Raw genomic sequence first — 72,089 nt, 5'->3', positions numbered from 1 at the left:
ACACACCCCTTCCTAATACCAAAGTTTTGCGTAGTAGATTACCGAATCGCAAAATCGGGTTTTGTACATCCAAAAATGCTTTTTTCTGGTCGCAATGGGCCGATTCTGTGAATCGGACCCTTTGCAAACAGAAAAATACTTTGTACATTTGGCCTCATATCCAACAGCTTCAAGGTCGAGGTTCAACTGCCAGAATAGAACCTTACATAAATTACATCACGGTACCTGGAGTGCGACCCATCATTCCATTACAGCATTCCAGGCAGACATATAGATACCACAACAGGCACCCTTAAAGTCACACACTTAGCTCCATTGAGAGCAACATTTAATGCATCAGCAAGGATGTTCACCAGAACTAAAAGACACGATCACATCGCCCTCTCGCTGAAGAAACTAGAGTGGCTCCTGATCGAAGTAGGTTGCTACTTCAAAACTGCGTGTCTCACTCACATGGCCCTCCACTCTGGTAAACCAGTTTACCTCACGACCAAAGTCACAAAGGGAGGCCAGACGAGAAATATGAGAAGCACCAAGGCCCTTCTTCTTATTTGCCCCCTCTCCCCAAAGACATAAACAAAAAGCCGTGTCACACTTTTTCTTGGGCAGTGCTCCAAAAATCTGGAACTCTCTCCCAGTATATCTCAGAACTAACCACTCCTTCATGAGATTTAAGAGAGAGTTCCTTCTCAATCAGCACCTTAACCCGACGGGCTCAAACGCCTAGTTTCATCTCTGGAAACACAACCCCGATCAATATGTGTCACTCAAGGACAATGCAATGGTTTGATACTCGTGACACTCCAATGTATTGTAATGTAATTAATACTTTTTTACACTGTTGTAAAGGGCCCTGATACTCTTGGATGTTGTCAGTGCTATATAAAACTTCTTAAACAAATACATAAATGAAAACATTCCGATGACTGTCAATCTTCCAGTCTCACCACACTACGTCATCATCTTTCTATGGAAACCTACTGCTTTCACTTGAGGAGCGAGTGGCACATGTTAGGCTCAGAATGTCTTATAACTTTGAAGACTTTTGGAGCCATTTTTTCTAAAATCAGATGATTCACAACAATTTAAGATCTGTGAGCTAATATGATCAAATTCATAGTCCTTGAGCCATGTGGCAGATGCATCAGTGGGTTCCCAGCATTCTCTCGTCCAGAGTGAACCATGTACCTCTCACAGTCAACCTACATTTGGGACTGAAACTAAATCTGGAGTTGATCATTCAAACGTTCATATATGTCTGCACCAGAAGCTGCTAGCTCAAACGCAATGTCTTGAGTGTCAGGACCTGCACAGTGAAGCAAGAATCTTTTCATGTGATAGGTCAGTACACCTAATCTAGCAAGCCAACCAGGAACAGCGAGCCCTCAACTCACTGACATCAAAAGGTGATGAAGCAGCCAGCATCATGGGGTTGGTCGAGGCGGGAGAAGCTACACCATTGGTGGCCAGTAGGCCCTGCTTGACCTCACTACCACTCAGCGAAACAAGTTATCACATAGATCCATAGCTACATGTATTTTTTTATCTGAGAGAGGCATTAAAGAAGCATATACCAGGATGTTACATACAGCAACTGATTACCAGCCATCCGCTCACTTCACAAATGCATGTGCAGTTACTGAGTGTCCCCTCGTCGCCAGTTTACACTCCAAGTAACACTGACTTAGGGTTTCAGGTAGACAAACTTTACTTTCTTAATAGCTATCTAAAGAAGCAGCTGAGGCTGTGCTAATGTGGGCTGATCAGGCTATTAAGAGCTGCACAGATGTGTTTCTGGTCTTCTCGATTGTGCCTCTGTGCAGTTCTTAACTTGTAAATAAAAAGGCGCCAGCGCCCAAACCCCTCCTCTTAAACATGCAGCTGCTGCAATTAAATGTGCGAACATGGAATACTGAGGCAGCATAATCCTGAAGCCGTCTCGGGCCTTTTCAATCCATTTACAGCCACTCCCTGCCCCTTCAGCTCACTCTTGCAGCTTTCTACTTTCTCCCTTTGTGACGCTTTTTTGTTTTTCTCTTCCTTCGTCTTTCCCATATGTTTATTTTGTCGCAGTAAATTCTTGAGGCAGAAGAATAAGTCCCAGCCCTCAAAAATAAATGCCGGTGCTCAGCACCGGAAACAACAAGCACAAATTAAGCAATGCCTCTGTGCCTTTGCTCCCACTCTTCCAGGTACGCTTTTTATTCCATCGGCCATTTCCCCGGTGGGCTGTTGCCCTCAGAGACCGGTTCTGAAAGCCCTGGGCCGCTGCTGATGCCTCTGTCACTTATCCCAGCACGCAGAGGTTAACTTCAGCAGCACAGGGAGGCTTCAAAGAGAGTGAAAGAGGCGGAGGAAGGGGGAAGGTACTGAGAAAACGACCACAGAGAGGAGGGAGAGGAAAGAAGGAGAGAGACAGCCAGGATCTCTTGATGTGAAGAGAGAGATTGCACCAGCAGATGAAGGGAGCAGGCTTTGGGCATTTTTGCCAGGGCTGATTAGATTCTCCAGTCTGGTCAATTCCGTACCTGCTGGACACGTGCACCAGAAGCTGACGTCATCAGGCACTCACCGTCGAAGATTACTTACAGTAAAGGGATTGGGGCCAGAGCGGGAACCAATCACAGCCCTCAGCAAGAGCCAGGTCACGTTCTCCCCTTTGAGTTTTTTAGGAGGACAATGGTGCATTTTACAACACATTTTTTCAGCACATACTAAAATGCTATAACTTTTAAGGCATAGTAAATATTCATTTTACGGTGCTCCATTATATCACTAAAGCTTCCAAATGGTTTTGTAAAGGATTACACAATCTAACCCATGAGGGAGCGGAGACTGAAATACTTGTTTCCTGATGCTGCATTTTACAATTTAGTCACAAGACCATATTTCCTCCTCTTCCCACACCTCCCACTCTCATGTACTTTGTGATTTCAAAGTGAGTTTTTTATATTGGAGCTTGCAACTAATTGCTGCTGCACTGAAACGGAGTGAGTCACATCATTTTCCTGATTAAAGTCAAATTCTTTCTTGTATAAAAATCTAAATGTCACACAAGCAAACATAGAATTATTAATGTGTAACATTGAATATCAGGAATGTTTTTCACCAGGTTCCTGAGTGAAATCCAGCACTCAACAAGAGGAAAGCATGAGTTAGCAATCATGTTACTCAGAACACTGAGGTGACAAACATCCTTGTTATTCACTGTTATTCATTGACAACTTTATATTATGTATGTCCCTCCCCAGTCATCTGCCCCAGCTTTCAACAGTTATGTAGCATTAGATGAGTCGTAGGGGAGCAACACATAACATGATTACCTGCCCCATCCTCCCGCCCCCGTGTTACACCAGGTGACCTTCCCACCCTAAACATCCTCTGACCATCACTACCCATAAAAAAAACCAAAGGGCTCCTGTGCCATCCCCTCACACCACTCTCAGCATTACTTTCCTCCCCCAAACATTAAAAAATATACATGGAGACCTGCCACCCTCACACACCACTCATGTTGGTGCTGGACTTTCATGACACCATATAACCTCCTGGGATGCAGCCCAGAGTGATTACCACTGGCTGAGATTAATATAAACATTCCTTTCATCACTGTTTTGTATCCTTCTTTTGTCGCCCTAAGTGGGACGGGTTTGCCCAAACATAGGTTCTGTGCAAACTGTGTAGCTGGAACCAAGGTATACCCAGCAATGACCCCATATCTAGGGCAAAACAGGTCCTGGGTTTCTTGTGTTCTGGTTCGGGGAGGACTTAGCTTGACAGTTTGGACTGGACTGTTCCTATTGGAGCAGGATCAAGACTGATTTGCATTTAGGTGGGTCCAAATTGAGGTGGCATGGTTTGCAAAATAACGTTGGATTGGGATGAGGCCCCAGAAACGTTTTAAGGCATGGACAAAGTGGGCCGCCGCCTAGGGCCCCAGCCGTTCAAGTGCCCCCCAGATAGAGCCAGCCCTGTTTTGCAGATAGCCTTGCCTTAATGACCTTAAATCATTCTTAAACAGATTGTTTTAAATACAATTTTCCTTTATTTTATTGTGGGTGATGTGCAGAGAAATGATTATGTTTTTCAACACTACATCTTTTAGATCAAAACAGGACTTCACATATGAGAAATGGAGGGATCACTAAATTTATTTGCTATAATTTTAGTGTGCTGTTGCTGTGTTATAATATTGAAAACATATGTCACTATATCTGAATATCATCTGTAAACACATTTAGAATTTGGACCAGTGTGCCTGTGCACTGTCAGTGACCTGACCAAAGAGGACATGAAAGAGCTGAAATTCGATCATAAGTTCAAAGCTGTTCTGAACAGGGGCCCCCAAAATATGCTTGGCCCAGGGCCCTCAAAATCAATAAGATGTCCCTTTACAGCTCTGATTACCAGTGTCTCAGATTAATTCAGGCATTCCTTCCATCACTGTTTTGTATACTTATAGTGTCGCTCCTAAGTGGGGCAGGTGTGCCCAGACGTGGGTCCCATGCACACTGCCTCACTGGAACCAAGCTGTACCCTGCTGATGAGCCCATAACTAGGGTGAACCGGTCTGAGGTTGCTTGTGTTCCAGTTCAGGGAAAACCTGGCTTGGCAGTTCGGGCTGGACTGTTCTACTGTGCAAAAACATGATGGATTGGGGTGCATAATCAGTGGCTGAGATTAAGCCAAGCATTCCTTCCATCACTGTTTTGTATACTGGTTGGACTTGCATGCCACCACATGACAGGCACTCTAAGAGCCCTGTTAGCGAGGCCTGGAAGTCCTTTATGACTTTTGATGTAGCAACAGTGGGAAATGAATTTTATTTCCCACTGTTGCTACGTCATAGCAGTTAATCAAAGTAGTGAGAGCCATATAACAAGCTCAGTGGTTCTCTGTTTTGGAGCCTTACCCTCCCCAGCCACACTGTTCTTTTATTTAAGAGTCACTGTTTTGCCAGAGCTTTAAGAGGGGTGGGTCTTGCTGACCTCAGCACCAGCAGTTATTAAAACACAAACATCACAATTAGGACCAAAAAGCCTCTCGTTGTCCATCCGAGAATAAATCGTTTGCATTTTGGCTTACGTGACATTAAAGTTCCTCACAATCTGCTATTTGTGTGGTACTAAATTCTGTTTCTGTGGGTGGAATATAAGGTATTGAAATGTGTGATTAGGTGGAGTGAGTGCCTGTAATTGTGTGAACACAAAAAGTGGATTCTTAAGGGAAATTTTGATTTGTTAGTATTGGAGCGGGCAGTCCTCCCCGGCTTAAATGGTAGAAGGGGAGGGAAAGAATTGGGCAGTACTGAGAGGGCACTTCCAACCATATTTGTTTTCCCGCTGCTGTCTACATGACAGCTGAGATCATGGGTAGTGTCCCGTAGATCAAAGTGCAACTCAGGGATAGCAGCTGCTTGTCCCAACCAGATCTAATTGACGTTGGTTAGTGGGTGACATATCTCATGTCTGAAAATATTTTTGTAAACGTATTTAGAGACCCAACCCAGAAGGAGAAAACTTCCACAGAAAAAAAGTTTTTTTGTTAGAAAAACCCTCACCCACCAGGGTTACCCCTCGGTGGCATGCTTTATCATTGGGTTTCTTCCCGTTCTGCTGCAGAACGAGGCGTGCTGCGACCGACGGAATACGTGGGCTCTCTGCTGGTATCAGCGATGTGGATGCTAGAAAAGGATAGGAGTGATGGGGTCTTGGTAAGTTAAAAATACCCCCATCTGGATAATATTACTAGTTTAATATGTCTCACAGGGGTGATATGATTATAAGGGGGTGTCAGGAGGGTGGGTATATTATGTACCTGTCCTCCTCAGTGGCCTACATGTTCCAAAGTTTACCCCTAAACTCCTCTTCAGGACCAAAGTGATCTCCCTAGTATCACTCCACGTGCACCTACCACCAGTGGAAGTACTCTTAGTATTTACTGTGGTAAGGTGATATATACCAATTAAATTAAATTAAATACTACCCATCGGTGTCAATGCTCTGCTGGGATAATTTTCAGTGTTTATGCTAATTGCATCATAGGTCCTCCGGGAGGGGAGTGTGCTTATAGTCACACGTTCCTCAAAGCGGCATTCCCGTCAAAAACCTACTCCTCACCTCACCGTGGCCGTAATTCGGGCCACAGTGAGGTGAAAATTTGCTGAAAAAAAAAAAGAAAAGAAAAGAAAAGAAAGGATAGGTAAACACAGTGACTAGAGCCGAATCAGGGTGCAGACAGTACTTTGACTTCAGTGAGTTGAGAACAGAGACAGCGGGGTATGTGTGGGTTAGTTCTATGCAGAGAGAGACTTTGAAGAACTGTGCAGCTAGTGAGTGGGAGAGACCCCTATGGACAGACAGCAAAGAAGCTACAGTGGAGTGGCAGGAAGTGATTGAAGGATTAGTAACTTGGGTAGGAGCACAGAGAATAGAGAAGAACCATTATGAAAAGAGTGACTTGGTGAGAAACACATTTTAGGCAGTGAGGGAGGATAAAGATGCATGCAAACAATCTAGGGCATGTGATGGTAAAGTCAGTGCTTAATTTGAGCCAGTAGTTGCAGGTTGGGCCCGCCACCACTTGTTTTTTTGGGCACCAGCACTTATTTTTCATGATCACACTTTGACCAAGAGATAGAAAAACACAGAAGGAAAAAGGAAGAGAAAAAAGGAAAACAAACACAAAAAGAAAGCAAGGGTGAAAAAGAATCTGAAAGAGTGAAATGATGGGAAGTGCAATATCCTGTGGTGGATGAAACAGACATGCGGTTGAATCAAGACTACACAGCCTTGGCATATGACACCCTTGACATTCAATAGCAATCATTGTGGGTTTATTAGAAAACCTTTGGGCCCTGACACTTATTCTTTTACAAATTAAGCACTGGGTAAACTAATGTGCAGATAATGAGGGAGAAACACCGTGCAGATGATATGTGTTTGAGAAGCAGTACGCTGACTGGGAGAATACCGGTGTGCAGACAATTCACAGGGAGAAGGGAGGCTGAAAGGAACATGGGGATGTGAAGGCAGCTGGTGAGCTAGAGAGAAGCTTTAGGGAGGTGGTGTGTGGAGGAAGTGATGGATGCACACAGTGAGTGGTGAGACGGACTGTGCAGCGAAGGGGAAGTACTAGGCTGATATGTCTTCCTTATGGTAGGTATGGAAGATGCATCCAACAGACTAATGCTAGGAGCAGGGCATTTAAGTAAGAATTTAGATGTGCACAGGAGAGGAAATCGTCTTCTCACAAATGTAAATCACTCCTTCAGCTCCTTGATAAAGGGAATGTATGTCTACTAATGCTGCTTAATCAATCCTGAGCATTCAATAAATTGATCATGACATTCTCCTCAATCGCTTATCTGAGTGCATGGGTTCTAAGGCGCTACGGTCATACCTCACAAACTGAGTTCAGCTGATCAAAATCGGCACCTCCATCTCAAAACTCACCCCTCAGCTTGGGTGCAGGCTTCACATTGACCCCACCTTGCTCAGCCTCTACCTTGGATCTGTGGGTGAATTCCTGCAAGAATACAGTCTCTTCTTTCACCGGTATGTAGGCGACGTCCAAATTTACCTGACAGTGGGTTGTCCAAACAGTTTCTTGGATGTAAATGCATGTATATCCATAATACTGGCATCAAACACACATTGTCCCACAATATCCCAAAATCAAGAAATCAACACAAACTAAGGGATTGATTTCGAGTATGGCGGATGGAAAATTCTGTCCACCAAACTCCTGACAGGCATGGCGACCTCCCTGCCGGAGCTATTAGGGTTTCCTGCTAGGTCGGTGCTGGGGACCCCTGTGGCCCCCTACATCTGTTCTCCGCCAGCCTTTTCATGGCGGTACTACTGCCATAAAACCGCTGGTGGAGAAGGAGGTCATAATCCCCAGAACAGCGCTGCCCTGGCAGATTAGGACCTCCGCCACCGCCGGGATCCAAGATTCTGGCAGAGCTGGCGGTTCAGGGTTGTAATGTGGTGATAAGACAGCCACATTGGCGGTGGTCCAGAACCCCACCGCGAGGTTTGCGGTCTATAGACCGCCACACTGGTAATGAGCCCCTAAGAGTTGTATGACCACCTCCTACCCAGTCTGACAACAGCCTGATGTTTAAATGTCGACATTGTAGTCCAGATAGTAGAAAGTGGATAACGGAAGGAATATAGCTCAGCATCTTCACATCAACCCACTTATGTACACTTACTCCTCAGGATACAACCCTTATTTGTGAAATTGTAGGGTCAATGTGAGCTTGAAGCAGAGCTTAATATCTGGGAGTCTAGAGGAAGCCATTAGGAGAACACGAAGCACATCAAGGATTAGTTTGCAATACAAGTGTTTTTGTGAAAGTCTTCTGAATGAATCCATGAATTCATGCTACGTTTGTACCACTGTAAATCCTTGAATGCTGGTAGAGGTAATCAAAACGTAACTTTACTTTGCACAGACCTTATAGAGTTTGAGTGACTCCCACATTATTCATACACATTATTGTAATCGACTGGTGTTACTCTTTACCTGCAAGTAGGTTTCTGATGCTGTTTTCGTCATTTTGTGAAGCATGCAGGAAACCTCGAATAACATTAAGAGGGCATTATACAGGAACGGAAATAAACCAGTAAAAATACGTGCTGAGCTATTCCTTAGAGCCACTGACTACGCTATGTCACTACAGCTACTACTCTCTATCAAAGAGCAAGTGATCTTTGTTCTTCTGTTACAAGAATACAGGGCAATGCAAGAGGCCTGTATGTTGAGCTGAAGACACCAGTGGGGCTGTTAGAGTTTAGAGGATGCTGAACATCCACCAAAAATAGTCAGGTGACCAATCCACCCTATTCAGAATGTAGAGCAATGTTTACACTCTAAACAGCCAATGGGACATCCGGTCTATTTGCAGATCTCCCACATCTGCCAAACTCTAAATAACCCCTTAAAATAGAAGAAGATCATCAATTGAAGTTGTATGGATTACCATCTATTGGACTCAGCTCATAACCACCACAGCAGCAGCACATTTTAACTTGATTTCAGATGAAGGAAGAGGGACCATATCTGAGTTTCACACCAGGGAGTAACAAGTCCTTGATGTGCACCAGCTTGTGCTGTTTACTAGTACACTACGGCCAACTCTATTGATAACCACCCTTAAACACTCCTGCAGTTCCATGCAATCCTGTAACACCCACCCTCTAAACATGAGAGGCTCCCTTGTCTCCAAACCTTCTAAAATTGATGTCTCCTGCATGGTTTGTGTTACAAATACTTGTTGGACAGTAATCTGTTTTCTCCATTTGCTTGAGTTCTTGATTGCAGGCAATTAACTATACAGGGGCGGCTCCTCCCTTAGGGCGGAGGAACACCCCCCCCCCCCAGCAGCAGCACGAGCTGCAAACTTTTAGAAACAAAACGACAATAAATGCTGTTTATTGTCTTTATTTCTAAAGGGACAGGGCCATGGGGGTGACAACAGTGAGGGGAGTGGACAGAGCACTCCTGTCTGTGCATGTGTATGGTTGGCTGGCCATCTCAGGCCGGCCAAACACACATGCGCATAAGGGCTCTCTCCAACCCGGCACTGTGTAGCCAGGTCACTCCAGCCAATCATAACTCTGCTCTGAGCAGCGTTATGATTGGCGCAGGGCAGGCTAGGAGCCTATGCCTGGTGGCGACACTGCAGCAGCGGGGCAAAGAGGTAAGTTGAATTTTCTTTTAATATTTTTATTTATTTATTTTTGTTTTGCTTCCTCCCGCCCCGCCACTTTGCCCAGTCGCCAGCCGTGACTGTAACTATAGTCAACTGCCCTGTACAGAGGGGGTTAACTACTTGAAACATCGTGAGCACAGGGCAATGACACTTAAATATTTGATGCAAATACTGTTTTACTTACAATACTCTGTCTCAAGAAAGGGGTTTCTGCAACAATCTACTAGTCTGTACACATGCACTAGAAAATGTAGGTTTCTGAAACTCATTTGTTTCAGATGTGATTTAAATAAATGCATGCATATAGGAATAACACCGGTTTCATTCACCGCCTATTCAGTGAAATGATCAATCTCCATAATCTCCATAAATAATATGACTTTGAGCCTCACTGTTAAACGACTCGATGAAATATTTTTGTAATAGGATTTGTTTCCTTAATCAGACGTACCCATTTTCATCATACAGCTACATTTTTGACAGATAATACCACTGCTGTATTGCAGTTGTTAGTTGCTTTGGGATTTAAGAAGATTAGTTCTGTGACTTTTCAATAACTGAAGTATAAATTATATACCATTCTACAAACTAGGTAGGAATTGATCTGTGATAATTGTCCTTGCCTGAAGTTTTTTTTACAATGTTTAAATGTGCACTAAACTTATGTTTGTGTTTTTACGCAGGACATTGGAGAGCACTTATTATACTTACAAGAGTGTCACCACAATAACTTTTATGAAGAGCACCGCTGCAGGAGCTGTGACACTTTCATGAATGGAGAGACTGAAACATGCCAGAATGCTTCTAAAGCATAATTGTTCCTTCCTGCGCCTTATCTTGCGGATCAATCATCTTTTTATAAATAATATGCATGCAAATAAAAATAAAGATGACATTCTTTCAACCAATTTGCTCTGAGCTATCTGTTTATATAATACAATCCCTTTTTAGGTCTGGCTACTCATAGCTTTTGCTCCGTTGCTCATGTAATCAACATCCAAATTATACACAGAGAGGGACTTTTTTTTGTATCACTGTTAACAGCTATTGGCTATTAGGTGTGCTAGCCTGCCTACCTCAAGAGTCCATTGAGGTGCATAGACGCTTAAGTGAAGCGTCTATGCACTTCAATGGATGTTTATTTGTGTTTCTGAAAATGCATACACGTTCCTCCTGATTCTGCACCAACGGTGATTTTACACCTTATTGTGAGTTTGTAAGTATAAAGGTTTTTCTTCGAAATGTGATTTGTGCTTGTAAACGTCCCATACCTGGGCACCACTAGACAATTGTGACTTTCCCATTCTTGCAATAATGTTGATTTTCATTTTGCACCTTATAATGATTTTTCACCTAAATATGATTTTGCTATTAGATTGACACCACAATGCTGCTTTCTTTCTATTAATGGGGATTTTGCACATACGACTTATTTTACACCAAATTCTGACTTGTGTTTCTAAAGGTTTTGCATGAACCACATACCTACGTTGCACTAGGGATGTTTAAACACCTCAATATATGTTAACCAAATCATAGTGTTTTCACCCCAAATACGACACCTTGCAAATGTTCTCTCAGTGCAGAGTGACTTTGTAGCTAACTGCTATACCACACCACTGATTAATTTCTACCAAGGGTAATTTTTACACCTAAATATGATTGTACGCATAAACGTGATTTTTGATCCTGCATGTATTTTCAAACTCCTTTTGATTCTCCACAATGGGTGATTTGCACCTAAATATGATTTTGCATATAAAAGAGCATTACACCCAAATGTGTTCTGCTTGTGAATGTGATTTTTACTCCTAAAGAGGTGTTGCAACAAGGGTGAATTTGCACCTAAGCGTGTTTTTGCTCCAAAAAGTGATACGTGATCTTAAAGGTGTTTGTACACACTTCCTGGTGTTGCTCCAGAAGTGATTTTGCACCTCAGTTTGATTTTCAACCTGTATTTAATGTTGAACCTGCATGTGTTTTTCCTCCTAAATGCTCATAAAATGTCCTAGGATAATTTTGTAGTTAAGGTGATTTTATAACTAAATGTGTTTGCTCTTGCTCCTGTCACACCAGATTTCTGGTTCCTTTGCACCAAGAGTGATTTTGCACATACATGGGATTTGGTCTCCTAAGGGCTTTTCACACTTATGGTGATGTTGCACCAAGCATGATTTTGCATCTTAATGTGCTATCAACCAAACGCAAGATCTTACTGATTGACGGCTTTTATACATAAGCGTTCTGCTGCTTTATGGCTACGTTTATGTTATAGAAATACCATATACGTACATCCCATAAACGTAATGATGGATGAATTGATGATTTAGCACCTAAATGTGATACCACACCTCTGCTTACTTTGTATCATTGTTGATTTGCTTATATGTGAATTTTAGCAGCTAAAGGTGACTTTTTAACCTAAAAGCAATTTTTACTCCCGTAAGTGATTTCACACTCCTGTTGATGTTGCACCAGGGGTGATTTGCACCTAAGTGCATTTTTGTTCCAAAATGGGATTTGGGCCCCTACAAGTGTTTTCAATCTGATGTGGTGCTGCACCAGTGTCCTGTGCCTTAATCTGATGGTTTCACTTTTTTTTATCCAAAAGTGACTGCATTTACAAGTGATTCTGCAGCTACATCTGAATTTGCGCCTATCTGTGTTTGTCTCTTAAACGGAGTTTGTTTCTTCACTCCTGCTGATGTTGCACCAGGGGCAACTTCCGTTTGCTTCACCTGGCCCTTTAGACTAGGACACCTCATCATGACAATGAGTTGTAAAAAGTAGGCCAGGGACTGGATTCACGTTGTTCTACGTGCATTATTCAGTGTGCTGTATGGAGTGATCTGGCAGCCCTGCATGTCACATATGTTGTACTTTGCAATGCAGTTATTGAACTGCGGTGACGCACAGGTATTCTATGTACACTAGATCGATTAGACCCACACCAGTCATGCGCGACTTTATGTGTTGGCTTGTGTGTATATACGTGATAATATACCAGTGAGCCCCCCTACCGGGTGATGGCACCAGTCCATTCACACTCATATTCAGCCTCTGCCCAGAATTAGTGGCAGTCACCTCCAGGGGCCCATCAGGCATAGTAATGTCACTTACTCGAAATTGGTCCCTCGAAGTCCCATCTGCTGGAAGTTCTAGACAAAAAGCTGAATTTCCCCTTGAATGTGGAGGTTGTCTCTTTTGAAAGTATTCCGATGTTTCCATTGATGTCCGATGTTATTTGCTGACCAAAGTCCCCTTGAGAATCCACTTTGAAACAGTGGAATTGTCTCTTTAGATGCCTCCTGTTTGGGAAGAAAATGCCCCTGCTACAGGAATAGCCTGGCGCTTAGCAGTCCATCCAGTGTAAGCCCTGCCTCCCAGGCATTCTAGATTTCTTAGCCATTGATGGATCAGCACTTGCCTAGGTTCCAGAACAGAAGCAGCCGGCTCCTATGTGCGATATGGGGAGGGCAAGGATGCAGCCACGGGAGAGGAATGAGTAAAAGAGAATTCAGGTAAGGAAATCTTTTCTTCTGCCGCATAATTTTATTTCAATGACCGGTAAGCCTCATTTTGCTTCCAAATAGTTATTTCGGAAACAGTCACAGAATACAACATAGGCCTCCAGTATCCCCGTATTTCCAGTCTACTTGCTTCAAAATGAAGCAACTTGTACTTTCCAAGTTATTTCAGATCATACAGGTATGGTTATCAGGACAACTTCTGAACAGATGAGAACCACGGGCTGGTAGCACAGAGAAAATGTCTAAATCATTTACAGTAATTCCATTACTCAGAGTCCATTATCCTTGTTCCAGTCTTTTCTCTTTGAATGCAAGTCTATCTCCCACACCTGGACCATATTTCTGGATTCTGCTTCCTAGAACAAATGTAGTCACTCTAAGGTAAGCATGTCTGGATCAGCTACTCAGCAGAAATCATGTTCTTCTACCCAAGCCTCACGCCATCTAGCCGGTCAGGCGAAGGACAGCCGGGAGGCAGGGCAAACATGACTGGAACGAGGATCAATGGACTAGTGTAAATGCTGTAGATAATTATCTCATTACCTCACTGTCCCATTTCTCATTCCAGTCTTTAACCTATGGAGGATACCAAAGTAAAGATCTTGGAATGGCTGAACCAAACAGAGCTCATAGTTAAAAGCCAAAGAGACTTTCAATTACAACACACACATACAATTATTAAAGAATCTTAATGAATTGTTACTTCATAATAAGAAGAACTCCAGCTCTAAAATCAGCAGCACCTGCACTCTTTAATTAAAGATGATAGTGCTTGGTAAACATGATAGGGGTTGCCCATGTGGTGGCCCTACAGATCTCAACCAGTGAAGCTCCCAGTACTTCTGCTACTTCCGCTGAGTTAGCCTACCCTGCACCACGACAGAACAGGAAACCCGATCAATCTTATGAGCCCATGCAAAGTACAATCTCACCCAACTGCTGTGAGTAGGTGAGAGTTTTACATCTTTATTTAATGGACCAAAAAAATACAAAAAAGTTATCAACCTTTTGAAAAGAATCCACTCTTTGCTTAAAATGCACTTTTAACATTGACATGAAGCAGGACAGTCACCCCACCAGAGGCTGGACCAGGAAAAAACTCGGATAGCATTCTGGTTCCAAATAAATAAAAGATGATTCTGTAGGAACAAAAGATGGTCCTAATAATAAAATCATTCTGTCACAAACGATTCCTATAGATGTAGGCTTACAAGAAAGAGATCAGAGCTCCCACAATTGTCTACTTGACGTCATACCTTTCGGAAAGAAAACATTTAAAGTTAAGAATATTACATTATTTGACGTGGGAAGCTGTGAGATGGTTTTTGTGAAATCCGAAACCAGCAGCAGATCCCAACTAGTGGCTAGACTTTCAACGTGAAGGGAAAGAGAAAATCATCTCAAAAGTTGTAATGCAGGTGGCTCACAGGACTGAGCACTCCACCCCCTTGATGGTCCAATAAGGGCCTACTGAATGCAAAGAGTGGACATTGTAAGTTCAAGTTGAAAACCCTCCTGAGGGAAGAAAATAATCTTCATGCTACCTCCTAAAAGAGTAAATAATCCCTGGCTGTCATACCCTCTTTTGGAAGAAAACCCAATGATGCAAGCAACATTTTAATGTAGACTACATACCTGAACCTTGAACTCAATAGCTAAATCTCAGGACATCCACTTGATCTATACCTCTCAACCTCCAGGCCAATAAGCACACGTGTCTTAGGACGTCCTGTGACAGAGACGGATACCTCAGGGGACAAGGAAGTGTTAAGAACACACATTCAGCGCACGTCATCAGCTGTTGAAGGAGAGGAAACCAGGAGTAGCGGGCCAAGGTAGTACTATCAGAATCACTATGGCTTTCTCCCTCCTGAAATGTGTCAATAACCTGATAACAAATGAAATGGGGCAACAACACATGGAGGACTTTGTACTCAGGGACAGGAAAGGCCATCCACTTTCCAAGGTCAAAACATCTCAATCAAACCTTGACCAAAACTGAGCTGTTAGAACTTTGTCCTGATGTGCAAAAAGATCTATCACTTGTCTCCCCCACCTGTTTTGTTTGTATTGCTTGCATTTAACTTATGGGCATAGTGGTCCTTTTCCTTGGGAGACTCTTTGGACATTGCAGAGCGTCTTGAATGTTACCCTACTAGTTATAAGTAGTCAGTGAAGTGATTGCAGGTCTGAAGTCATGAATTCTCTTGTATGAAGGTGTTGAAGTCCCAGTGGAAGAATCCTGTTGTTGTCGTCTGTCTTTTTAAAACTAATATACTTGAAAAACTGGTCCTTCAGGGAAACTCTACCAATAAGATAACTTACTGCAACTGATCTAACAAAATCTGACACTGCATGAGCTGCTGAGGAGGCTACATTGAAAGAAAACACAAGGCGAAGAAGAGGAGAATGGCCGCTCATCTGAACTGAGAGGGGCCAGCACTTAGAAGGGAAGAGGCCGGAACAACAATGCCAGAAGCACTTTTTCCAGTGAAAATGGTTTTGCGGGCCTCTTCTAGAAGGCATCTATGTCCTAGTATGGGACTGATTTGATTCTCCTTAACAAGATCATTACTGATTTCCATATATCTTATTTTAGACCACCCATTATTTGAAAAAAATGTCTAGATGTAGACATTTGCTCTGGGATTCTCTTTGCACAATTCTCTGTAATCGGTCAGTTCTAATATTTCTGTGAATAAATTTGCATGAACATTTTCCAAGTATTTAGGGTCATATTTACAAGAAAGTGGTGAGGCAGTCCCGAAGCGCCACTTTTCTTGCGTCGCCCCTGCCCCACCTGGAGCACTATGGTGGTCGTTAGTACAATAGCGTCAAACAATTTGATGCTATTGTGGTGCCTTGCTCCACTAGCATCAAAAGAATGTTGACGCTGGTGCAGCAAAGCACGGTGAGACCCATTGAATAAAATGGGTGCACCATTGTAATGCCTGCTTGGAGCAGGAGTTAAAAATGATGAAAAAATGGGGCAGTGAAATGTAAATTTCACTGCAACATTTTTTCGGGCCTTCCTGTGTCGGAACGCCCTCCTTGCATACATTATGCCTGACCCAGGCATAATGTGGCACAAGGGGTTGCAAAGTGGTTCAATGCAAGCATTGCGCCACTTTGTAAATACGGTGCGGGGAAAAGTCACCTTAGCACCGCCTTACTTTAAAAAAAGTGATGCTTTGGCTGCGCATGGTTGGGTCGCTAACGGCTTGTAAATATACCCCTTAGTTTCTCTCATACATAATCACGCTGACTCAGTGTCTGGACCCCAGATTTAAAAAACAAATCCTTAATGAGGCAAGATAAAGGAGGAGAAAGCAAAAATAAACCAGCAGAATATGTTTGGCGTGCACAAAACCGAATTATGTTTCATAGTACATGGACCAAATCATTTTTTATGTGATTAAGAGTGTTTGATTTTAAGCTTTAACTGGACCAAAAGTATTGATTATATTAAAAATAGTAAGTCAATAGAACCCTACCAATGCAAACCCCCGGTAAAGAAAGCGAAAAAGATGGAGTATTTGAGTGCACATTCGCCGAAAAATCATAGCGCTAGAAGAATGAGTGATACAAGGCATAACCAAATAATAAATCCCCCCCCCAAATTTTTAAATATTTTTCTGAATTGAAGAAGATTTGATTCAGATTATAAAAGGCAAGGAATTCCAGATGTTTGCAGCTGCAAGTGAGAAAGCTCTGTCTTCAAAGTTACATGTAAGAGTTCTTGAAAAATTAATAAAGACGACTGAGCAGAGAGGAGACCCAAATGAAGTATCGACGTCAGGGCAACTAAATAGATGAAATAGAAATTCAGGCCTTCAGGGCCTGAAGGAGCGTCCAGCCAGGACACTCCATCCAATCCAGCCACTTCTTTCATACTGGTTAACAGCATGGGAGCAGCACATGTACCTGGATTGGTTAGGGGAGCTCTTCCGGCATCGGAGAGCAGAAGCGCACAGAGGAGAACGTGCAGCTCGTGTGTAAGTGCCTTTAAAAAAAAGTGTAATGTTTGTGTAATACATGTTTGTAATGTTATCTACGTGTGCAGTGCATGTAAGTGTGTAGTGCATGTACGTGTAGTGTTTGTGTTATGGTGTTATTTGGGCTTTAGGGACGGAGGGGTGGTTTACGTTGGGGTTTTTGAGGGAGGTAGAGTTTTTTGTAAAATGTTATTTATTTTTTGCGAAGTGGTGGGGCACCTCACTCGCCCCACCACTTTAAAAAAGTACAAGCTGTCGCTGCTTTGAAGAGGAGATCCAGGACGGCACCCTGAGGGCTAACCAGGAGTGGTAAAAAAAGAAACCACCAGGGATCCAACCCGAAATACCCGATATTCTCACCGATCTACTTTGGACGCAATGGGGTCAGCCAGCCTCACATATCCTGTGGCCTACTCCACCGACAATGACAATATCTATGAATGGGCGCACTATGGATGCTCTGTTCTCCAGTATGTATCAGCTGGTGCATCAATGCTGATTAATGGGGAACAGAGGAACAACAGAGGTTAGAAGCCTGGACTCTCATCCATATAAAAAGTGAAGAGGTCCCTTAGACTGGTGCAGAATACCATGAAGGCACAACCAGCATCACATTTTGTGCAGAGTACTCAGGTGCTTCTGGGCTGATGTGAAGCTACATACAGCCCTCTACAGCATGGGCTCTATGTCCTCATCCAGCACCTCAAATGGAACACCTGCAGAGACCCTCCAAGCACCTTCTAAACATGACCCAAGACTCTGCACAGCTACCGGCAAAGACTGAATTGCAGCAACTTTCATGCACCGTATAATACAAGAGTATGCCTGCTTTAGGGAACACCTTCCAAAGATGTGCATGTATCCTTCACCTTGTTTTTTGACCGACTCATACTAGTAGATGACATCAGGCAAGCCCTCCAGCTAGCTTCTCTTTATGGAGCCAGTGGGGGGACCAAGACAGTGATAAACCCGCCAATGCGGGAGGTGTCAGTAGAGGCCGTATTCCAAGATAACCGCACTATAGGGACCAGATTACTCTCCATGGACACAAAAATGATTGACTTCACCCAATACATAAAGATTGTAAAGGTAGATATTGCAGTGTTCCACACCAGAGTGGAAGGAATAGAGCAACGTCTTTCTAAAAACAAGGATCTGTGGCTTATTAAGCAAAACTTGTAGATTTGGAGGATCACACATGACAAGACAACTTTAGATTCTGCAGCATTCCGGAAAAATGGAAAACTCTGAGGTGAAAGATATGTTATTGAATTCACCCCCATGTCTCTCTTACCTCGATTTCTCCCCTGCTGGAATTCAAAGAGGTCACAGGATCAGATCACGTTAAGACTTCACCAGACCCAGACCATTATCACCTGCTTCCTTCTTCACACACAAACACATCAGATACTTTCAGAGGCATTTTTGGCACAGAACATTGCCAATATGGCCCGATATGGCAGACATCTGAACAACCCTTTCGAAAACAACTTGAAAGAGACAAAGTGATCAGATCATTAGAGGAGATCACACACACTGCATCCCAAGACAAAGTTTATACCTCGCTAAAACACACAACTCCTTCAGAATAGAAAGTAATTTTCTCCCCAAAGGTCAATACCCGTACTGAATGATATTAGGAGACAGAGGACTTGAGAAAGCATAACCTTGGACAGATGAGTATCTGTTGGCCATGTTCATAATGACAGCCATTCTCCCTCCTTTTATATATGCCCATGTGACTCCTCTGTTTTCCACTGCCCCATATTAGTAGGTATCATCTCATGACATGCTTCGCCTACTTATCTATCTATTCATAAGCCTCTACCTTTCTCTTCCTTCTCCTAGGCCATGCTAGTAGTTATCTGAACACATTTCCACCTCTTAATTTGTTTCTAATAAACCATGCAGAGCTAGCCTGGGTTGTAATGGTCATGTATTGGAAAGTGACACCCCACAATCTATCCATGACCACCCTTCAAGAAAACATTTCCTAATATGCTACTAAATTAATCAGCCACGTCCAGCCCCTACACTCAATACACTCTTATCTCTCTCCATAGATGTACCATGCAGCATATAATTCAACACCATAGGTTACCAACAACACTCATGATCAATGCTGTTAACCCAGTAGGAGAGTACCAGATGGAAAATTGTCGACGAGAGGAGAGATAGCCCACCTTCACCTTGTCGCTATGAAGATTCATCCTCTTAGGACCTCCCTATAACAATCACATTTCCGCCCCCCTTGATTCCATACTCCCACTTAGGGATATGCAGCACTGTAACTAACATTTACCCTTGGGCATAGCACTTCTCCTGTTGAGAACTGGAGTTATGAAGTTTGCTCCACAAATGACAGCCCATCAGGCAGTACACACTCTGCTCCTTACAGTACTATAGCTCTCTAGATCGAAATATAAAATCTTCATTACCCCGCTTAGACATCCTATAGCCACCTTACCATAGACCTGCTCTCATTGCCCTTTCTTCAACTCTCTTGACACCTCTGTTACTTATTGCTGACTCTTAAATTTCATAGCATAGGATAAGATCAGACTGAATAGAGAGACCACAAAATGCCACTAGATGATATAACTCAGAGCCATCATCCCATCATCAATACTCCTCTGAAAACAAAGCTGATTGCTATCCTTACTCTGAATGTGAACAGTTTTACGAATTATGTTAACTGAAAAAACAAAAGATACTACCTTATCTAACCTCCAACAAAGCAGATGTAAATTTAATGCAAGAGACTCACCTGTATCCAAAACAAACCGAAAAACTCAAGAGAGACTAGGTGGGAAAAGTTATCTTTAATTGCTGTAGTACCCCTCCCACATCCCTATCAGGACAACACTAAGAGCCTGATTACGATCTTGGCGGATGTGATACTCCGTCACAAACGTGATGGATATCCGGCCCGCTTTATTTCAAGTTCCATTATAATATATGGAACTTGTAATACGGTGGCCGGGATATACATCACGTTTGTGATGGAATATCCCATCCACCAAGATCGCAATCAGGCTCCCAGTCTGTATACCCAGCCCCAAGAAATGCTGCTAACAATACACTCTGGCCAATCCAGAGTCCTTGATTATTGGACAAATGATGAGAGGACCAAGGTAGTGGGAGTGAGATGCATCTCTGCTCCTAATGAGAACAAGGTTGAATTTTCTTTCACCTCAATAGGATTCTTATGGCACTAAAGACATCACACATACTCATAGAGGTAGACTGGAATTTGGCTCCTGATGCAGCCAAGGACCATATGGGCCCACTGGATGTTCACTATAACAGTTCCGGGCAGTTTTTACGAGACATCCTTGACAACCAAGGCCTACACGACAATTGGCGTCTCACTACTTCCTCAAATCACAGCCACTTGCTCTGCTGGTAATGCATTATCCTACAGGGGTCCCTCACAGACCATGGCCCAGCCCACATAGACGTGGTCTTGAACTTCAGAAAACCCATGACGAAACCCTTGTGCCTCAACATCTCATTTAACAAAATGTCCCTTCAGAAGGGGCAGCTGAAGTCTCATATGGCTACTTCTCTCACTGAAAACAAAGCTTCCATCCAATGAGCACATATACTGTGAGGGGGCTGGCCGGCTGATGCAGGATGCAGCACTGACCAATAAACAAAAACCACAATGCAGCGTTCCTTGGAATAAGAAATTAAGGTACACCTCGGACATATATGATACCAACTTTGGTTGCACACTGATGTTTCTTGGAAAAGACAAAAATGGACCTTAATAGCCTATATATGCCCTAAGCTGAATAAATGCTTTACAAACTCAAAGTTTGACACAATGAGCATGGTGAAAAAGGTAGAAGGCTTCTGGCCACCCAACTCTGACGGAGGAAAGTAATGAAGGAATTCCAACAATCAGAGATGAATCTGGACAAATGATAAGGGACACCCAAAACATTGTTTACATATTTTGTAAATACTACACTCAGCCTTGCAGCTCAGGGATGGGATCTGAAGACAGATGGGAGGAGATCAAAATGTAGGAGGCTGGCCCTCTATGTACTGTGTAAAAGTTAGGCACACTGTGCAGGGGGTCCAGGTAACCATACGTTGGTTTACCAGGGTAAAAACTAGATCACCTAAAGCTCTTTTAAGGTAGCCTGGTCGAGCAGTAGGCCAGTCTTGGAGAAGTGCAAAGCATTTGTTGTACTCACAGTATCAATCATGCGTCTCACACATTCAAAGGAATAACTTGAGACCAATTTACAAAAATACGTCAGGTTTTTACATAATGTTTAAGACCAAGATTATCAACATTGGTTAAGTACTTTTTGAGATATGGATTTTTTAAGTTGAATAAAAATAGTCTTTTTGTGCGTAATTACATACCTTAGGAATCAATGTGTTAGCGCCTCCACCCAGTAATGCCATTGTTCTACAAACCAGAGAGACAGACTTCTCCCCCAAGGTTTGTAGATTGGGTGTCTTGAGATGGCAGGCTGGATAGAACCAGTCAGCAACCACACCAGGGTGGTTAGCTTTTGCAAGGGCACCTCTAAGGTGGCCCCTGGGTACATTTAGGGATAAATCCAATACAGGTACCAGTTTGCATTTATCATTCTGAGTTGTTTGATAGCAAACAACCCAGGGTTCAGAGTGGGTATCATGTAACTGGGGAACTCGTGTTGACCAATGTCCAGCACATGTATTAAAATGGCTGCTCTGTTCACTCACTATGTCCCAGGATTGGCAAGAATACAGTGGAGGCATTTTTCCCATGCAGTTATGCCCTCACATATGATAAGGTGCAACCTGCTTTAGGGCTGGAAGGACTGCCAGAGGGGTGTCTTACCTATGGCATATGCAGTGTATGGTGGTGGTGGACAGGGCACACAGGCAGTGTGCCATGTCGAGTTTGTGTTTTAAGTTTGCACCAGTGCACCCAGCCTGCAATGGCAGTGCTGGGGGAATCTCGTTGCATGGCCTTAGAGGGTGGCATCATTAGTACTGCTGCCCTCAGGGGCCTACTCTTAGTACCTCACGACCAGGGACTTCTAGTGGTAGCTAAAGGTGTATCCAATTGTGCCAATGCATCACAACAGTTTTAAGGAAAGAGCTATGGCCCAGGGAACCTGGTAAGCAGGGGCACTACAATTTCTGGGCTACATCATATATTGGGCAGAAAGTGGGGGGCTAACCATGTCAAAAGGAGTCCTTTTCTCACACTTATGCCACATTAAAATTATCCTGCCTTAATGCTTACGACAGAGCTCCACTGGTGCACCCTCTATTACCCCCCATTACAAAGGAGGAGATTCTGCTGACCACCTCAAACCTTTCATACAATTAGGGTCCTATGGTTGATGACCTTTCGAGAGAATTCTACAAGTGGGTGAAGGAGGATGCAGTAGAGCAACTCAAAGCAGCCACCCAAGAGGCAGAGCTTGCAAAAATGCTGTCATCTATTTCCAACAGGGCCACAATAGGCATCCTCCCAAAATGAGAAAGGGATCCCTTGCTGTGCAGCAGCTTCCACCTCACCCCCCTCTCAAATACGGACGTAAAGATTCTAGCAAGTATCCTAGCTGCACGTCTCAAAAAAGTCATACCAAGCCTCATATACCACTTGCGGATCGACTCCACCAGGGCAAATATCCTGCAACCTCCTCCACACACTGGCCATCTCCTGTGGATCTCAGAGGACTCCAAAGAGAACTCCTTGACCCTATCCCTCGATGCTGAAAAGCCATTTGATTGCTTAGAGTGGGAATGCATGTTCCATACCCTACACAAAATGGGGTTCTTGGACGACTTCATTACCAAGGTTCAATGGCTATATGACTCCCCAACCACACAGGTTAACTGCAGTGGTTTCTCTTGGATCCTTTTCCAGTACACATAGGAACTCATCAAGGATGTCTCTTGGGCTCATTGTTATTTCTGCTGGTGATGAAACCAATAGCACACCCATCTGTCAATCCCCTCAAACAGTAGATACTCCCATCCCCTATAAGTCTGTCAAAAATATTACTTTACATAGATGATATACTGTTAGCACATGCCGACCTAGACTGATCACTACACGCTTCGATGTCTCTCATAGCAGCTTCTTTGAAGATATTACAATATAAAATTAATTAAGACAAAAAAGAAGCACTGCCTGTTGGACTTTTTTGCTCATGCAGGGCCATCCCCAATCTTTTTGCCTCCTGTCTCCTAATTTTTCTTACCTGTTGCTGTTGGCTTTTGAACTCTAAGCACTTTACCACTGCTAACCAGTGCTAAAGTGCATATGCTCTCTGTGTAAAATTGTATGTAATTGGTTTATTCATGATTGGCATATTTGATTTACTAGTAAGTCCCTAGTAAAGGGCCTGTAAATCAAATGCTACTAGTGGGCCTGCAGCACTAGTTGTGCCACCCACATAAATAGCTCTGTAATCATGTCTCAGACCTGCCATTGCAGAGTCTGTGTGTGCAGTTTTAACTGTAAATTCGACTTGGCAAGTGTACCCACTTGCGAGGCCTAAACCTTCCCTTTTCTTACATGTCAGACACCCCTAAGGTAGGCCCTAGGTAGCCCCAAGGGCAGGGTGCAGTGTATGGTTAAGGTAGGACATATATTAATGTGTTTTATATGTCCTGACAGTGAAATATTGCTAAATTCGTTTTTCACTGTTGAAAGGCCTGTCCCTCTCATAGGTTAACATGGGGGCTACCTTTAAATCTGATTAAAGTGTAGATTCCCTTTGGGAGCGGATGGACATGTGGAGTTTGGGGTCTCTGAGCTCACAATTTAAAAATACATCTTTTAGTGAAGTTGATTTTAAGATTGTGTGTTTGAAAATGCCACTTTTAGAAAGTGAGCATTTTCTTGCTTATACCATTTCTGTGACTCTGCCTGTTTGTGGATTCCCTGTCTGGGTTAGTTTGACAGTTGGGCTGGTTGCACCTCACACTAGACAGTGACACAAAGGAAACTGGGGTGTAGCCTGCATATCCTGATGAGCCATCTGTTCTAGGAGGGAGGAGAGGCTTACTTCAAAGGAGAAATTGAGTATAAAAAGGGCACCCAAAACCACAGACTTTAGAAACACTTCTGGAACCAAGAGGAACCTATGCCTGGAGAAGAGCTGAATAGATGAGGAAGAAGAGCTGCCCTGCCTGTGACTGTGCTTTGTGGAGCTATCCTTCAGTTGCTGCTTCTGCCAGAGTAAGAGGGCAAAGACTGGACTTTGTGTGCCTTCCATCTTGAGAAGAAATCTCCAAGGGCTTGATCTAGAGCTTGCCTCCTGTTGTTTGAAGTCTCAGGGACAATAAAGACTCCTCTATGCCAGCACCTGGAGTCTCTGGAGAGACTCCTACTCTGCCCTGTGGTGCCCATCCAGTTCCTGGGACCCTGAAAGGAGAAGCTGGCAGCCTAAAGACAAGAAAATCCACGCACAGAGCGCCGTGCGGGGAAAAGATTGATGCGAATCCGATCTGCGGCTTAAAAAACAACGCGCCGCCGGCTCCGCAGCTGAGAAACTACACTTGCGGGAAATGCGACTGAAGAATCGATGCACGGAGCAGGAGAAACGACGCGCAGCATCGCTGACGGAGGCTGGGAGATCACAACCTGCGCTGCAGGATTTTCGGATCATCGTGTGGCTGGATTTTTGACTCACGTACTGACGTGCAGAGTTATTTTTGACGCACACCCGCCCGTGCGGGGTTATTTTTGACGCGCACCAGGTGCATTTTCACTCTAGCAGCGCTAGTGTGTGTTTAAAACTACTTCAAGACTCTTTTTGAATTTTTATTGATAACTTCGCCAGCACACCCTGCACAGCTACGATGCCAGAACCCTCCACGCACTCAACGCCGGCCGAAACACCGCCTGCTACCGAGCCACCCCGAGACGCACCCACGGACCCTTCACCTGCCTGACCTGCCGCTTCACCAGCCTACGACCCAACACTGCACCTACTAAACCGAGCCCCAGCAACAAACACCTGATGTGCATCCTGCTCAACACCCGCTCCGTTCACAGGCATGCCGTCGAACTCTGGAACCTCCTCGATTCGACAGCACCAGACATCGCCTTCCTGACAGAAACCTGGATGAACGCCTCCTCAGCACCCGACGTCGCCATCGCCGTCCCAGAAGGCTACAAAATCACCAGGAGGGACCGCGTCAACCAGACAGGAGGAGGCATCGCCATCATCCACAAGAACACCATCCGCATCACGACCAACTCTGATGACACCTTCACCTCCGCCGAACACCTCCACTTCCAGATACACACCAACCCCAAGACCACGCTCAGAGGCACCCTCATCTACAGACCACCGGGACCACGCACACAGTTCAGCGAAGACATCACAGACTTCGTCAGCCCCCACGCCATCAATTCCACCGACTACATCCTCCTGGGGGACCTCAACTTCCACCTGGAGGACGACAAGGACCGCAACACCACTGCTCTACTGGACAACCTGGCCAACCTCGGACTCAAGCAACTGGTAACCACCCCTACACACCACGCCGGCCACACGCTTGACCCAGTCTTCTCATCCAGCAAATATGTCACCTTCAGCCACTCCACCAATCTCCAGTGGACTGACCACAGCTGCGTCCACTTCAGCTTCAGTAAAACGACGACCCACCACCACCCTCAACAAACCCCCCGCAGGAGCTGGAACAAGATCACCGGCGACCAGCTCACCACCTTCCTCAGCCAGAACCCCCCCACCAGCTCAACGGACCCCAACGAAGCCGCCAACAACCTCACACAGTGGATCACCAACTGCGCAGACGCCCTCGCACCACTGAAGAAGAACCCCCCCAGCAGACGCAGCAGCAAGAAAGCCTCCTGGTTCACCGACGAGCTCATCACCTCCAAGAAGAACTGCCGCTCCCTGGAGAACACCTGGCGCACCAACCAGACCACAGACAACATGACGGCCCTCAAACACGCCACCCGCAAACACCACCAACTGATCCGCGCCACAAAGAAGACAGCCTTCAAGGAACGACTGGACAACAACACCCACAACAGCAAGGAACTCTTCAGCATCGTCAAAGAGCTCTCCAACCCCGACGCCGGAAACAATGACATCACTCCCTCGCAAGACCTCTGCGACTCCCTCGCAGCCTTCTTCCACAACAAGATCGCCAACATTCACAACAGCTTCGGCCCACCAACCACAAACCCCACCACCGAACCGATGCCCCCCACCGCCACCCTCCGCACCTGGACCCCAGTCAGCACCGAAGACACAACACGCACAATGAACACCATCCACTCCGGATCCCCTACGGACCCCTGCCCACACCACATCTTCAACACGGCTGACCACATCATCGCACCCCACCTCCGTGACATCGTCAACGCCTCCTTCAACACCGCCACCTTCCCGGAGTGCTGGAAACACGCCGAGATCAGTGCCCTGCTGAAGAAACCAACTGCAGACCCCTCCGACCTCAAGAACTACCGCCCCATCTCGCTCCTCCCGTTTCCTGCCAAAGTCATCGAGAAGACCGTCAACAGACAGCTAGCTGCCTTCCTCGAGACCAACGGATCCCTCGACCACTCGCAATCCGGCTTCCGAGCCAACCACAGCACGGAGACCGCCCTCATCGCAGCCACAGACGACATCAGATCCCTAATGGACAATGGGGAAACTGCGGCCCTCATCCTCCTGGACCTCTCCGCAGCGTTCGACACTGTCTGCCACCGCACCCTGGTACAGCGCCTGAACAACACCGGCATCCAGGGGAAGGCCCTGGAGTGGATCGCCTCATTCCTCGCCGGAAGAACCCAGAGAGTCCGCCTCCCCCCGTTCCGGTCAGCGGCCACCGAAGTCATCTGCGGAGTTCCACAAGGGTCATCGCTCAGCCCCACCCTCTTCAACGTCTATATGAGCCCCCTCGCAACCATCGCACGTCAACACAACCTCAAGATCATCACCTACGCCGACGACACCCAGCTGATCCTCTCCCTCACCAGCGACCCGGACGCCGCCAGAGCCAGCCTACACGAAGGGATGAAAGACGTCGCCGAATGGATGAAGAACAGCCGCCTGAAACTGAACTCAGACAAGACGGAGGTCCTCATCCTGGGATCATCACCATCCGCCTGGGACGACTCCTGGTGGCCCCCCGCCCTGGGAGCCACCCCCAAGCCAACGGACCACGCTCGCAACCTAGGCTTCATCCTGGACTCCTCCCTCTCGATGACCAGACAAGTCAACGCCGTCTCATCTTCATGCTTCAACACCCTACGCATGCTTCGAAAGATCTTCCGGTGGATCCCCACCGAGACCAGGAAGACGGTCACCCAGGCCCTCGTCACCAGTCGGCTGGACTACGGGAACGCCCTCTACGCCGGCACCGCCGCCAAACTCCAGAAGAAACTCCAACGGATCCAGAACGCCTCAGCACGACTCATCCTGGACATCCCCCGACACAGCCACATCTCCGAACACCTGAGAGACCTGCACTGGCTCCCCGTCAACAAAAGAATCACGTTCCGACTCCTCACCCACGCACACAAGGCCCTCCACGACCTGGGCCCCAAGTTCCTCAACAGCCGCCTGACCTTCCACAAGCCCACCCGCCAGCTCCGCTCCGCCAGCCTCGCTCTCGCCACCGTCCCCCGCATCCGCAGAGCCACCGCCGGAGGAAGATCCTTCTCCTACCTGGCAGCCAAGACATGGAACTCCCTCCCCATCCACCTCCGGACAACGCAAGACCATCTCGCCTTCAGGAAGCAACTCAAGACCTGGCTGTTCGAGCAGTAGCGTTTCCCCCCCCCCCCAGCGCCTTGAGACCCTCCGGGTGAGCAGTGCGCTATACAAATGCCTTTGATTGATTGATTGAACTTGACTTGTGTATGGTGGATGTTTGTCATTTGGTCTTGTTTTGTTTAGATAAATATTTCCTATTTTTCTAAACTGGTGTTGTATCATTTTGTAGTGTTTTCATTACGTTACTGTGTGTGTTGGTACAAATACTTTACACCTAGCACTCTGAAGTTAAGCCTACTGCTCTGCCAAGCTACCAAGTGGGTAAGCAGGGGTTAGCTGAGGGTGCTTCTCTTTTACCCTGACTAGAGTGAGGATCCTTGCTTGAACAGGGGGTAACCTGACTGTCAACCAAAGATCCCATTTCTAACATTGGTGATCAGCTGTTGGGATTTGGACTTGTATTTGTACTTGACATATAGTGATTAAGTGTACACTACTGTTTGAGTTCAGACCACTACGTGACCACATACTACTTGTTTGGTGATCTTTTGCTTTTTCTCTTAAGGACTCCTTTTTGTTCTACTTCCATGATTTTGCTGATCCCTTGACTGATTCTTTTTACTTCATTGGGAACTTATTTTCTGCCTTTGGAACTTTGCACTTGTGACCATCATGTCTCAATCTGGAGATGCAACAGCTGGAGCTGTGTTTGAACTGGAGAAACTGAAGGAGTACTCAGTTGCTCAATTGAAACAGTTCCTTAAAGACCTTGACTGTCTCACTGAGTGCTCCACCAGGGAGGGGGAGCTGCAAAAGGCACAGAGGGCCTGGGTGACAGTCAAGAAGGCTGGAGGGCACACAGAGGAGGAGAATGTGGGTTGGGAAGTGCAGAGATACACAGTGGTGTAGTGGAGGTACCTGTTACGCTTGGGGGGAGGGTCCCCAGCAGGGGTAGCAGGGTGTCATCCAAGGGTCTGACTCCTGAAGAGTTACAAGACAGACAGGCAGAGAGGGCTCGCAGGTTGAAGTTCAAGGAGTTGAGGATGCAAAGGGAAAAGGAGTTGGAAGAAAGGAGGAGGGACTTAGAGATCAAAAAGAGGATTTGGGCTTATGAACTAAAACTGAGGGAGTTGGAAATCATAAGGGCTCCAGCTGGAATGGTGGCAGCAACAATTTTATATCCAGTGCTGCTGAAGAAGTGCACATGCTCAGAGATCTGGTGCCCTACTTGAAGGAGGAAGTTAACACACGCCAGGAGGGGTTATGTCTGACGCGCACCAGGTACATTTTCACTCTAGCAGACTCTTTTTGCATTTTTATTGATAACTTGACTTGTGTATGGTGGATTTTTGTTGCTTTGGTCTTGTTTTGTTTAGATAAATATTTCCTATTTTTCGAAACTGGTGTTGTGTCATTTTGTAGTGTTTTCATTAAGTTACTGTGTGTGTTGGTACAAATACTTTACACCTAGCACTCTGAAGTTAAGCCTACTGCTCTGCCAAGCTATCAAGGGGGTAAGCAGGGGTTAGCTGAGGGTGATTCTCTTTTACCCTGACTAGAGTGAGGGTCCTTGCTTGAAAAGGGGGTAACCTGACTGTCAACCAAAGACCCCATTTCTAACACTGCCCATGTTGTGTGTTGCCACCAAGGCTGCAGTTGAAGAGCACACATTCAGATGAAAAAACAAACAACTTAAATATTTTTTATTAACAGTGGATTAGAGAAGATGATCATGGACAACCTTGCCAAGACCCAACTTGATTATGGAAAATGTAATCAACTCAATTTATTGTTGTTGGGGAGAGTGCAAGCAGTTAAAAGGTGGCACACACTTCGCTTATGTCCTAAAAATGGTCGTGCTACTAGTCCAGACTACTATCTTGCAAACCATTGACAAGGATGGTACATGACATGAAGCAACGGCTGAAAATCTGCAAATTGATTGCCCACAGACGCAGTGGAGCATTAAATCTACCCTGCATTGAAAAGCACAACACCGCATTAGACCTCTCACCCTGTCCTTTATGTTGCTTAGACCAAGTGATCTCCCTTTGTGGGTTCATCTGCAACGCAATATTGCACACAATGAGCCAGGTCTCAATTGCTTTATCATTACAAGACGCCATCAACGTCCACGCTCAACCCTATAATCCAGAATACAATACGAATCGGGAATCATGCCCTTAAGCTGCAGGAGTATGACGTCTGATTATATCTCCAAGCCCCTCTGGGTAATAATGTAGGAATACAGATGGCAGATCTTACTGTACGATGAGAAGTGAGAAAGAAGTCCGGGATTCTCGCTGTAAATCAACTACTGACAGTGAGAAACTTGAAATTGTTTATCATACTAAGAAAGGAATTTCTTTTACAGCACAAGAATGGCAATAAATACAAATGAGGCAGTGTATTTCTAGCACTCCGGGGGTCAATCATACAGTATCTGAAACACTGGGGACATCATGGAGGAGTTATGTTAGACTGCCACAGTCTGCTTGACTAGCCTCCCCCATTCCATGTTGCACTTCTACATTCTGCTGGAATTTAAACCCCTCCATCCCATGTTGCACTTCTACAGTCTGCTGCTGGACTTTAAACCCCTCCGTCCCATGTTGCACTTCTACAGTCTGCTGGACTTTAAACCCCTCCATCCCATGTTGCACTTCTACAGTCTGCTGTTGGACTTTAAACCCCTCCATCCCATGTTGCACTTCTACAGTCTGCTGGACTTTAAACCCCTCCATCCCATGTTGCACTTCTACAATCTGCTGGACTTTAAACCCCTCCATCCCATGTTGCACTTCTACAGTCTGCTGCTGGACTTTAAACTTCTCCATCCCATGTTGCACTTCTACAGTCTGCTGGACTTTAAACCCCTTCATCCCATGTTGCACTTCTACAGTCTGCTGTTGGACTTTAAACCCCTCCATCCCATGTTGCACTTCTACAGTCTGCTGGACTTTAAACCCCTCCATCCCATGTTGCACTTCTACAATCTGCTGTTGGACTTTAAACCCCTCCATCCCATGTTGCACTTCTACAGTCTGCTGGACTTTAAACCCCTCCATCCCATGTTGCACTTCTACAGTCTGCTGGACTTTAAACCCCTCCATCCCATGTTGCACTTCTACAGTCTGCTGGAATTTAAACCCCTCCATCCCATATTGCACAGTCTGCTGGTCCACCTCTTATACTTTAAACCGCTCCCATCCCAACTGGCTGAAAAATAGAAAGCGGCCTCACACCAACAGCTTATATACAATCTGCGGGATAAGATAGAAATAGTCCAGGCCATTTGGTCTCCTTTCTTTGATCTTAGGACAGAGACCCCCTAAAAGGGAAACCCTATTCATACTTCGAAGGGCAGACAGGATAACGACCCCCATATATTTCTGTGCTCCCCCTTACTGCAACTATATCCCCGCCTTTTCCCCTAAGGTTTCCCCTCTCTCCAATCACCTATATTTCATACCCCTCCCCACCTCGGGTGTCTCACTATCTTAAACAGTGTCATAGTCCCTCAGTGTTCCTGCCACATAGCTTGCCAGGTGCCTAAAGATACTTCACTCACTCCCTTCCCTTCATTTTATGGATAATTGCACCCCCTCGATTCCTCTCGTCTTGCGAACCTACTTATTCAAATACCTAAGTGGAAGGCGCTACATGGATGGCTGTGCAGAATCCTAGCTGACATCTCTCTGTTTAAATGAAGGGATCACCGACCTCTTTCCTTGACTTTATCCCATATAATGTTTTCTGTTCTTCAGTTGAGGTGTATCCTTGTTTATGCACTTATTGACTTACATAGTATCTGTAGAAAATACCCCATAGAGGCAGGTGCTGCTTTAAATGGAAGGGATTTCCTTTCAGATGCTTGTGTTGTGGGATCTAGGGCCCTTAGGCCTCGCTATTCTTTCAATGTGCATAAAACAACTTTGTAGGTTTACTTAAGTTAAGTGGGAGGTCAGCATCACGAATACTGCTCATATCGCTCTTTTCTTGTGACATCACGACTACTGATGGCATCCCTGCTCGAGACTATGATTGCTGCCCTCCAACTACGAGTATTTGTATTGTACTGTTGATTATAATCAATAACGTTTTCAAAAAGAGGACATCCAAACAAACTCCAACAGAGGCCAAACGAAGAGCTAGGTACACCGCAGTGATGTCCACAGAAAAACTGACAAACGAGTTGCTGAAGTATTACACGATTGGCAAGAAAACTACTCAAGTCATGAAAGCAGCATTGAAGTGGCATATGTTCAACACTTCTCCAAAAACTAATATTTGCCCTACAGGTGAAAGAAACTTCAGAGATGAACTTGTGAGAGCGTAAGAGCACCACCGAGAATTCAAACTGAGTTTGGTAATTTAAGCCGTGCCTGTAATAAAAGGACACTATACACGTGGTTCCTGCTGGTAATGCCACCGAGCTATAGCAAAAAAATGAATCTGTATACAACCAAGTCAGAAGAAAACTTGAGCAGTGTTAGACATGACAGCCTTAGGGTGGTTCCCCCCTAACGTTTTGTCTATCTCCTCCACTTTTCTGACTTTGTTTTTGCTGGTATTAGGTCTCTGTACACTATACACACAACTAAACAGTGCTAAAGCGCTCTCTCCCATAGGTAATATTGGTTTATCCCCAATTGGCATATTTAATTTACTTATAAGACACTAGTAAAGTAGTAATTCTTATACCCAGGGCCTGTAAATTACATGCTACTGTTGGGCCTGCAGCACTGATTGTACCACCCACTTAAGTAGCCCCTTAACCATTTCTCAGACCTGCATTGCAGAGCCTGTGTGTGAAGTTTTATACTGCCATGTTGACCAGGCAACATTACCCTTTTGCCAAGTCAAAGATTTGGTGTCTGTGGAATCACACTTTAAAATCACAACTTATGGTGAAGTTGGGTTTCAAATTGTAATACTGAAAATTCCACTTTTATAAAGATGGCATTTTCTTACTTTAGCCATTTGGTTCTTGCTACCTGTCTTTGATCACTTGTCTGGGGTGGGTGACAGCTGGGCTTTGTATATTCCCCCAGACAGCCACACACAGTGGGTCATAGATGTGACTTGATGGGCCATCCTGGGAGGATGGAAAGGAGGAGCTGGGCCCAGCCTCACTTACACCTTAATTGGATGTGTCTTGCCCCGACACATAGGGCTGCATACCCCACTGTAGTGAAGCTACTGCTAAAGGACTGCCACTCGGCTGTATTGATGCTTTTCTGGACTCCTGCCTTGCTGTGCTGCTCACGTGAACCCAGAGTGACTTCAAGGGCTATCTGGCTGGCCTCCTGATCTGAAGTCTCAGGGACATCAAAGACTTCCAACCTCCCTGCTTCTGCACTTGGACTCTGCCATCTGTGAGTCTGCCCTGCTAAGTGGTGCCATCCCAGTCCTCGACCCTTGAAAGTGGGCCTAAGGTGTTTGCTCCAGTGCTACTGACACATCCTGTGCTGAACAATGCATCTCTGAGCTGAACCAATACATTGCCTTGGCTGAGCGGCGCATCTTTGAGCAGAATCAACACATCACCACTGCTGTGTGTTTGGTCACAAAAGATTTGCATCACCACTGCATCCCGCATCTGGAGACTGACACATCGCCTTCGGAACCACTATTTAGCGAAGCTTTCCCCGGTGCTGCATCTTCGCATTCCCATTGATGGCAGCTTTGACGACGATGATTAAACTTCAGTTCGTACCATCACCTATCATCAGAATCAACACATCTCCTCAACTGCGCAACGCATCCTCAAAACCGGCCTTTGTATCGCAAGCCCATCAAGAGGATTTTCTATTTCAATGCAACAGGGCCTCTCACGACAGCCTCCCTTCAGCTCAGAACCGACGCATCACCTCAGTTTTGCAATGCATTTTCGACACGGATCCACACAACGCTCCACAACCAGGATTCAAGGTACTTTGGTTCTGAGAGCCTAACTGGGTCCCTGTAGCAGGCCCATGCTCCATCACGGTCAGCCTGAACTTTTGACTGTGTCCCGGCCCAGCATGACCACATATACCCAACAGTGGGTCTTGATGCTATTTTTACTTAAAACTTTGAAGTTCAATATCTCCAATTCTACTTATTTGATTGTTGTCATTTTGGTCTTGTTATATATATATTAAATTCAGATATATTTTTCTAACCTGGTGTGGAATCATTTTGTGTGGTGTTTTCAATGTTTTACAGTTTGAAGTGTTGCACGCATTTGTTACACATTTCCTCTAAGTTAAGCCTGACTGCTGTGTGCCAAGCCACCAGAGGGTGAGCAAGTGTTAATTCAGGGTTTGCTTGTGCTTTACCCTGACTAGGATTGTGGTTGCTGCCTGATCAGGGCTCACACCCCAGTCAACCACCAAACCCATTTCTAACAAGCAAACTATACCACTTCATTGGTTGAAAGATTAGCTGTCCATGTGGATTAGAGTATGTTGGGAACGTCTGGAAAAAAATCCTTTTAAAGACTTTAGACCACCTTTTGGCTTTGTTAATGCTTTGTTGCTGATGCATCAGCAAAAAGTAAATAAATCCTGCTGTCAACGATGAACTGCATTGGTTTCAAAAAGTCAAATTGTGATGATGTGTACATGCCTGCAGCTGCTATTTCAGCTTTTTAGGACCAGTAAATTAAAAAACAAAAGTAAAGTTGGCTAAACACAGTTATAAAGACAGGAAGAACCCGTTAGCAAATTGCAGCTTCCAGGCCACCTGAAAAATAAATAAATAAATAAAAATTGTAACTGGGTGGTGAGGAATGGGGGAGTGATGGAGGAGTAGGTAGAGGTGGGACAAGCAACTGAATGTCACTCAGTGGCAGGGAACAACAATGCCAACCTTAGAGGGCCAGGAAAGTGATAGAGAACCTTGAGGGGAGGGAGATAGTTTTTAATAAACGAATAAAAGAACTAAAAATATGAAAGGGACAGGGGTAGCAACAAATGAGCTGGGGAGGAAGGGGAAAATGAATACAAACCGCTCATGGGGTGGGAACTTAAGGGGGAAGCAGCACATGGTAAAAGAGAAAAAAAACACATGCACGCTCAAAGTATGCTGAAAGGATAACAAAAAAAGTAGTTTTCTGAGTGTAGCATGTGAGAAGTTATCATTTCAAACTTATGGTACAGAAGCTGTATTCCAGGGCAGGCACAAACACAAGAAGGCGAAGGATAGCCATCAAATAAAAAAACAAGCAAATGAGATAGACAGGATAGCCAAACAATTTTGAGCAATGAGCATTACTAGTATTTTACACAGCAGGGGGCATATTGACCATACTTTAACGCAGGGCAGTGCAGCAAGCCATCATGCTGTGCTGTGTGAAAAGGAGAGGGCAGTAATGCGCCTAATTTATCAACATACACGCACAAGGGCGTAGCTTGATCAGTAAGATTGGAGGGGTGTGAGTTCAGATTTCCTGACAATCGCGCTGGTATTTAATGTTAACACCCCAAGCACCCGCCTGAAGCTACGGCCCTGTACACGCATTCCTGTCATCTCCTTGCGTTGGCACACACTTGGCTACCTAGCGCCAATGCAGGCACCCTTTCACCTTGGTGTAATGGTGCCTGCGTTGTAAGCAGTATTGTATTTATGACGGAAGGGACACCTTCCTGTGCAAAAAACAATCCTAAGAGGAATTTCCTCTTTCTAATTGTGCTGCAGATAGCATCGAACATAGAAAAAGGAAAAAAACAAGGAGAAATAAAGATATTTATCCTTGTTACGCTCCCCTGGGGAGGGGACGGGGGTAGCATTCTGATGCATTCCCAGATCTGGTATTGGTAAATCTTGGAATGCTTCAGAATCCATGGGCGAATGCTTGTAAACACCCATGCTCCAGCCATGGAACGCCTCTCTGGGACAGAGTAACGTAAGGCATCGATTTGCTTTGCATTACTACAGATTTATCAAGCCATGCATGGCCACGCAAGGTAGCCATGCGTGGCTTGATATCCCATCTACCATATCACGATGACTATAGGATATAATAGAATTGTAATACAGCGGATGGGATATCCTTCACATTTGTGACAGAGTAACCCCATCCGCCAAACTCTAAATCAAGCCCTTAACTTCTGCAAATAAAATATCTTGCTATTAGGATATTGACATACTTTTAAATATACACCATTGGTGTGATACTGACTTACGTTGTTATTTAATTCAAAATTATGTGTGAGAAATAGTACAGTCATCCTCATTCACACTATTGGGAGTTTGTAACTATTTGGCTTACCCCAAATCGCCCCTGTCACTGCACCCACCCCACTTCTCCGGGTTATGCCTTAAGAAGGATTAGGTTTACAAAAGGTTGTCTGAAACACATTGACCCATCTGTCCTTGATGGTTCCTCGCCATGGCCGCATTAGTTATTAATTTCTAAATAAAAGTTTAATTAGTTATATGGGTTCCTAATGAAAAGGACCTAGATAACACTAATGGTGGGAAACACTGTTAAATGCTAGTACATTTTTGGAGGTTGCAGACTAAAAGTACCAGTGAGACTGTTCTAAGCAACCTTGTTATGTTTCTCTTGAGGACAAGCTAGTCTAATTCCATTCTTCCCTTATTCCTTCCATCGTAGATGACTGACCGCAAGGACCTGTGCAGTTGCATAATATGGTTTCTTTTGTTGGTGTTTGTGGCTTGGCCTAGCAGCATTCTGATGGGTGCCATCTATGGATGTCTGTCTCCATTCACAACTTGCTTTGGACTGGATGACTTCAATGAGTTTCTACTGCAAGGAGTGAATATGGCAAAGATATGTGCAATTCACGTAACAGATGGAAAGACTCGTCACGTCAAGAAGGACCAAGAAGATGTGAGTACGGCGATTCCTCTCTCTTTTGGATATTGAGGGTCACTCCACAGTTTTTTATGCATATTTCTTAGTTTCTTATTCAATTTCTCATACTTAAATCACAGTTAACTTCCAGTGTATGTTAGTGCCCTGTTCTGAATGTTGTGTACATTGTAGAGGAAGTTGAGTGCTACAACTGAATCTCCAAACGACCTTTGCGCAATGATCAGTTGATGAGTCTTGTCTCAGGGATAACCAACAGGATCTCAACTCAGCCTTTCCTTCAGAGAGGTTCTCAAATCCAACCTCCATTACAACAGCAGGATATTTTTGATGCATGTGATTGCTCTGCTGCACACTTTTCTAAAGTCCACCTCTGCTCTGACCTGGCTGTTTGGATCCCATCCAGGCCACAGAACTGAATTAGTTTGATTGATCTTTGACGATGATGAGTCAGCAGGTGTGATCCTCTTGGATCAAGTCGCCACTTTTAAGACTGTAGATCACGTGCTACTGATCTAACACATAGAAGTAATTAGGAAGGGTGGCTTAGCACTAAGGTCATTCCACTCATCTTCTAGAGGTGGAATTGCAAACGTTAATCCTCCCTCCTTTAGATGTTCCAAGCTGCAGTGAGGTGTGTGGTGTGTCAGTGCTCCTCAATTGTACCTATTCTCTTTAATATCTACCTCTGGTCTCTGTCAAGCCTTATTACGTAATTTGGTTATAAAGCCGTGTTTTAGGTCTTAAATATGGAATATTTCCAGCTTGTCATATTACTGAACAAGCATGCTTCTACACTGGTCTCGAGACAAAAAATGTAGTATTAGCATGACTCAGGTGCCTTTCGTTGGGAAAAACTTGGGGCATTGGAACAGCACAATGTGCTCTCATCAATGGGAAGTCTTTTGAAACCAACCACAAAAGTCATATCTTTGGGTTTCCACTGTGAGTCCCAAGGAAGAGTTTTTACCCTGTGGGTCCTAGGGTCTGAGACCTCCAACTGCTCTTGTCACCTAGAACTGCAATACAGTGGGGCAGGCGGGCCGGGAGCTTCACTGCCTGAGATCTGGGCCTTCTACCACCAGACCGTGGAAACCTTCAGCGACTCAATGGGGTGTGACAAACCCTTGATGACCCTGGCCCAAAGCAGCATAGACAAATTCACAGCACTGACCGTATGGCCTAAGGGTGTTGGCCAGGGGAACCCCTCCAGGTAGTCACCCTCAAGAGCGAGGAACTAAGGGGGATATTTCAAGCTATTTAGGACTTTTGCTCCACTCTCAAAGCTAAGGTTGAATAGGACCGGCTGGACATGACTGCTGCATCAGGACCTCCGCAACACTACAGCCTCCAAGGAGGAGGGACTCATCTCTGAGCTGGAGGATACAGTCAGCAATCCTAAAAATGAGATGACCCACTTGTCCTTGACTTTGAAGCCCCTTACAGACTGATTTGAGAATGCTGAAAATGGGGTGCACAGGAGCAAACTTCCCTTTGTGGGATTACTGGAGGGAGCGAAGGTGACACCACCAGAGCTGTTCCTGGAGCAATGGGTGTAATTGTGGATTGAAAATTAGCCTCTTTCTGCAAGTTTCACTGAGAGGGCACATAGGTCACTGATCCTGAACCCCCCTCTAGGGGCACCGTCCCACCCCGGCCCTTGATAGTCAAGTTACTGAATTACCATGACAGGGACGCTGTCCTGAGAGGGACAATGCCAAAGGGGTAGCTCTCTTACCAACTGGCCAAGCAATCTTTTTTCTGGACTACACCCATCAAGTTCAAGTCTGATGGAAATCATACGAGCAGGTTAAACAAAAGCTAAGATCTGCAATCTATGCTTTTATTCCCAGTGCAGCTGCAAGTGATTTATGATGACAAGTTGCGCTTCTTCAATACCCTGGAGGGAGCTTGGGACTGGTTGACGAAACAAGACACTTGCGACCAACCTAACCTCTCCCATGGCTGGATCATTCAAGACCTACTTCTTAGGAGGCAGAAGGCAGCGAAGCCCTAGAAATTGTAAACGACTCCGTAAGGGATGCTGGGGCCACCCAAACTATCAGCTTCATCAGAGTCAGAGAGGGAGGGCAGAGAGGTGCTGGCCGTCCTGGAGGTTGGGGCCACCAGAGGGGCCATCCTCTGCGGGGGCAGAGTAATGACTTTACGGAGAGGGGCGCATGGTCTGATTTGTTTACTGGCAGAGGAATTTGCACACCAGCATCACTGCATCCTTTCTTTAACCATTGATGGCTGGGACGCTAGGAGAGTGGCCCACGGAGAGATTCAGTTTACCACTGAGTGGCAAGTTGGGAACCAAGTTTGGGCGACAGAAACTTCTACAGGGTGGAATTATGGTGAGAGGGAGTATGGGGGGGAAGGGCAGATGTTTTATTGCTTTGTTGTTAGTTTTGTTTTTCTTGTTCGAAGTACACCACACATTATACAAAGACCACACCATCATATATATAAGACCGCCTCACCAAACCCTAGAAAAGAGGGGGCTAATAAGTAGCGGCCACAGTTTAATTACTCATGCCAAATTTCATAACACTGTACACAATTCAGTCCATGGCCCGTTATGACCACCCTTACATTAAGAACATGGAACTTAAACCGTCTCCTTGACCGGATTAAGAGAAGGGAGGCTATGCAGTTTATTCACCAGCATGATCCCCAGATAGTCATGTTCCAGGCGGCTCATCACCTGAACTCTAGATGCCTCTTTCTAGACCAGTATGGATACAATAAAGTATACTATGCAGGATTCAACTGAGGTTCTAGGAGGTGGCACTCATGATTCATAAATCCCTCCCATTTGTAATTTCTCAAATCTTTCGAGATGCTCTGGGTAGAGACGTCATGTTAGAGGGGTCATTCAGTGGCATCCTTTATTACCTGTTAGGTGTGTATATCCCTCCCAGATTAGTACGCCCACCATCCAGACCCCTAGGGACCTCGTGCTCTCACTACCCGCTGGTAGAACGCTCATGGGAGGGGACTTTAGCAGACTCCTTGGTCCTTTGGACTCATTACGGTCCTTTGAGGTCAACTCAATGGAAGGGAGGGGACTGTCTTACTGGCTTTGAGATGTATGGAGTGTTTGGCACCTGGAGGCCAGGGGATATACGTGTGCATCTGCAGCCCCCAGTTCTCTATCCTGCATTGTTTATTTTTTGTTGCCAGAGTTTCTGCACTCCTAAGTGCTCATATACTTGCTCAGGGCTTCTCAGTTCACTCTCCACTCCTGATCAGGTTCGGGGGCTGAGGAGGAGGAGGAGGAGGGAGACAGCAGATGTGGCACCTTAATGCCTGATTCCTTCAGGACGCCAAGTTTACCCGTACCTTACAGGGCCACCTGATGACCATCCTAAAATTTAACCAGGGAGCAGTAAATTCAAAGGGGATAACCTGGGAAGCCTGCAAGGCAACTATGGGTGGGCACGCCTGCTCATATATTAGGGGCCAGTCAAGCGAGATCCAGACTCAAAGAACACAGCTTGAAACAGCTATTTTAACTCTTGAGAATAGATGCCAGGGCAATTTGATGAACCTTTTGGGTAGACAACTGGGCGTGGCGAGTACTACCATCAGTCAATTGTGCCTGGATGAGACTTGCTGGGTTTGGGAAGACTCAAATAGAAGACATTAATGATTGGAAATGTCTAGCTAGCAAACTCCTCCACTGGCTCACTACGAAAGAACTGGAATCCAGACTGGTGCCCAACATCACAACTCTCCATGGAGAAAAATGTTGACGCTAGCACTGAGATAGCATCCTCCTTTGTCACTTACTATGGTCCCTCTATGCTGCATGTCCATGCCCAGAGTGGGAGACACAGGCCCTGTTGATCATAGACATTTCCCTGCCCAGGCTGTCCCTGCACATAGGGAGACCTTTGACTGCCTCTGTGGTCTGTTGAGGAGATTAATGAAGCTTTTTAAGAGCTCAGCTGTGGGAAAACCACAGGTCCAGATGGGTTCCCTATGGAAATCTATCATAAAATGCTGAAAATCATTTTACTTCTGATTCTAATGATGTATGTCAACATTATCAACAGAGGGCATTTCCCAATGGTTGGAAATTGGCTCTCTCTGGTGTGTCACCGCAAACCTTTTGCCTTCCTCCTCCTCTTTTTCAGGCCTTCTTTTTGTTGACCAGTGGTAAAGTGCATGTGCTTCTCCCCTAAACATGGTAACATTGGCATATTTCATTTACGTCCCATGTAAGTGGTATACCATATACCTAGGGCCTGTAAATTAAATGCTACTAGTGGGCCTGCAGCGCTGATTGCGCCACCCACTTAAGTAGCTCTTTAAACATGCCACTGCATAGCCTGTGTGTGCAGTTTGACTGCCACTTTCACTTGCCAAGCCTTAAACTCCACTTTTATTACATATAAGTCACCCCTAAAGTAGGCCCACTGTAGCCCATAGGGCTATTTTAGAAATGCCACTTTTGGAAAGTGGGCATATCTCTACTCTTACAACTCTGTGTGTCTTCAGCCTGTCTCCAATACATGTCTGGGGTGGGTGACAGCTACACCTTGTGCATTCCCTTTAGACAGCCACAAACACTGGGCAGTTAGGTGTGTCTGAGTGCTCATCTGTTTCCTGACGACTCTTCCTGGGCAGAAAGAGCTGGAGGGGAGGGCACTTCTACCTGAGTAGGCAGTGCCTGTCCCCCTGCAAAGGCTAATTACCCCTACTATTTGTCTTGAGCCAGGGTTGAGGAAGAAATGATCCTCGTTCACTTCCAAGACCCTTCTTTGAAGTCACCCCCTCTTCAAAGGCAATTTTGACCCCACCAAATCAGACACATCTGGACCTACAACTGGACTCTGTCCGAAGAACTGCTGTGCTGCTTAAAGGACTCACCTGCTTGACTGCTGGACCTGGAATGCTTGCTTTTCTCATGTGTTGCCCTGCTGCCTGCTGGACTGTGACTCTGCTGAAGGAGAGCTGGACTCTGCCTTCTATTTGAAGTGTGCTCCTAGGGTGTTGTTGGCTTGCCTCCTGCTGGTTGAAACTCAGGGATATCAAGCTGTCTACCCCTGCTCCTGTGACTGGTTCACTGGAAGGTAGCATGGATACTTGCATCAAAGAAATCAATGCACCTCCTGTCTGCTTGTAGCAGAACTGGTGCATCAACTCAGTTGCAGAAGCAGAATTGGCACATTGCTGCTGCAGCAGTCTACGGAGATCGAAGCATCCTTCAACTGCACGGAGAAACCCGCTGCATCGCACTTTGGAACCAATGCATCTCAGCTCTCACAATTGTCTTCAAAACTGACACATCGCCTTCACTGTGTGGGACAGATTGACTCATCGCCATCACTGCGAGGGTCCATTCGATGCATCTCACCATGCATCTAGCTGTTGTGACCAGGAAAGGTACTTTGTTTACCGGGGCCTGCGTGGATCCTGTAACCGGCCTGTGCTCCATCGAGGTCAGCCTGAACTTTTACTTTGCACCAGTCCAGCACGACCTAAAGTAACCTCAAAAGTACTATATGCTTCAAAGTGCTATTTTCACACATTCTTCTAAAATTTATATCTTGACTTGTACTTATTGGATTTGTGTTGTTTTGGTATTGTTTTCTTCAGAATACAGTAACCTATTTTGTTAAACCAGTGTGGAGTCTTTTTGCAGTGTTTTCAATGTGTTACTGAGTGTGGGTATTGCACAAATACTTTGCACATTGCTTCTTTAGATAAGCCTAACTGCTATGTGCCAAGCAACCAGAGGGTAAGCAGAGGTTATATTTTAGTGTGTATCTAGCTTTTCTGACTTGGGTTGTAATTCCTGCTTGTACAGGGTGCATACTCTGACAACCATAAACCCAATTTCTAACACCAACAGAAAATGACTTGGCCATTTTTGTGGTCCGCTTAAAATGGGTAGGCCGATGGACATGTGCGCTTTTTACCGGCCCACCTCACGTATAAATGCTGAAATGAAATTGTTTGCTAAGATCTTGACAAAGGAACCCACCCCCGTCCTGAGCCTCCTAGTCCACCTGCACCAGTGCAGATTCATTCTCCACCGTAGCATCGTATCCAGAGTTCTCACATGGAACTGGCCTGGCTTTGGGCACTACAAGGTGCTACATTGCATATGCTTCTGGATTTCGAAAAGGCTTTTGATAAGCTGAAATTAGCCTTTCTACAGGAGGTCCTGGGCAAGCTGGGTTTTGGTCCTCGATTCTTACCTTTTATTTAAATCCTGTATGCCAGGCCACAAGTGCAGGTGAATGGGGTGGTTTCATCGGGATTTCTAATTAGACGAGGTCCGAGACAGGGCTGACTTCTGTTCCCTCCCTTGTTTTTGCCCTGGAGATTGAGCCTTTGGTGACCCGGATGCAGCGTGATGTCCAGGTCTGGGTGTTTGACTGGAGAATTGCTCAGGAGGACAGGCTAGTGCTATACGCGGATGATGTCCTCCTGTTAATGGCCCAGACATGTGAAACCGGACCCTCTCTCCTCTCCATTTTTGCCACTCAGGTCTGCAAGTGAACTGGTCTAAATCACTCTTGGTCCCCCTGTGAGGAGACAGAGGGGATGAAACCTGGCATCCTGATCTCCTTATCTGAAGCCTTAGGGACTGATTTAAATATTGGCGGATGGGTTACCCCATCACAACGGTGACGGATACCCCATCTGCCAAAATTTAAATCCCATAGGACATAATGGAATTTATATCTGGGCGGACGGGATATCAGTCACCGTTGTGACGGAGTAACCTATCTGCCAATATCTAAATCAGGCCCTTAGTTTTCGCTATCTAGGGGCTCATATAATCTGGGAGCTAGACCCAGCTTGGAACCTCAATCATGGGCCCATCACCGTGCGTGGTACAGGAGGTTCTGGATAGAATCTGGACCAAGCTGCCACTCAATCTATTGGGAAGAGTAGCCTGGTGGTCCTACCACTTCTACTGTATATCCTTCAATATTCCCTACTCTCTATAACTAATGATTGGTTCAAAGCCATCACTGCTAAAGCCCGTAAATTTAGCTAGGCCAATAAACTTCCCAGAATCTCCTTTAACAAATGTGTATGCTCGATATTTGATGACTGGCTGGTTGGTAGTGGAGGATATCTGCCTTTATTATTGGGCAGCTCATACACTGGCATTGAATGACTAGCTGTATAGGGAGTGGACAGACCTTGTCTTTAGATTGGTAGTGTTGCTGTTTGGTTTGGACAACCTTCTGGGTTTGCTTTATGGGGCACTGATACCTCAGACTCTACCAGAACTGACCAGAGTAATATTTTATGTCCGAAAGGTGGCAATCCGCTTGAAGGGGTGCGATCGCTGGGTGACCTTAATGATACCCCTCTGGGTAGGTAGGTGGTTGCACCGGGTGGACCAACTAGTGGGTTTCAGGGGATAGAAAAGAAGGGGAGTCAAGGTGGAGGGATGTGTGAAAGGGTGACTGCTTGAAATCCTTGCTCACTCTTCAAGCAGAAGTCTCCCTAGATAGATCCCAATTCTGTTGTTACCTCCAGCTCAGGCATGTCCCATCAAGTTATTGGGAGGGACTCGCCACGCCGCTAGAATATAACCTTCTGGATGCATGACTCCTCATGGGTCCTATACTTAAGGGAGGTATATCACAAGTATATAGGGCATTGGTCAATCCTTGTACTCTTTTGAGTCTGAAGGCACAATGGTAGTGTTGTCTGAACCCTCTCGAGAAGGAGGAATGGAGAGAGGCATGCATGGCACCACGCACTTTAGCAATATTTGCCAGAATGTGTCTTATTCAGGTGCATTACCTACAGTGTACATATTACGTGGCCAAGCGATTATTGCAAGCTTGGAAATGCTCAGAGTCCATTTGCCCCAGATGCCGGGATGACATGGGAGATTTCTTCCACATGGTATGGGAATGCCCCATTGTACAATGATATTGGTTTAGTATATTTCAAACACTCTTAGATGTACTGGGTTACTGGATTACTCTCTCAAAGATGGCCTACTCTGGATCCTTGAATACTTGGGAGGCCACAGGGGTGGGTGAGCCTTAGTGTTTGGGAACGTTATTGTCGAAAAGGGACATTGCCAAATATTGAGAGAGGCCAAATGCCTCCCCACCCACTGAGAGAATGGAGGGCAGGCATGGATTGTTTTGCTAAGTTGGAAGACCCTATCTATGTAGCACACGGATACCCAAAGACACATTCCAATATACGAAGCCGATGGTGGTCATACTGTGGGATGAGGGGCGAATACTTAAGGTGTGGCAGAGAGTTGAGGATTCCCCCCTCCTGCCCGCCCCGCAAAGTACCTTGAGGGGGCCCTCTGGGGCCTGCAGCCGTCCGTACTGTGTTCAAGGGACCCCCTGAAGCTCACCCCCGGACTGCGGGGGCTTTTGTTACACAACTGGTTGCAGTGCACGCTATCAATATCTTACGTCAGTTTACCCAGGAGTGGCAGAAGTCCCACACATGGAGGCACAGTTAATCAACCAGAGCATACCCAGGAGTGACAAAAACCCTGTTCCCTGAACTAACAATGAATCAATAAGAGAATATGAAGTCCTCCTTGGAGTGACACAACCCCTGGAGACACAATTAAGCAAATAGAAAATACATTTTGGAATCCTTCCAGCAGCACAGCAGGAACACAAGTACAACCCCTAGAGATATGGTTAATAAAGCAGACAGCACGTTGTGGAGTCCAACAAGGAACGACTAAGGAGCAACCATTATACGACAGTTCTGAGAATTCACTTGTGCGTGGTAGGAACAGCCCAAATGAAGCAATATTATACAGACTTAAACGTACATCCCAGAGTTCTTGTGCCCAACTTATAGTATTGGGGGGGGGGAATTTACTAAAATTTTGCCCTGCGTTTGCGTCATAACAGTGATGCAAGCCAGCACAAAATGTTTTTTTTTGTTAAGTACTTTTCAGTGCAAAACCTGTTTTGCGCTGGAAGTTGACTAAAAGTAACACAAAGTATCGCAAAGCGCTGTTTTCCGTTACTTAGCATCAAGGGAGTGTTACATGGGTGTTCCCATGCAATCACCCAGCTTTTTTGACGCAAAACACTATTTACCAAAAATGTAAGAGAGGGTTTTGCATCAAAAAATAACATCTTTTGAAACCAGGCGTTAAAAGGAGAAATGCTGTCTTTTCTCCTTTCTTTTCGGACTGTGCATGTGCTGCACTGTGCAGCACACATACAAAGTAGGAAACGTTTTAGGAGTTGTCGAAGCACAGTATTTTGTACTTGAAGGGAATCCTTCCTGTAAAAAACCTTTGCTAGACTCTTGCACACACCCTTGCACTATGGTATGAAAATGTGTTTGTGGCGCACAGCAGCTAAATTCCGCACCGGCACTAGAAGAACTCTCATGTACATCTCATAAATATTTCCCTAATATCTTCTTTAACCAACATTTGCTTGAACAGGTCCTCAAGCCTTGGCTGTCCAGCCTTAACCAACAGTCATCATGAACTCTACTACTGCATGGTCTTATATGGGTGAAGGCCTGATCTCTTTAATCTGGTTAACCAAAGAGCCCTTTATTAGGAAATAATCTAACATGGCATACTAGCTATGATGCACAGAATAAAAGGTATAGCCATGACTGCTATCATCTGATTGTTGTGCCAGATATCCCATAAACTCAAGACATGCATAAGTGTCATGAAAACAAACCTTGCCTTCATCATTCTGGTTTGAGATCTGGGGTTTGATCTATGTAAACCTTCATCCAATCATTTTCAAGAATATATGGGGGAATGAACTTATGCCATGGCCAAGAGAAGCTTCTGAAAACATTCTGACTCATATATATTTGGCACACATTTATAATGAATGCCTTTAATTATTGTGGCAATTACCCACTTTTCAAGTACATCTTCCTGCTGCCTTTTTATGACCAGACCATGCCCACTCTCCTTAGTAGTATAACAGATTCACTTGCCCATATCTTTTCAGTATGGTATACTACTCTTTCAACCCATGTTGCTTCTAGCTCAGACAGGTGAATCCCTGAAAGTAAACTACTTCTTCTCCAGCCATCCCTGTCAAGGAAGAAGCACTTGCAAAATCTGTTTATTCCCCTTCTAGATTGCTGTGAACAGACTGGTATACATGAGAGGGCCAAGTGTCTCCTTATGAGGGTCATAAATGGGAGGAAAATACCACAAAAGGGGCAAAAACTCCTTAGCAATTTTGTGAATCTTAGTTGATAAAGATGAATAGATATGATGAGAAATAGCAGATACCAAATTCCTCCTAAACGAACCAGGAAAAAGAGAATTGGGAGGTCAAATATTAGGAGAATTACCCAACGCAATGAAAAACAAAGGAACGAAAACATTGCAACATACCGTACTCTTAAAACTGCCTCCTACCAGGGACAGACATCTCAGTAAAAAGAAGGCACAGGTACACATCCACAAGGTCCAGGCACCTTTTATGGCCATGATAGGACCTACCTTACATCATTATCAATTTTCAGGAATAGGCACTAGATTCCTGTTAGCAGTCACAATGTGGCGAATGTTAAGATATGGAGGTGAGAGCACACAAAAGCATGAATTTACACTCTCATCCGATGGACCTTTTTATGCTGGTCGAGAAAAACATGAGAGTTACACTAACAACAATTTTTATTTACAGTGAAGCGCTGATTTATTCCAAGTCAATAATCAATGGAACATATATTCATGTTATTAGACGCAAGATTGCAGCTGGCAAGCTTAAATATTGCAGTTGTTTCAGTCTTAATCAATCAATCATTCATTTGTAGAGCGCGCTACTCACCTGTGAGAGTCTCAAGGCGCTGAAGGTGGGTGGGCGGGGGAGATGCTACTGCTCGAGCAGCCAGGTCTTGAGGCGTTTCCTGAAGGTCAGCAGGTCCCGGGTCTTTTGTAGCTGGATGAGGAGGGAGTTCCAGGTCTTGGCGGCGAGGTGGGAGAACGATCTGCCGCCGGCTGTAGTCCTGTGGATGCGAGGAACGGTGGCGAGGGCAGGGTTGGCGGGGTGGAGTTGACGGTTGGGGTGTAGAAGGTGAGTTGTTCATTGAGGTAAGCTGGGCCGGTGTTGTGTAGTGCTTTGTGAGCATTGGTGAGGAGCTTGAAGGTGATCCTCTTGTTGACGGGGAGCCAGTGTAGGTCTCTCATGTGGGCTGAGATGTGGTTGCGGCATGGGATTTCGAGGATGAGGCGTGCGGAGGCGTTCTGTATACGTTGCAGTCTTTTCTGGAGTTTGGCTGTGGTTCCCGCATAGAGAGCGTTGCCATAGTCCAGTCTGCTGCTGATGAGGGCCTGGGTGACCGTCCTTCTGGTTTCGGTGGGGATACACCTGAAGATCTTGCGGAGCATGCGGAGGGTGTTGAAGCAGCATGATGAGACGGCATTGACTTGCTGGGTCATGGTGAGCGATGAGTCCAGGATGAATCCCAGGTTGCGTGCATGGTTGGTGGGCGTCGGTGAGGTTCCTAGGGTGGCCGGCCACCAGGAGTCATCCCAGGTGGAGGGGGTGGAGCCGAGGATGAGGATCTCTGTCTTGTCGGAGTTCAGCTTCAGGCGACTGCTCTCCATCCAGTCCGTGATGGGCTTCATTCTGTTGTGGAGGGTAATTATGGTGTGGCGGGGTCCATGGTGAGTGAGAGGATCAGCTGGGTGTCGTCGGCATAAGAGACGATGTTGAGATTGTGTGATCAGACAATGTTGGTGAGCGGTGCCATGTAGATGTTGAAGAGGGTCAGACTGAGGGAGGATCCCTGGGGAACGCCGCAGATGGTTTCGGTGGCTTCAGATCGGAAGGGAGGGAGGCGGACTCTCTGGGTTCGGCCAGTGAGGAAGGATGTAATCCAGTCCAGAGCTTTGTGGTGGATCCCTGCGTTGTGGAGGCGTGTGCCTAGGGTATGGTGGCAGACTGTGTCGAAGGCGGCTGAGAGGTCTAGGAGGATGAGGGCCGCAGTTTCGCCTCTGTCTAGCATGGTCCTGATGTCGTCGGTGGCGGCAATGAGGGCCGTCTCGGTGCTGTGGTTACTGCGGAAACCGGATTGAGACGTGTCCAGAGTGTTGTTGTCTTCAAAAAAGCGAGTCAGTTGACCGTTGACGATCTTCTCGATGACCCTTCGAAAGGAAGCAGGGAGATGGGCCGGTTGTTCTTCAGATCTCTTGGATCTGCTTTGGGTTTCTTTAGTAGGGCGTTGACTTCGATGTGCCTACAGCTTTCCGGGAAGGTGGCGGTCTCGAAGGAGCTGTTGACGATCATTCGGAGTTGGGGGTTGATGATGGAGCTTTCTTTGTTGTAGACGTGGTGCGGGCAGGGGTTGGATGGTAAACCGGAGTGTATGGTGCTCATGGTTTTGATGGTATCATTGTCGTTGGTGTGGGTCCAGGAGAGCAGGAGGTTGGTGTGGCTGGGGTCCAGTGAGTCGATGTTTGTGGTGATAGCGGCTGTCCAGGGGGTCGAGGTGTTGAAGCTGTCGTGGATGTCTGTGATCTTGCGGTGAAAGAAGGTGGAGAGGGAGTCGCAGAGGTCTTGCGAAGGTGGGATATTGTTGGAGCAGGACCTGGGGTTGGCGAGTTCCTTAACGATGTTGAAGAGCTCTTTGCTGTTGTGTGCATTGTTGTTGATGCGTTCCTTGTAGAAGGATCTCTTGATGGTCCGGATGAGCTGGTGATGCCTGTGGATGGCGTTCTTGAGGGCAGTGTGGTTGGTCTCTGTTTGTTCGTGGCGCCACTTCTCAAGTTTTCGTCACTCCTGTTTGGAGGTCGGCAGTGAACCAGGTAACCTTGGTGCTGGTGCGGTTGTTGGAAGGTTTCTTGATCGGGGCAAGGGTGTTGGCGCAGTCATCTATCCATTGTGTGAGATTGTGGGCAGCTGTGTTGGGATCGGTGGTGTTGGGTGGCGGGGCTCGGGCGAGGGTGGGGATCAGTTGGTCTTCAGTGACCCTGCTCCAGTTGTATTCTAACCGGGTGAGGTATTGTATTAGATGTTGCCAGATACATGTAAATTCCCTTCCAAGTGGGTCAGCCTGTGAGAGAGCAATTCCATGGTTAGGACTTGCCAAAGTCTGGTGAACCATAGGTTTGTGGGGGCAGGGGTGGGTTTTTCCAATATAGTGCAATAAATCGTTTTGCCGCTCACAACATTTGGAAATTGAGGCACCATTCCACATGGGTCATCGCTGTAGAAAGAGGGGTCAAACACCTAATAGGGCAATTATAAATGAGTATGGGAGTGGGTAGCCTATTGTTCCCTGTATATGGCTGAGGATTTCCTTCCAGAAGGTGGTAATGCCTGGGCATGACCACCAGGTATGTATAAAGTCCTCCAGGGCCGGAGAACAGCACCAGCAATGGGGGGAGGTTGAGGGGAATACTGTATGGAGTCATGTGGGGGGGATTTTGTTAACTGTCTCCCTTTGAGGTATGCAGGTATGATTTTAAGGATTTTGGGGACCTCCCACCATAGGCGCTCCCATTTCTTTGTGGGTAATTAGTTGTTCATGTCTGAATGCCATTGGGTTTGATAGGGGTGTAGTTGGATAGTAGTCAATTTTTAGAGGACTTGGTATGTGCGTGATATGAGGCCCTGGGATCCCTTGTAGTCCAGAATCAGGACCTTAAAAGCTGTCACTCCGCAGGTAGCCCCTGTACGTTATTTGGGAGAATGAACCAGTGGCTGAGTTGATAATATTGGAGCCTAACAGAGTCAGGGAGTTTGAACTCTCAGCAGCATTGCTCAGTGGCTTTGAAGGCCTCACCCTCAAATAAATTGTGGAGAGTGGAACAGTCTCCTTCACACCAATGACTGTATGAGTTGGATTGCAGTACAGGAGGAAAGTCGGGGCTGCTGCTAGAAGAGCTATTGGGAGAGGGGAAGGTGGTGAGAACCCGTCTTACTGTAATTTTGTCCCATATGTCTAAAACCGTTTTCGTGGGAGTGGCCAGTTAGGGACTCCTAGGTCTTGCGTGTTTGGGGAGCAATGCTAGGTCCCAGAGTGGATGACAGGCCACGTCTTAGTCCATGTACAGCCAGTGTTTGACACTCTCAAGTACCATCCACTCTGAGACGAAGCAGAGGTGTGCTGCCCAGTAATATTCAAGAAGATTGGGGCATCTCAGTCTTCCCCGGTTGCAGGAGAGCATCAGTTTGGCATTGGAGAAGCGGGGGTCATTCCCTCCAGATAAAGGGTCAGATTTCTTGTTAGAAGCACAGGATTTCATCCTGAGGGATAGGAGTTGGGAGACATTGGAAGAGATATAGGCCCTCATTATGACATTGGCTGTAAATACCGAATACCAACACGGTGACTGCCGCCAACATACTGCAGCGGAGCAGAACATCTGTCTGCCAGATTATGACACACACACACAAAACCGACAGAAACCAGCCACACCCACAAATCCGCCAGACCCAACGAATGTGATAAACTGTTGAACTACCACCCACACTGTTTCACCACCAAAACAACCCCCTCCAAATAATGACCCACGAATCACCACAGAGGACATTCAACGGCGGTAACCCATTGGCGGTGCACACCGCCGCGGCGGAAATGGCCACCCAAAAACAAAACAAGACAACATTGAGCAGAAAAAAAAAACACACCTGACACAAATACACACACCTCACTCACCCACCAACAGCACTATAAAACACCCCCTCACAACACCCACAAACCTCTGCAAACACGAGAAGACCGCCACACCTTGCCACGCCAATCCCAGAGACAACTGCACACACATCCCAAAACTACCCATACATCTGGCATGCACCACACACCACACACCACACACCACACCACATCACTCATCACCCTCTGCACAACACACACACCACACAACACCCATGCCCCCACAAAGGCACCCAGGTCTCACTGATGGCCCCCCTAATGGCCCTCATACTGGCGGTGGCCAATCCTGAGTTTGATGGGTGCTTGAGGGCAGCACAGCAGACACAAGGGGGTACTGTGTGTGCGGTATCCATTATTAGTTGCCTGGCTTGGGAATTGGGTGCATGGTTCTAGTCAGTGGATGCCCCAAAATTCAGGTTTAGACATTCCTGCCTAGTCATGCTTAGCTATGTAGGGTGGTATGCATTTTTGGTATTGCTAGGTGGCTAGCTTCCAATGGCAGACAGGGCTTAGTTTGTCCAAGTAGGTGTGCAGATGTTAGTGTTTGGGTTCCTAACTGCTGTAGTACCCAGGCAATGGCTTGTAACTATGATCCAGTCTGCCCATTCTTAGTTCCAGGGGGTGATTGTGATGTGTATGCCATCTGTGCTGTTGGTGCTGTGATTGACCCTGTGCTCCCTTTCTTCCCCCCTCTCCTATTGTCATCCTGTCCGTGTGTGTACTAGCATCATCTGGCAAAGGAGCCGGGGCACTGGCGAGTGAGGAAGCTGTAGCCCATGGGACCCAGGAGGCACAAGCCACCGCCGCCAAGGGGACCAGTGGGACGGAGGGCGAGGAAGCACCATGGGGGTGACTGGAGCTGATACAACTGATTCTGATTCCTCCTCCGATGGAAGCTCCCTGGTAGTGGTGGACCCCTCTGGGACCACCTCAGCTACTGGATCTTCCACCACCCCCGTACCAACACTGCCCTCCCCGTAGCCCCCCACCCAGTTGCCGGTGCCCGCTCACCCAGGAGGGTGGGCGTCTCCTTTGCCCCAGGCACCTCAGGCCTTGCCCCAGTCAGCCCTGCTGCCCTGAGTGAGGAGGCTATTGACCTCCTGGGTTCCATCTCTGTAGGGAAGTCAACCATAGTGAATGCCATCCAGGAACGGGCATCCCAGATGCAGCAAGGCAATGCCTTCCTGGAAGGCTTTCACAGTGGCTTGGCGGCCCTACAGAGATCCTTTCAGGCTCGGGCCTCCTCTCTGAAGGCAGGCAGTGTCCCTGTTTCTTCTGTCCCCCCTCCAACTACCTCTTCCCAGTCCCTGTCTCCTCTCCCCAACCCATCCCACGCACACATTCTGACAAGCTTGCACCAAAACAACAGACAGGACAAACACAGGCAGCACACTTCACTCCACAAGCACACACACAGCCAACACACAGTTGCAGACACAACAACAGCCACTGCCTCCACTAGCTCCACCCCTCCCTCACAGTCACATCAGCACTCACACCTGCATGCACAGCATCAACAGGCCCAGATCCTGCCACCTATACAGCCTTGCCCACAGTCACCACCCACAGACATGCACCCCACACACCACATGTGCAATCACCACCATTACCACCTCTTGCAGCACACCCACCTCACTTGCAGACACCACTACAACATCCATCTGCACGTCATGTTTTATCTCTCCCACACTGTCTGCCTCCCCCCTCCAAAGACACACAAACGCTCCCACTCAGACCCCCAACAGCCATCCACCTCACACAAGCACACTGTCCATGCCCCTGCACCAAGGTCCAGCACACCTCCTCCTCCAACAACCACTCGCTCTACCTTCACTCCCATACCTCTTCCCACAGCCCGCCCCACTGGTCCTAAAAAGCTTTTCCTTTCCTGTCTTGACTTCTTCCCTCCCCCCTCCTGCCCGTAAGAGAAAAGTCCCACTCCCCCAGCCCAGTACCTCCACCTCCAAATAGACTCCTGTTCCTCCCCCTAAGTGTACTCCTGCCACTAAGGTGATGAAGGGTGGCACTCCCGCACCCCGTCCCAAGCCCACTCCTCCGCCCCTAAACAAAAGAGCAAGGACCCGCCCCCTCCCAAACCCAAGCCCAAGGACCCCCCTCCCAAGAATAAAACCGCCCCACACTCCCACCATCCCCCAGAGGTACCTGCCTACCATCTCCATGATGCCCCTGCGCAGTGAAGTGACTGGGCTGTCAGGAGTCAAGTTACGCCTTGGACGTTGCCCTGTGGCTAATAGCTGACGTCGGACTGGCCAATGGCCCTTTGTCTATAGTTCCCCGTGTTGTTGTGGGCACAGGTCCAGTGAAATACAAAGGTTGGACCTAAGGTATGTGTCCTGGCTTTCTTTACTTCTGGCTGATGTTGCTGTTGTTTACTCTGCAGATAGTTCTGGGTGTATGGTGTGTGTTGTGGGTGTGTGACTCTCCCCTCCACCCTTGTGTGCTAGGCAGCTTTACTCACCATTGTTGTCTACGTCGGCGTTGGTGCTCCTGGACTGCCATGGCGTGGTACATCATCGTAAAGGCTTCCAGTTCTGGTTCCATGGCGTCCGTGGACTCCTCTGTGTCCCTGAAGGTGAGTGTCTCCTTTTATATGATGTGTTTCCGGCAGGCTTTTAGTGGTGTTGCTAACGCCCCAGAAATCCTGGTGGTCTGCTATGTCATGATATGGTGGGCGGATCCTTGGCCTTCGCCTGCCTGAAGGTGCCTACCGCCATGTTCAGTGGTCGTACTGTACTGGCGGTTGGGCTGGTACATTGGCTATCTATGGGAGGGATCACCGCTATGGTCATTATTTGGCGGTCATTACCGCCGGCCTGGTGACGGTACTACCGCCATCGCCGGTACGGCGGTCACCTGATTGCCAATGTCATATTGACCACCATAATATCTTTGCAGGAGGGACATCTTAACTGCATTGAGGCGTCCCAGGCAGGATACTTGAAGGGGCTTTCAGCGGCACAGGTCCTCCGATGAGGATATCCGACGATCAACCAGTTAGTGCCCGACCAAGATGAGAGTGTGGGGGTAAGGCATAGGCTGCGGTATTGGATATATCCAATGGCACATTGGAATGAGGTGAGTGATTGAATTGATGGTAAGTCTGACTGGGGGATAGTTAGGTTTAAGGCCTGAGACTTGGCCACATTAATCTTAAAGCATGAGACTTTTTCAAAGGCTTGGAGTATGCAGGTTAGTACTAGTAGTGATCTGTTTGGCTGCATGAGTACTAACAGGAGGTCATCGGCAGATAGGGCAATCTTGTGGGGGGGTGCCCACCAAAGGGAAGTCCCACTATGTCCTCAGACTGCCGCATGGTTGCCGCCAGTGTCGGGACGCAGTTTCTGAGGGCTGGGACAAAGAGATTCACAGTGTTATGCCCTCCTCCCGTGTGTGTCCCATGCTCTGGTCTTTGCTGGGCCCCAATCCTCTGCGGGGTCCACAGCTCGGTAGCTGCAATATTCGGTGGGTGCCACATGGAGAGCGGGAGACCGTCCTGTCCCCCGCTTCAGTCCTTGCGGGCCCGGCAGCAGTCTTTTTGGACTGGTGGTGTCCTGCCGTGCCCAACTCTAGCAAGCCTCCAGGGACCAGCGCCCTCCACAATATGGCGCCATCCCACCTCCCAGCTCCTGTTTAGGTCGTGGGGCAGAGGAGAGCGGATACCGGAGCTCTCCAAGGACTCCCAGATGTTCGTCGGGCTCCTGAGAGGGCGATAGGTGCACTGACACCAGCTTTTCTGAAGCAATAGGGCCTCGGGGGTTCGGAGCTCGCCCGGAGTACGTCTCACTCCATGCTCTGTCAGGCCATGCCCCCCACACACAGGCATTTTGATGAAGTCAAGCAGCATTCAATTAAAGTACCCTCCTGATCTTCCTCTGTGGCTCAATGTCACTGGAGTTCTTTTGCCAACGTTTATCTGTTGACACACAACACAGCTGTGATACGACTCTTCAGTCACCAACCTAAATCGTGGGTTACACAAATGCTTCTTAAACAACCGCACCATGGCATCCCTCCCAATATGATTGGGTCCATGAAATTGTCTTGTTATTGTAGATAGCATTCTGTACGGTAACACTGGTCTGTCATCTAGAGAAACCCCTACATCATCCTCCCTCTTCACACATCCTGTTCTGATCCAGCGTTGCTGTTTTGCCTCTGTCACTTCTACTGCAACCTGTTCACTTCCTCCCTGGTATCAGTTGTTGATATCAAATGGTTAGTTGATCTTACCTTCAGACTCGTTCACATATCCAACATTGAATGTTTGTGAACCATATGCACAAAATCGGGCAACTTCATCAGCATAACAGCTGCCCATTGTTGCATAAGCATCATCACTGCGGTGAGCAGAACATTTTACCACCGCAATTTGTATGGGCCATACTGACTATATATGAATATGGTCACGCTCAGATGGTGAGAAACATAGCAAAATCTAGTAAGAGCTATCAATTTAGCCACTTGTGCAGAGAACACCCCTCAGAGCTTGGTGGCTTTGACTACTCCTGAGACAATGCAGACTGCTCTCAGATTTTCCCCATTGTCCCTCAGACAAGATCCATCCACAAACAGTATGTAATCAGATTCTACCAGCAGCTCATCCTGTATATCTGGTCTCAGGTTGTGCATAGTTCAGTGACATTGAGACAATCATGTTCAACCTCCCCATAAACACTTTCATTCTCTGGGATGGGTATAAGTGTAGCAGGGTTCAACGTAGCACGCCGTCTAATGGTAACATTGTCTGCAGCCAATATGGCCTACTCATATTTCATCAGACGGCTCTTGGAAAGGTGCTGTGTATGAGTATGTGTCAACAATATCTCCACTGAATGTGGGACGAGAACAGTTAAAAGATGTCCCATCACAATGCTCTCACAGTGTTCTATGCTGACACCCATGGCTGCCACTGCTTTAAGACAGCCAAGCAGACCTGCGGCCATAGGGTCAAGAGTAGCAGAAAAGTAGGAACAGGATGTCTCGCATTCCTAAGCACTGAAAGGGTGCAGCCCTCTCTCTCACTGCAGAAAAGTGTAAAAAACTTGTTTTAACCAGGCATTATCAGTGCCTGGCACGACAGAGACTTTCTCACAGCTTTAGGAAGGCAACCAAACAGTCATTATCCCATGGTATCCGATCAGACACATCCTTGTGTGTTAGCCTCTGTAACAGCTTGGCCACCAGGGAAAAGTTGGGTTTCCACTGTCAACAGTAGCCCACCATTCCCAAAAACATCCTGACTGCTTTCTGTATGGTGGGCAGATTCATTTTAAGATTCGCTGAGATTCTTTCCTGTGACACCTTTCTTGCACCTTTCTCAATGTGATGTCCGAGATACAGAACTTTTTTTTTTACAATACTGCAACTTACTTGGGGATACTTTATGCCCATTCTCAGCCAAGAGATTCAACAATGCAGTGGTGTCTCATTTGAAAGCTTCATGAGTATCAGACGCCACCAACAGGTCATCGATCTATTGGAATTGGACAGAGTTAGAAGGCATGATCAGAGTCTCAAGGTTCTTTTTGAAAATCTGGTTAACAATTGAGGGACTCTCATTGTACCCTTGTGGGATTCGGCGCCATGCCAAAACAAAGTTCTAGAACCAAAAAGCAAAGAGATACAGGCTGTCCTCGTGCAAGAGAAAAAGGCCTGCACAAATCAATAATAATGAACCACTCAGCCTCACATGGACTCTGAAGTAAAATCATAGCTGGATTTGCTACCACGGCACAACAGGGAACAATAATAGCATTGATGCTTCTACACTATGCTGTACTTGCTGGTAGGCCTCTCTAAGCCCATGAATGGGTGATTTACATGGACTCTGCATTATTTCCTCCAAAATGCCTTGTTGTATCATTGACTCAATCACAGGGATGATTCCAACAATTCTTTTGGGGGTCAGATTATACTGTGGGGCTCTTGGGTATTCAAAATTGAGCTTTAGTTTTGTGTGAACTGGTTCAACACCTTTTATGAGGCCAATCTCTTTTACTGAGAAATCCCAGACCTCAGGCTTCACTGTATCCTTAAGATCCTGTGGTAAATCCTTAGATGTCATTACAAGATATAACTCAGTCACTGGCCTTTGACTCATCATTTTAAAGTCTACATCCTCATCATGGGTCTTGAATTCGGCACCCTTTGGGGTGCAATATACAGTGTAATTTAACTTGCACAGTAAATCACATCCTAGGAAACTCACAGGACTAGAACCACAGACTAAAAACCAGTGATTTTCCTCAAATGATCCTATTTTAAGAGGTACTTATTTTGTTATGGGGTTTGTCATTTGCTTGTTTGCAACTCCTACAACCTGGAGTCTTTTTCCCGAGAGGGGTAGGTTTGGAACCTCCACTGTTCTAACAGTAGAGCGGGTGGCACCAGTCTCGATCAGGAGCAATATGAATGGCCATTCACCCCACCTTCTACAAGTGGACCACTCTGGTCTACCTTTAAGACTGCGCCAAGTATGCAATCTTCCTCCCTCTCAGACACCGTCATTGTGGCTGGTCAGAGTTGTAGCCCTCAAAGGCATCAAACACAGGAAACTGCTAGAAAGAATTCTGATTTGGGGAAAAAATTTGGTTTAAACTTGGGAATTGATATGAATTAAACCAGAACTATTTGCATTTTGTTGTGGCATTGTTGTGGCGTTGTGGCTTGTGAAAGTTGCATCACTGGAGCTTGGGATGCATTAGCGTTTTGCATTTTCTGTCTCGACATATTCGGTGATTTGACAAAGTTATTGCTCTGGGGCTGTACAAACCCTGAATTCTGAACATGATACTCATTCATCACTCTGTTTGGATTAAGACAACATTCCTGCTTCCAATGGCCCTGGTTATTGCAATAATGACAAGAATTTGACCTTTTCAAAGTATTCACATCAATTCCAGTACTCAGATCAATTGGAGGACACACATCCTCTATCTTGTTGCAGGAATCCATTTCCACCTTGCATCATAGGAGTTCCCTGCTGATACACTCTCTACCTAGGACCAACATTCCCTACAAAAGGTTGACTCTGACTTCCCCTTTGTGCTGTCTGATTCACAATTGCGGAGAGACAACATAAGAAATATTTATCTGTGTCAAGACCAAAGGAGTTTCTCCCATTCTTTGGGCTTCCGGAGTATTAATTAATATCCCTCGTCCAGTAGAGACTGTCAAAGCATGTGTTGACTCGGATATACACAAAGGGACTGTTGGAACAAAAGTGACTGGAACAGTGATTGCATCTAGGATATTTAGAACAACAGAGTTCACATGGGCATTAATCCCTGAACTCTCTCCCATCAAGTTCTAATTCACATTCAATGGTGAAGCTGATAGTCCTTCATTTATACTAGTAGCTACATCATCAATTCCCTCAGTTTAGGCAATATTATATGGAGGTTGACATGCTGATAGCAACACATCTATAATATCATAATTAGAATCACTATCACTGTCTTTGCTTGAACTGTTAGGGGTTCCTGTCTTTCCCTCTTTTTTCTTTCCCCCTCTTTTCCTCAGACTCTTCATTCATTAATGCAGGGTACAACCTGGCTCCCTCTATAATGTCTGTACTCCACCGCTTCAGCTCTGCATCTCATCTAGCATCAGGACAGTTAGGCACTGCTCTTCAAACTCTTCCCTGATATTTTTCCCTTTCCCTAAGATAAGCTGTGTGTTCCCAAGCATTAAGTGCTTCAAACTGTGCAGGTCTAGGAGGCACTTTCACTTTCTACAATACTATTTTCAGATTCTCAATGATTCTCAAATTAAATATGATATTGCGTGGAAACATCAATTTGCCTTCTTTCTCAGTGATCATATACCATAGACTCAGCCAAACAAATGTGTGAAGTCCTATGTTTATAGCCATATAATGACCTTGCGTATCTTCAGGTGGTGCCTCTTCTCCCTGTCTAACAGGTATTCTCACATCTCCCCTCATCAAATACCGCCTTAGAAAATTTCATTTTCCAACAACAATATAATTAATAACAAATAGAATTTCAAATTCAATAAGGGAGTAATTTCTTTACACCCACAATTCTCTTTTGATATTAACAACCAATAGTAGTGTGGCACTCTATGATGTAGCCAACCAGTAACAGCTCAGCACCAACGCTAACAGCCCGATTTCAGCGTGACATACTGTGGCATCTATCTCACTCCTCACAGCTGCTCACCCTCCACAGTTCTTTGTGAACTTTGCAATACAAGTACAAACAATGCAAAGCAATTTCAACAACTTTGTCTGCTCAACTAAAGAATCAATAGTATTCAATCACACAAGAAATGGTCCGAAGAGATACTTTCCAGCCTCTCTGACTCACACTTGGCTGAAACCTCGACCAGCGGGGAATCAATCAGATTAGTGCAGCTTCACTTCTGCAAAAAAAAGTATCCACTACACAAACCACACCTTATGCTCACACAAATGTATTCGTCCCTATCTCAGTTGTGTAGTCATTGGAGCCCCATGACTAACACCACCAAATTTAGCGGACAATTACAACACAGTTTCGTCTACACTGATAACTTATTACTATCCCAGGATCTTAGGCTATGTCAAGTCTGATAACCACTTTAGCTTAGCACCAAGCACTTCCACTTCCACACAACAACTTAAAACATCACTGTATCATTGTACACAACCTCAGCAAAACACCACAAGCTAGACATAAGCAAATGCAATGCACGACCCTATTGATACTCACTCTTAATTCCAAAATCTGGAATACCTCTGCTCCTCCGAATTGGGAAATGGGCTTTGGGATCGGGACTGAGCTTGCGCAAACTGGGCTCTTACATAGATACAGTCACTTTCATGATCTCAAGAACAGAACCATCTGACAAGCTACCATCTGAGAGCACACAAGAGCTTGAATTTACACTCTCATCCAATTTACCTTTTTAAGTTGATGAAAAACACATGAAAGTTACACTAGCAAACAATTTAATTTACATTGAAGTCCATTTGGCCCCACATTAAGGACCAGGAATCAGAAGTTTTGATTAGGCTGATTTATTCCAAGTCAATATTCAATTGAATGTATGTGCATGTCTTTAGAATATTAAAAAGACGAAATATTGCAGCTGGCAAGATTAGATATCACAATTGATTCAGCCTCAATAGATTAAGATACAGAGCAATGACAATCACAACAATACAGAAGCTATCAATTAGAAACAGATGTTACATAAAGGGACTTTTGTTTTTCTTCATGAACATGAAATAATTCTAAAGACATATAATCACTGTTCTAAATAAGAAATTAGGGTGGTTCAAAAATAAATCTTAAGGATGGTTGGAATAAAATTAAAGGCAATTCAGAGAGTTGCTTGGGGCAAATTGAGAATGAGAGACGGTCTCAGCATAGTGAAGACTTCTGTTGAGGTCTTCATAAAGGAATAAGAAGTGTTTAGCGTAAAGCCTCACACTTGCAAGAAGAAAGGTCGCAGAGAGGCCTGTATCTCTCGAAAGTTTAAAGGCATCTGCTGTAACTTCTAACAATGCAAGCGTTGATTAAAATGAGCAGAACCTTCAATATCAATGTTATCGCTCCTTTTCCTCCAATGACCAATGGTTGTCTCGTAAATTGTAAAATTGCCCAGGATTCTCATTCCATAGAACTCAAACAATCTTGTTGACCTTGAGCGTCCTAGTTCGCAATGAATAGGAGACTTTAACTGCTCATTAAATCTTCATATTGGTGCCAAAATATTTCTCTTCTCAGGCATTATTATCAGTGAAATTAATACATGTTATACTCCTTTCCTCTAGCTACCGAAGTCTAGAAGTGCACCTGCAAAGGAAGACCAGGCTAACCAAACAAAGAATGGATTTCAGAATTGAAGCCTTTAGTCGGTAAGTTAGCCTCGCTTTAACTAAATATTTAATCTGCATTTCAAATACATGATTATACATTTACACTTTCAACTTTTCATAATATGAGTACGTAAAGAAAAGAAACGCTACTTCAACTAATACAACTTTAAGTGAAAATATAAAAAGTGAATAGTGAATACAAGTAAGAATTTTAAATAAAAAGTTGTCTGGACGTTTATGAAACTTCAGTCTTTCAGCAATTACCTTACATTAGTTCATCAAAATGTGCACACATGTTAATAATATTAAAACACAGTGAATTGAAGGTGAAATACAAAAGCGTATTGGCACAATGGTTGACGTGTAAAGGATGGAGTTTAAATTGTGCTACTCTAGAGGTTTGCATCAGACTGACTCAGGGAGTTTCATAAGCACTCGTTCCCTATCTCATACATCTAAAGAAACAGGAGAGTAACTGTAACATGTACATAAAGTGTACATCCAGGCCTTTGGATGTTTTTAGAATAGCAGGAAGGAGGGCTGAGACTGCAGGTGAGAGATAGGCAGTTCCACAGACTAGCAGCTCAAACTGAGACGGGTCTGTCTCCTGAGTGCGTCGTAGGTACAACTGAATGACGCAGGAGGCACTTTTTTGCAGATCTGAGAGAACCAATAAGGATATATAATGTAGATTTTCCTAGTAATTTATGACGGAAAGTCTTAATTTTATTAAAGACACGGAGGCGAGTATTATGTTTCTCTTACTTGCTTTATTTTAAATAGCAGCAGTTAAGAAACAAACTACATTTCCCATGAGGCTAAGGGAAAACAGAAGCCAATGGGAAAAACGAACGCATCAACATGAAAACCAATGAGGACCGAGAATGTACTATAAGCACTATACTTGACTGCGACCAGCCCTCTTTCTTGATGCGAGAAGGCTAGTCTGTGTGAGAGAATAAAGGAATAATAGAAACAACAATGGCGACTGCCAATATTAAAGAACAGAGTTCTTGGCAAAAGTTCATCCATGACTTGAGAAAAGGAAGAATCCAGGAAGGTGAATGCAGCTTATGTTGAGTTTGAGGATGATAGATGGTCGAACTTAGCGAAGTCGGAGGCGTCGCCTGACGATCAGGATGAGTTCTGAGGTTGAGTAGTAGATGCTATGGGAGGGAAAAGAATCGACAAACAATGGTTAGGGTATCTGCGGTGGGATAATACTCGCCTCCGTGTCTTTAATAAAATTAAGACTTTACGTCATAAATTACTAGGAAAATCTACATTTTATGGCAAGACCGGAGGCTGCTATTATGCTTTTTTAAAGCATGTTAATTATTACGGAACTTGCTGTATGAACTGGTTTGCAGTAAAAAGTTCTAAAAACATAGTCGTTAGACCAGTCAGCCGATTTCAGAATGTCCTCCAGTCTGGAACCTACCCAAAAGGCTTTGGAAGCCATAGCTCCTCTAGAAGAATGGGCACCAAATATTGACGTATCTATGCCTGCTAAGGCCATTACCCAACGGACCCATCTGGCTAGAGTAGCAGATGTGACGGGTTTGTGAGGTTTGCGAAAAGAGATGAGGAGTTGAGACGACGAGGACGTTCTGAGATTGGCTGTGCGGTCTTCGTAGACTTTGAGACATTGACCTACACATAGCTTAGGTTGATTAGGAAAATACGGGTAAAATACTGAACCTATATTAGTTTTAGTACGTCTATTGATGAAAAACAAAACACCTGTAGGAGAAAATTGGCGCGATGAAATATCTAGCGCTCTGACATCTGATAAACGTTTAATAGACACAAGGCATAGGGGGTCATTCTGACCTTGGCGGTCCATGACCGCCATGGCGAAGGGCGGCGGAAGCACCGCCAACAGGCTGGCGGTGCTTCCTGGGCGATTCTGACCGCGGCGGTAAAGCCGCGGTCAGAAAAGGGGAGCCGGCGGTTTCCTGCCGGTTTCCCGCTGGCCGAGGGAATCCGCCATGGCGGCGCTGCTTGCAGCACCGCCATGGGGATTCCGACCGCTTTCCCGCCAGCCTGTTTCTGGCGGTGTCCACCGCCAGAACCAGGATGGTGGGAACGGGTGCCGTGGGGCCCCTGGGGGCCCCTGCACTGCCCATGCCACTGGCATGGGCAGTGCAGGGGCCCCCTAACAGGGCCCCATAAAGATTTTCACTGTCTGCTGCGCAGACAGTGAAAATCACAACGGGTACCACTGCACCCGTCGCACCCCTTCAACTCCGCCGGCTCCATTCCGAGCCGGCTTCATTGTTGAAGGGGCTGTCCCGCTGGGCCGGCCGGCGGTCTTCTGGCGGTCGCCCGCCGGCCCAGCGGGAAAGCCGGAATGGCCGCTGCGGTCTTTTGACCGCAGAGCAGTCTTTCGCCGGGAACCGCTTGGCGTGCGGTGACCGCCGACCGCCGCGGTCAGAATGACCGCCATAGTAACATCGTGAGTTTGGCTGAAAGCATTTTTAGGGATAAGTCTGTATTGTCCTGCCAGGAAATAAACAAATTTAAGACGACATTAACATCCCATAGTTTTGAGTATTTGGGTAGAGGAGGGAAAGAAAACTTTACTCCCTTTAATAGGCGACAGATCAAAGGGTGTTCTCCAATAGGTTTTCCGTTGATGTGGACGCGTTGTAGAGAAATAGATGATCTATATAGGTTGACTGTCCTATAGGACTTACCTGCACTGGCCTGGGCAGCGAGGAAGTTGATAATGTAATTTATATCGGCTGAAAGGGGATCGATGTCCCTTCCCATACACCAGCTTGACCAAAGAGACCATGCGGCTTTGTATGCCTTCCTTGTACCAGGAGCCCAGGCTTTGTTAATGAAGTCCAAAGCTTCTGTCGAAATAGGGATGGGAGGTTGGGGATACCTGAAACCTTCCAAGCCAAGAGAGAGAGGGTATTGTTGAGAATGAGAGGGTGGAGAGAGCCCATAGAGTTGTGAAGTAGTGAGGGGAAAGACGGGAGCAGAACTGGGAAGTCGGTAGTCAGTTCGAGGAGGGGGGGAACCACACTTGAGCTTGCCAAAAGGGAACTACCAAAATTAAGGAAGCTTTTTGGCGTCTGACTTGGGCAAGGACTCTGGTAATCATTATGAAAGGTGGAAAGGCATAGCTGAGCGAGGATGACCAGTCTTGAAGGAACGCGTCGGAAGCCAGAGCTGAACGATCCGGACGCCAGCTGAAAAACAGAGGAAGTTGGGAATTTAGACGGGACGCAAATAGGTCTATTTTAAAGGGACCCCATTTGTGAAGGAGCGTTTGGAAAACTGAAGGGTGGAGCTTCCAGTCGCTGGAGTCTCTGAGAAAACGAGAATGCCAATCCGCAACATCGTTGAGGGAACCGGGAAGGTACTCTGCCGACAGGGATATTTCATTGCGAAGACAATACTCCCAAAGGCTTTTTGCCAGATCTGCTAGCGGTTTTGACCTGGTACCACCTAAATGGTTTATGTAGCGGACAGCTGACACATTGTCCATGCGGAGGAGGATAGTACACTGAACCCTGTTTTTTGCAAGGCTTTTGATTGCAAAGGAGCCCGCAAGCATCTCTAAATAATTGATATGCAATTTGGACTCCTTTGAAGACCAGAAACCTCCAGTCGAGATTGCGCCACATCGGGCGCCCCAGCCCGTCAGACTTGCATCTGATTCTAACACAAGATCTGGGGCTGACTGAAAGATAGTTCTGCCATTCCAGGCATCTGAATGGTCTATCCACCATTGGAGTTCTGAGCGAGACTCCTGGTCCAGACTCATGGTTTGTGAATAAGAAAGTCCTCTTCTGAGGTGTCGAATTTTGAGCCTTTGAAGAGCCCGGTAATGAAGGGGACCGGGAAAGATGGCTTGAATTGAAGAGGCGAGGAGACCCACAACTCTGGCCAAGGATCTGAGGGAGATTTGGGAGCTTTGAAGAAGTTTGAGAATCTCTAATTTGGTGGCTCTTACTTTTTCTTGGGGAAGCTGAAGAATGGCGGATGAGGAGTCGATTATGAACCCTAAAAATTCTATCCTTTTTGAAGGAGTAGTGATAGATTTTTCTTTGTTGATGAGAAAACCAAGTTGGGATAGGAGAGAGCAGGTGATTTGGAGGTGACGTTGGAGTGAGAGGCAGTCCTGATGCATTAAGAGCATGTCGTCTAGGTAGATGAGTAATCTGATTCCCAGAGACCTGAGATGAGCCGTAACCGGTTTCATTATCTTTGTGAAGCACCAGGGTGCTGACGAGAGGCCAAACGGAAGGGAGGAGAATTGGTAAGTTTGTCCCTGCCATTGGAATTGGAGGAATTTTCTGTGAGTTACGTGGATAGGGACGGATAAGTATGCGTCCTGAAGGTCGAGTCGAACCATATAATCGTGAGGGAGGAGAATATCTCTTAAATGGACGATGGTTTCCATTTTGAAGTGTCTGTATACGACAAAACGATTGACATTTCTTAAGTTGATGACTGGTCTTAATTTCTTGTTCTTCTTTTGGACTAGAAAGAGGGTACTGAGAAAACCGGAGGGGTCCGGATGAGCTATCTGGATGGCTTGTTTGGAAAGAAGAGACTGAATCTCTTCTGAGATGAGGGATATCATTTCTGACGAGAAAAAGAGGGGGGGAGGAAGGGACTCTTGATGGGGAACTGAATAGAGTTCTATCGTGTAACCCTGAATTGTGTTGAGTACCCATGGGTCGAGAGTAATACTTTTCCATTTTGCTATAAACAGACTAAGCCGACCCCCGACAGGAGGAAGGCCAGAATTGTGGCTTACCTTGTTGATAGTTGTATCTGGAACCACGTTGCCCACGACCGCGGGCGCCTCTACCGCGTTGGGGGTAGAACTGGGGTTTGTAGGATTGTGTGTCATAATTGGAATTGAAGGAGCCTCTAGATCCTTGTGATCGGAAGGATTGGCCGGTAAAGCGGCTCCTGCCTGTACCGGCCTTTCCAAAAACCAGTTGGTGAAATACTTTTTTGATTGATTGTTGCGCTTTATCTATGGAGGCGAAAGTGGAGACAAATTTTCCTAGATCTTTTATGAACGAATCTCCGAAGAGGAGTCCGTCTGCCTTGATGCCAGGATCGATGAAAGCGAAGTTGGCCAATTTAGGATCTAATTTAAGTAAAAGACCTTTTCGTCTCTCGTGAATGATGGCCGAATTGGCGTTGCTGAGGAGGCAAAAGGCTCTTTGGATCCACAAAGATAATTCTGAAGGATCAATGTCCGTATTTTCGGTTTTGGCTGATTCTGCCATACCAAAGATTCTGGCCAATGGACCCACCAGATCTAAGAGTTTGTCCTGGCAGTTGCACCAGGCTTTGTCGACGCCCTTGCGGGGGTCCTTGCCGAATTTCGAGACGAAAGTGAGAAGGGATTGATCTATAGTGGGGGTGGATGTAATATTAGAGGAAAGGGAAGGTCTGGGGCACTCAGATCTTAATTTGGCTCTTGTGGGTTTGTCTAAGGGGAGCCTTAGTCTGGAGGAGATGTAATCACCTACATGGGAGGAAGGTAACCACTCAGTGGAATTAGGGTGATGAAGGAAGGAAGGATTAAACATGGGATTGCCCTCAGGATCTAGGATTTGTTTGGCTGTGAACGGGTTAGTGGATACCTCCAGCTTCGTTTTCTTGTGGGGAGGGGAGGACTGGGATTGGGAGCCCCAGGTATCTGTATCATCATCCAAATCATCTAGGTCACCCATATCATCATCTGTATGGGCAATGTGGGAAACAATAATCTGTTTTGGCGCAGTCGTAAGATGTTTGGTCTTTTCGGAACATTTTAGTTTAAGTTTCCCCTCCTTAGAAGGAGGCCTTGGAGGAGACTTGTCCTCAATCTGGGGTGAAGAGGTTTCACCAGTCAAATCAGCGCCATCATGGGGGACTGTATTATGGGCTTTTTGGGCAGATAAATCCTTAATTTTTATTTTTCTGCATTCCCCCGCAGAATGGGCCAGTAAGGATTTAGAAACCATATCCTGTATAGAGGATTCAAGGTTTTTTGTGATTTTGCCCATGGAGTTAGAAATGGCTTTTGCCACAGACTCATTAATAAAATTATCCAGGTCTTGGTCAAATACTTCATTATCGATATTTTGTTGTTGGGGCATATTGTTTTTAGACCTGTTTTGGAGAAGGGGAAGGAAGGGTTAATAGTTCAAAGGGAAACCAGGGAAAACGAAAGTACACGCCCCAGGGAGGCGTCGCCGGGGCAAAAGTAGGCGGGGAAGAGGTGTGGTGGAAACCGGAGAGTTGAGGCAGCTGATTCCGGACGAAGCGGCTGGAGAAAAATGCAGCCGGAGCGAGGAAACGGGTGCGCTGAGGTAAACGGTCAGCGTGAGGGAGAGGACGACAGTTGGAACGCTCGCGCGCTACCAACCGGGACGGGGGGAGCTGTCGGAAAAACAAAGATGAAGGGGCATTGAAAAGCGCTAGTAGACGGCCGCACGATAGCGGAGCGGTGCGCTAGGTATATAATAAACAAATAATGTTACAACACTAAAATATACGTAATATGAATGAAGAGAAGTAATGAGGCACTTATCTTGACTGCGAGCAGCAAGAAAGGGGGCTGGTCGCAGTCAAGTATAGTGCTTATAGTACATTCTCGGTCCTCATTGGTTTTCATGTTGATACATTCGTTTTTCTCATTGGCTTCTGTTTTCCCTTAGCCTCATGGGAAATGTAGTTTGTTTCTTGACTGCTGCTATTTAACATAAAGCAAGTAAGAGAAGTATAATAGGAGCCTCCGGTCTTGCCATAAAATTGGAATCTCGGCGCCCAGAAAGGCAGATTTCATGTGTACTACTTTATAGGAAGACAAGTATATAGCTATCTCAGCACTGGCACCGCCTATTTCCTGACGAATGGGGCATGATTGATTTCATAGTTCATTTGGGTTGGTCAGTGCTTAATTTGTAAATAAAAAGGTGCCGGTGCCCAAAGCCCTCCTCTTAAACATGCGGCTGCTGCAATTATATGTGCGAACACGGAATACTGAGGCAGAGTAATCCTGAAGCCATCTCCGGCCTCTTCAATCCCTACAAAGCCACTCCCTGCCCCTTCAGCTCACTGTAGCAGCTTTCTACTTTCTCCCTTTGTGACGCTTTTTCGTTTTTCCCTTCCTTCGTCTTTCCCATATGTCTTTTGCTCTCAGCAAATGCTTGAGGCAGAACAATAAGCCCCGGCCCTCAAAAATAACTAACAACAAGCACAAATTAAGCACTGGAGTTGGTTTGGCTACTTGTATGCATTATTGCTCTCTTTTTCCTCGTTCTCCATTTTCTCTGCCTATCTTCTCATTATCTTTCTTCCACCCTCTTATTGACCCTCTCACTAACTAGTTCACTGCAGCAAAGGGTGGTTTTATAGGCAGCTTCACACCCTCATGTGCACTTATCCCAGGCCTAAACGGTTTCCTTAGGGAAGTAAGTGCATTTCTTTTGAAATCCAAAAACTGTGACATTGTTAACAATGTAAAGATGAAAGATGGCATCTTCAAGACCTGGGTTGACTTCCTAAGACTTTCAGTTTTGATTGTGGTTAACAGTTAGACTTGAACCCCAAAAGCAATGTTGTCTGGACACAGAAGGGCAGGGAGAGAAGCACCGATGCAAAAGGGGGGAAGGGTAGGGGCTAGGTCAGAGCTGTAACTGGGAAAGGTTTGATTCAAAAAGTAATTTCGCCACCTGTGATTTGTGAGTAAAAGAAGGTTATTGGAAAATAACATTTTTCTTTCTGGTCTCTCCCGCCATAGATTTGAAATGGTACCCTGCCAAGACTTTCTGTGGTGCTTGTTTTGGACAGCACAGGTCTTCGAGCTTTGACTCATCAGCATCACCTCACAATTGACTTGGGGCTTGAAAGCATGACAGAGTTTCTATTGCAAGGGGCGAACCTTACCAAGACTTGCTCAAAATGCTATAACTGCAAAGCCAGCTTAAAAGACATGGAAGATATTAAGCAGTGATCGCTCGATGGCGACCCCAAGCTCACCTGGATTTTTAAATGAACGTAAATCGTAAGAGGGAAATACTTTAGATAACCTTTTCTTGTAATAAAAAGAATATATTCTCTGAGTGTCTTTAATATGACTTACTGATCTAGCTCATGTCAAAGGAAAGTATTGTAAAGAATGGGTCAGAACCAACTATTTGGTCAAGCACCATAATTATGAGGTATAACCCTATGGATACCGTAATCAGTATAGCGATTAATGTAATATAGTGTCCTAAGCATTGTTTAAAAAAATATCACCCCATTGGAGTTAATGGTAGTAAATCTACACCCCAAAAGGATGATATTTTTGTATATGATATTGAGGATACACAATATTGATTCTAGACAATATTTCTGACTTTGACAGCTCTGTGAAGTACAAGGGAAGCCTGTTAACAACACAGGGGTTCATCGCGTCAAGGCGAGGTGGGAGCACTGGCTGAAGGAAAGCTTAGTGGTGCACCCCTTGGGACCACGCACAATGCCTGATATATGTACATCAATAACTAAAGTGACTTGGCATTGTGCAGGGATGTGCCCTTGATCTGGCCATAATTTCCTACATTCAGCGTAAGGACACTGGCTGAGGATTTCATTTGAAAATTGCCCTTTGTGCAACAAATGTGGGATTATCAAGACCTCCAGTTCTATGCCTTTAATAAGCTGTATATAACATGCTATATGGCATAGTTTGCAAAGATGTATAATGAATGGTGGGTGTCATTTTGATTCACAAACAACATCACACCACTTATTACCCTTAGAATCTGCTAACAGTTCAGAGACTGTAACAAACTCTGCAAACATATGTTTCTTAGTGGCCCACACATGTAGTTAGTCCTTAGTCCCACCTACAGGCATTGGGACCCATTCACAAACTGCATTTTTTAGTACATAAAGTAGTATTATGGCATTACAGTATTACTACTCACATATCACATAATACAATTCATAACCTAAGGGCAGAGACCCCCACCTCTTTTACCTTTTCTCTGTGAAGATCTCCACATGCGGAAATATCCATTTCAGTAGTATATGTGAGAGTGGAAAATGGGGAATGCTTACTCCTAAATGGGAGGGGGTTTAAGGAAATTGAAGAAGGGATTTAGGAAGGGCAGGGCACAAAAGAATAAGACCATTGCTATTCACAACAAGTCTAAACTTACTACAGCCCTAAAGGTGTCAGAACAGTTGCAAATTGACTCCAGCCCAGCCATGGAATATGCCAGGCACCACACATGAACACTCACAGGCACTGCAATACTCTCCCACATAAAACAATAGAGGCAAGGAATTGAAATAGCACTACATAGAAACTATTGTTACATTTAATAAATTATACATATTTAATTTAATGGTAAAACCTATAATTGTGTAATTATTAAATCATTTTCTTTTAAAAGGCAACAATAAACTTAATTAAAAAATTAATTAAACTTTCAAAGTTTGTTAAAAATCTAAATTAAGCACATACTTTTCACAAAACATAACAAAATATGCTACATTTTAAATAAAACATGTTGGTGAGGATGGAATTTGTGTAATTATTGTTCAAAAAATAATTATAAATTAATTAATATGTTTAAATTAATTATTTAATAGACATTTAATTTGATGATTTAAAGATCAGTTAGTGTACTATAACATTTTAATTTCTTAGCTCTATGTTAATAATAAACATCTTAAATTAATTTACATTTATATCAATAATTAATAATATTTTAGAACAATACTTTTTAAAGAATACACTTTTTTCATAGGGAGATCTCTGCCATGTTGGTGGTGATCTCCACCTATAGGTACAGACTTATTAGTAGTAACTTTACACTTGTAAATCCTAATGTAGGAGGCGCCAATCCCTGATTTAAGGGGGTGAAGACCCAAAGGTTTACACCTAGGTGTAATTCTCTAATCGGAAATGGTGACTAGCAAAAAGTGTAGAGTAACACCTAGGAGTAGTAGTAAATATACATGTGTGAACATACATAAGTACATTTACATTTTTTAATATGCCTCAATTACTTATCCCTTTCAAGTCAACATCGAAATGTACCTGACCTTTAACAACACTTACTGACTTGAGCTATAGGAGACCAAGTTCATCATGATTCAAAATGTAAATGTAGCGCCTTTGATGGAGAGTTTTTTCAATGCTCACAGTTTAGTCAGAGCTCAGTTAGATGTAGCATTTTGCCTAAAATTACACACTGTGATCAAGTGAAGAAAGCCAGATTATGGCCAACCTCAATAGTCCTCTCTCGGCAACACAGGCACTGGACCACAAGTATTGTCTGGGTTAATTTATAGAAACATGCTATAACATTAACTGAACATGTTGTCATTATAGTGATGAAGCAGAAAAAGAAAGGCTAACAAACGCTTATATATCATGTAACAAAATCGTATAAAGCAATGTGATTGTAGCAAAAGAAAAATAATGTATGTAGAAAATGTGCCTACGGAGTAGTTCGCCATTATTATAAACGAGCTTAATTAATCATGAAGAATCGACAATGTAGTAATCCGTCATAATTGCAAATGTATTCTATGATTTTCTTGTTGAAACTGTTATATGCTTAGCTTAAATTTAGCAGAGGCTTTGGCCTAGTTTCCTCTTCTCAAATTTGACTGTGTGGCTTTCACTTGTATTAACGAAGACGTATTTTAACTTTAAGGCTGTATTTTTCCAGTAGAATAACTAATACACTTATCTCAAGGTTTCGTGCTAGGCAAGTTTCATCCCCTTTGAAGCAAGGTCAGTTTCTGTAGGTGCAGACAATAAAGACACTGATACAGAAATAATTGGCAAACTTTGTTGCTAC

The 72,089-nt window shown here is 45.5% G+C and overlaps 1 long non-coding RNA gene across 1 annotated transcript; it reads left to right on the top strand.

Moving 5' to 3' along the window:
- Positions 1–17,202: 17,202 nt before the first annotated feature.
- LOC138258790 (uncharacterized) lies at positions 17,203–70,616 on the top strand. Its single transcript, XR_011198571.1, has 4 exons — positions 17,203–17,246; positions 36,573–36,809; positions 61,213–61,296; positions 69,026–70,616. It is a non-coding gene; the product is annotated as an uncharacterized lncRNA (long non-coding RNA).
- Positions 70,617–72,089: the final 1,473 nt, after the last annotated feature.

This window comes from Pleurodeles waltl, chromosome 9 (genome assembly GCF_031143425.1).
Source record: "Pleurodeles waltl isolate 20211129_DDA chromosome 9, aPleWal1.hap1.20221129, whole genome shotgun sequence".
In the NCBI taxonomy this organism is placed as follows: domain Eukaryota; kingdom Metazoa; phylum Chordata; class Amphibia; order Caudata; family Salamandridae; genus Pleurodeles; species Pleurodeles waltl.
The sequence above is the reverse complement of the archived record's forward strand: the minus strand, read 5'-3'. Positions and strand labels throughout refer to the sequence as shown.